General features: G+C 35.5%; 4 protein-coding genes, 2 long non-coding RNA genes and 1 pseudogene across 10 annotated transcripts; 3 read left to right on the forward strand and 4 right to left on the reverse strand.

Annotated features, from left to right (window-relative positions):
* The first annotated feature begins 7,246 nt into the window (after window positions 1-7,246).
* On the forward strand, window positions 7,247-12,832 carry LOC103945544 (calcium-transporting ATPase 4, plasma membrane-type-like). The gene is given in 8 exon segments (XM_018647056.2): window positions 7,247-7,545; window positions 8,996-9,050; window positions 9,143-9,598; window positions 9,601-11,081; window positions 11,199-11,357; window positions 11,458-11,629; window positions 11,724-12,022; window positions 12,364-12,832. Coding segments are annotated over 8 exon segments (3,123 nt in total). The 5' UTR covers window positions 7,247-7,359; the 3' UTR covers window positions 12,679-12,832.
* Window positions 12,833-13,723: 891 nt separating this feature from the next.
* LOC103945545 lies at window positions 13,724-16,428 on the reverse strand. Its single transcript, XM_009356127.3, is given in 4 exon segments — window positions 13,724-14,086; window positions 15,216-15,253; window positions 15,255-15,519; window positions 16,211-16,428. Coding segments are annotated over 4 exon segments (492 nt in total). The 5' UTR covers window positions 16,330-16,428; the 3' UTR covers window positions 13,724-14,016.
* Window positions 16,429-17,213: 785 nt separating this feature from the next.
* LOC103945550 (probable glycerol-3-phosphate dehydrogenase [NAD(+)] 1, cytosolic) lies at window positions 17,214-21,898 on the reverse strand. The gene is made up of 5 exons (XM_048570315.1): window positions 20,857-21,898; window positions 20,221-20,442; window positions 18,864-19,111; window positions 17,714-17,853; window positions 17,214-17,591 (listed from the first exon to the last, which is right to left on the reverse strand). The coding sequence occupies exons 1-5, from the start codon at window positions 21,515-21,517 to the stop codon at window positions 17,465-17,467; spliced, it is 1,398 nt and encodes a 465-aa protein (XP_048426272.1). The 5' UTR covers window positions 21,518-21,898; the 3' UTR covers window positions 17,214-17,464.
* A 1,933-nt stretch (window positions 21,899-23,831) lies between these two features.
* On the reverse strand, window positions 23,832-25,438 carry LOC103945618 (annotated as a pseudogene).
* A 2,655-nt stretch (window positions 25,439-28,093) lies between these two features.
* Window positions 28,094-34,380, forward strand: LOC103945549. 5 transcript variants are annotated; one of them, XR_007253085.1, is made up of 4 exons: window positions 28,094-28,461; window positions 29,124-30,355; window positions 31,955-32,109; window positions 33,731-33,864. It is a non-coding gene; the product is annotated as an uncharacterized LOC103945549 (long non-coding RNA). The 5 variants fall into 5 exon arrangements; XR_007253083.1 differs by lacking the exon at window positions 28,094-28,461 and adding an exon at window positions 34,244-34,380 and having other exon boundaries at window positions 28,468-30,355; window positions 33,731-33,806; XR_007253084.1 differs by lacking the exon at window positions 28,094-28,461 and having other exon boundaries at window positions 28,468-30,129; window positions 30,268-30,355.
* On the reverse strand, window positions 32,105-35,217 carry LOC103945547 (cytokinin dehydrogenase 6-like). The gene is made up of 5 exons (XM_009356128.3): window positions 34,087-35,217; window positions 33,723-33,850; window positions 33,362-33,622; window positions 32,975-33,237; window positions 32,105-32,887 (listed from the first exon to the last, which is right to left on the reverse strand). The coding sequence occupies exons 1-5, from the start codon at window positions 34,700-34,702 to the stop codon at window positions 32,566-32,568; spliced, it is 1,590 nt and encodes a 529-aa protein (XP_009354403.1). The 5' UTR covers window positions 34,703-35,217; the 3' UTR covers window positions 32,105-32,565.
* LOC103945546 lies at window positions 34,465-35,909 on the forward strand. Its single transcript, XR_666977.3, has 3 exons — window positions 34,465-34,603; window positions 35,226-35,264; window positions 35,385-35,909. It is a non-coding gene; the product is annotated as an uncharacterized LOC103945546 (long non-coding RNA).
* The last annotated feature ends 21,408 nt before the right edge of the window (window positions 35,910-57,317 follow it).

Below are 57,317 nucleotides of genomic sequence, written 5' to 3' on the forward strand. Positions count from 1 at the left end.
TAAAACATGTTCATCATCGGAAGTGTGGTATGGTTAACTAGTCTCATGAGTTCTACCTCGAATAGCATAAGATTCTTATATCGGTTTGTCACGTAAGTTGCTCTCCTCCATTGCATGTAAGTGGTGGGATACTGTCTTTTTAATTTTTCAATTCATGTTTTTTTTTTTTGGTTTGGTTTTTTGAGGGGGGGTGGCGCGCCAAAAGCTAAAGCTGAGTGGGGACCGCAATGCACCATGTAGCTGACGCTGCAAGCGGGTCCTGCTCATTTATCTAATGCCAGATTGGGGATGGGTCCCTACTACACAAACCAAGAACCCCACCCATCTGAGTGATCTATGCCATGCGACTCTCTCTCTACTTTCTTTCTCTTTGTATTGACAGGAGAGAGAGAGGGAGGACATGCACAGATTTAAAAGCAGATGTAATGCCCACACGTATGACAAAGGTGCACGGATACTCGAATCTTTTGGGCTCCGTGGCCTTTCCTGTGAATGCGCGACTAAATTGGTGGTAGCTGTGAGAGATAATATTTACTGCTTCCCTCGGAGTTTGTAGCCAACGTACTTGACCAGTGAAAACATTTTAAGTTAGATGAATGGTTAACGTTAAAGACGCTAAAATTTTTAAAATAAATTTATAAATCAAATGTCGTGTGATAGATATTGGATTATTATTACGTGATTAATGTATTTATTTTTTTGTTGATAATATATTATTTAGCTTAAAATTTTAATCTTTCTAATATTACATTGGATAAATATAGTGAGAAGAGACATGCTAATGAAATTTTTTTAAAAGTGAAATTCTTATTGAATTATTTACCATTTTATAGTTTTTTTATAATATTTTATGATGTTAATATGAAAATTAATATTAAATTGTAAAGTGACAAAATTTGTGGAAAGTTTTTGAGAGGCATTTCTCCAGTGATCAACAGCTGGGCAAAATGTTTCGGTAACTGCAAAGTTACTATTTTACCATATCCTTGCGCTTTTTCCCAATTGGTTTCTTGGGAATTTATGATTAGGGTTTTTGGAATGAAGGGATGAGTAATTAATATGTTAAAAAGTCTTTGGTCCCTTCTGACTGAGACATTTTTTGGGTTCTTTGTTTAAACTCCGGTAGACTAAATTGGGTTACGTTTGTGGAAATTGACAGTGACTGGAGTAAAAGGAGTTAAAGCAAGTATATGATAATTTGATTAAAATGAGAATGATTTATGTGACACAGATACATCACGTTTTGTATCATAAGAGTATTTTTAATAGTTTTGCTAAATTCTTGCTAGTTAGGAGAGTTAATAGTATCAAAAAGGAGAAATTACATTCTTATCATTCTTTTTGTTATTTCATTGATTAAAATCTTATTCCTTTTCAATTTTTGATTAAAGTCCTTGGGTATTAATAACATCATTAATTATTTCAATAATAAAATATTTTTTTATTTCTAACTATATTCATTTAATGTTAAAAATGTTACCATTAGTATATTTATATTTATGATTAAATTTTTTATCATATATTTTTAGTTTTAGTTTGTACCCATTTTTAATTTGTAACCCATATATTAATTTCTTTTTGTGTCCATATTTTTTAAAGTTTATTTGTATTTGTACCCATATTTTTTTTATTTGTACTTTTTAGTTTTGCTAAGTGTACCCAAGCTAATTATATGTACCTATTCATGTAAAATTTTTATTTTGTTATATGTAAAATGTGCCCTTTTTTTAATATAAAATCTACTCATTTTTTTAATCCATTTTTAAACTTATATGGGTACATTCTTTTTTCTTTGATTTTAAAATGTATCTATGTTAAGTTTAATCGAAGAAAATAACTAATGTTATTAAGCCTAATATCTTCTTTTTTCTTTCTTTTTTTCTTCTTTTGTGATTTTGAAGAATGTACCCATGTTTTGATACAATAATTTTTTTTGGTTAATTTTGATGAATGTACCCATGTTTATATATATAAACACACACAATAGTATGTTTATATTTTAATATTTTTAATCCCACAAATTATGATTTTTTATTTAAAATCTCATTTATATAAACAACTAAAATTTCTAATTTTTAATTTAAAAAAATATAGTAACGGACATAGAAATAAATTATCACATTGATTTCAGGGTCCTCAATCAAAAATTAAAAACTAACAAGATTTCAATCAAATAATATTTATAACTAAAAACCGCATATAAAGTCTCCCATCAAAAAACTATTTAGCTAGTCTCTTTAATTTTTCATCTTTAACAACATTCTCTATTTTAACAAATTTGAATATTTTATTATCAATCGTTTCAAAGGAAAAAATTTTATCCACTCATTTTCTAAAGCACTTTATCTCTCTTTCTTTCTTGGTTCACGGGTTCACTATTGAGTTTTATTATTTTTTAACGTTTATCATATGACTAGTGATTATAAATTTAAAAAGCAACTGTTCACCTTTATTTTGTATCATAATCTAGTGCTATTCTTCTTCACTTGTAAGTGAAATGTCTTAAGTTCGATTCTCGTCAAAGCCGAATTTAGACCACATTATTGCTATAATATAGTTTTGTAGTTTTTCTAGAGATGCTCTAAAATAAAGATGTGTAAATTTGTGTTCACATATTTTTATTTTACTGATATGAGATGTTATATTTGTTCACATGTCTTTATCCGTTGACACAAGGCGTTATATATCGGTATGCTTATGTCATATAAGTTGTCATTGTTAAAAAAAAAAAAAAAAGATGCATTTTGCCTTGATTCACTTGTACTAGTTTTTATTTATGAAACATTTTTAATGACTGTCACATTACAATGTGGTGTTAGTATGTAGTGCTAATAATTATCGTGTTACAACGTGTAGATGGCATTATTAATTGTGTTGTTAAACTTAATACCTAATATTTGTAGATAAATACATGTATCACGATGTAAGAGGATTAATACTATTATGTGACAGTGTCACAATTATTTAAAAAAAAAAAATAGTTTGGTACTAACACACAGAAAAGACTTTCTCCTTGTACAATTTTTTTATTAGTTGCATTTAACTATACATCTCCATAAATGTGTAATTGCGGGTAATGTCTTAATCAAAGTGTTATGATGTTTTTCAAATATGAATTTACATATTAAAGCAAGGATTTGTCTACATCATAAATAAGACAACAGCTTACTACTACTTTATGTTCTAGCAATAATTGAGAGTCATACTAAGAACATCACCAATGCAAATGCTTAAATATTAGACATATATTCTTACATGAGAAATGGTAAAGGGACTCGGATTATTTATGGACTCTCATGTTTGTGGTACAATGTTTTAAATTGTTAGGATAATAATAAACATTAAATTGTGAAGTAGCAGAGAATCCATTGAGAGTTTTACTTTTAAGAAAGATCCACTTTTGAGAGAGATTCCTTAATATTTATCTTCTTGTATTTGCCTTAGGTCCAAAATTTGAGTCTTACGTTGAAGATGCTCTAACAATCTTACAATATGAAAAATGATAGTCACGTATCTTTTTTCTCTCCTATAAACTCTTTGTTAACCATGTCTGTTATATATGTTTGATTTATTCAAAGTAATGATAGAAATTAAAGATAAATATGTTTAAAGAGCAAAAGGATACGTGTGGCATCATATCCCCACAATAAAATGTTACAAGAGAAAAGGCAAATGTTGGCCCAAATTTTGGGTGTAAAGCTGGGATATGATTGTATGAATATCAATAATGTCAAATGAGAAAATGCAGAAAGGAAATTAAGAAAAGGTGCTTTTGCTCTATCATTCTTTCATTTCATGCATGTACATATCAAACGAACATGATTAGGCCACAAGAGGATCCAAGGTTTTCTCTTTCGGCTCTCTCTTTTTCATTTTTTTATTAGAATATGTTAGGATGACCCCACTTACCACGTAGCCCTAGCTAGCTCATAATACTAAGATGCATATGTTTCTTGTTGCACATGTCAAATTAAAGAGGGAATGTCTAAAGGCTCCATGTGTGATGATTGGAAAAAAAAAAAAAAAAAAAAAAAAGGCTCCAATTGTGTGTTTTTATGTATAATAGACTGTCAAGATCGGAGGACTTACATTTTTCTGTCATTTATTTTTGATAGTGTTATTCACATTTTTTTTTTTTACACTTTTATTAATTTTTGTTTTTTATTTTTTTCATTTATTCGATGCTTGTGTAAAATGTAAAAATAGGTATGTGGATAGCATAACCCTATATTTTTAGGCTCACTTTATAACGTGTTTCAACGACCCAATTTTTATCTTTTAGATCTTCCCTCAAAGATTATTTCTGCAAAAAATTACTCAAATCCAAAATGACTTATATTGGTGTTGAATTTATCTACTTTTTAACAAAAATGATCTATAAATGATAAATTAAATATTAACGATTTGGATATTTGAATAAAGTTACAAAATGTTAACCACAAGGATGTGAAAATATATGTCCCTCAATCTTGATCCATATGTATATATGCATGTACATGCATAGATGGACAGGGGTGGTCAAATTGTGAGTGCGCAGCTTGCGTTTTCATTTGTGCATCCTTTTTCTCACGTCAAAATTATAAGAGGCAAGTGGCCTGGATTTTATACTAAACGTGGGGAACTCAAGTGTGGAGAATGATGACAAGGACAAAGGAAGCAAGGATCACCGATTTGAAGTCGAAGGTGTCATCATACCTGCATATAATTCTACCCCTTTCGATGTTATAGAGTCGCTCCTACTATTTCACCCATCTATATCCAATAATCATAAAGGTGTTGACTTAAATGTTCCAATCACTTAGCATACTTGTTTGATAACTATTTAATTTTTATTACACACAGCTATCTCATTTAAATTCTGACATAATAATATATGACATATGTGCTCGTGTTCCGAGTACATTGAATTTTTTTTTGAGATTATGAAGGGTTGTGGGATCCTAGCATACCATAATCATTTGTCTTTTGAATTGATGCTACTATATCCTGATGTAGAACGAGATTTAGGCTATTTTAGTTGTGGTAAAATTGAAATAAGGAAACGACGTTTAGTCAAGAAAAATGATTTGAGATCTGAGAACTCACTGATCTATATGTTATATATTCTTAGCGGTATTTATCGAAAGTTGATATATTAGACTTTTGTGTCAAGCCTTTTTTTTTCCAGAAACTAATGTAGGTGCTATGTTTCTTTAGTACTAGGTTTGAGACTTTTTCGCTTGAAAGTTATGTTGTGTTTTTAATAATATTTTCATTTTGGAGCTAGGGTTCATTAAGACTATATAACCAACTTTTAGGATTGTATTTTAATAATCTTTTATATCGTTCAATATTAAATTTCGAACGTATCGTTTGCTAGTTAATTTCTGATCTAAAAGAAGTCGAAGAAGACGAAGTTATAGCTGAGTTCAATGGTAAGTTTTTTCTCTCTTGCAGAAATAATATGTTCCGCTTATAATAGGTCTAAGTTTAATAATGAGCCGGATTATTTTTTGTGAGAGCAGTAATCACTATTTATATACATAAACAATCCTTACGATACTCCTATTAGAATTCTTGTAGGAAACCAATATTTTCTCCCAATTTTAATATAAATGAGTAATTTATGATAAGTTCTCAGTTTCAATTGTATATAAACTAAGACATTCAAACCCCTTCTAATAAAAATATTCTAAACCAATTTGAACTCAAACATCCGGCTAAAATATACTTACACTTATGCCCATATTCTAACATATCTATCATTTCCCAAACAAATTGCTAAGCATTTTGAGTTTGTCTATAAAAACATGAATATTATTTGGGTTTAAGCTGGTAACCAACAGAACGAGTGCCGTAGGAATCTGGAGTCCCAGAAAATTTGGAGACCGAAGTGGTTGTTTGATTGGGCTTTCCTTAAACAGGCCTAAAGTAACTGTTAAAAGAAATTAGAGAGAAACAAAGACAATCTTTTGTCAGCAGCCCTGACCCCATTCGTTTTAGGGTTGGCGACAATTTTTTCCTGACAATCATTCTTGGTCTTTTCATTTTTTTATTTTTATTACTTTTGTTTTTGGTATAGAATTGTCGTCATTAAAAGTTGTAATAACCGACACACAATCGCACAAGAATTTTTTCACTCATTTGATTTAGTAAAACAAATTGTTTAAACTTAGGACGTAGTGAATAAAAAGAAAACCCTAACCACGTCGCATAGTAGTTAAAATTTGTTTCGTTAATATTTCCCATTCTTGAAGTTTACTTACTATTTCTCTAGGCAAACATGTTTTAATCTAGGCCAATTAATTTCTTATAAAGCGCAAATACGTAAAACAATGGGTCATTTCATTTTTATTTTTTTAGGATATGGGGGTACTATTCACAACAACAGCAACAACAAAAAAACGAATACTATTCTTTAACATATTTGGATGGCCATTTTCGAGCTTTAATAAGAAAAGAAATCCATAAAAATTTGAGATCATCTCTAGATTTTTGTGTCTGAAGTCCATGGATCAGGAGATCTAGCTTGTTGAAGAGAGAAAGTTTGGGACCCTTGCTTTGTGTGAGGTGGCATAATGAAATGAGCTAACTAGGAGCCACATGATTTAAAATGAATAATTCAAATCTCTAAGCCCTTGAGCTTCGGACACAAAAATCCGTAAAGAATCACAGTTTATCCTCAAAACCAAGGAAAATATCACTTTGACATACGGAAAGTATCAATAAAATGATTGAATTGTGAAAGATTCAAGAGCATCGGAAATACTAATTTATGGTGCGTTTCTTCTTAAATTATAAATAGCGCACTCTGTTTTTTTATTTATTTAAGAGATTTAAATAAGAGACGTCCAAAATACAGATTATATGTAACAAACTGAATAAGATACAACATTTATATTCTTGTCCGGCATGCATACGACTACAAAATATAAAAACATGTACAACGTAATTATGAACATAAGTATGCCATCCATGCTAATGAGTATTAGTTTTTTTAACAAACGATATTATCTACACTAAATTGAGGGGGTTAGCTTAGGCTCATAATGTGTTAGCAATAATGTGGTTCAAATTTGCCTTTAACAAAAATCAAACCTAACTTCTTACTTACGAGTAAAAAAGAAACCACCGTAGTACTAAGTAACAATTAAGTCTTCTTCCCTTTTAATACACGCAAAAACATTCCCGCCATTCTCGGCTTGGTTTTGAACATTTCCATAACACGAAATGAAACTCCATCTCCTTTTTTCTCTCAATCATTCAATCCACACACTGCGAATTAATTCACAGATCCAAACGAACTGAGTTGCTGAATCACCCATAGCGAGTCAGTCAGACTGATCACAGTCATCGTATTCAGAAGAAGAGAGGGAAATCATGAGAGAGAAAATGGAGGAGTACTTGCGGAGGAACTTCGACGTCGAACCTAAACGCCCGTCCGAGGAAGCCCTGAAGCGGTGGAGATCCGCCGTCTCCGTCATCAAGAACCCCACCCGAAGGTTCCGCATGGTCGCTGATCTCGCCAAGCGCGCTGAGGACAAGCGGAAGCGCAAGAACCTCCAGGTTCCTTTCAACCTCTCCATCGTCATTGTTCTTATAATTTCTTCAATTAAGTGTTGCGATTCTCGCCATTGTGTTTGTCACATTTAAACGAATGAACGATAGCTCGTTACTTTAAATTTCATGTCACGTTCTGCTTTGGCTTTGAAATTTTTTGGAGAAATCAGAGGAATAGATGAGATGCATGTGTTACTTTCTATTTTTTGTGTTTGTTTTCTCGTTAGGAGCCTAAGATTTCCTTGGAAACTCAACAGGCCTTTGCCAATTCTTACATAATTATACTTGTGAGGGAGCAGTGACATAATCAACCATTATTCATGATTGATCAAGTTTCATGATTTGCAAAATATTGAGGTGGATGATTACTCCACAAACGACATGTGGCTTTAATGCTACGTCACTACGAGTGTTTTAGTAGTTAAATTTCTTGATTTGGCAAATATCGAATTTGAACTTGAAACGCAGTAGGTTGCATTAAGCAGTGGAATAAGTAGTGTCGCTACAGTTTGATGCATTTAATTTAGCAGTTATGTTTTAATTTCATAAACTTAATTATTTCTAAATGTCTTCGCTTCAGGGTGTTGAATCTCTTTATTACTGTGCATTAAACTTAATTATTGAATTGTAGCTATGGTTTTTCAAGCTTACGGGGGTTACTAATCTCAGCTTAATGAAACAATTAAACCATTAAGGAAATATATTTTTTCGTTCTCTACGAAAATATAAACATGATAGATGATCTTTGTGGGGTTTCGAGATATAGTCATTTGTATAGACTCTCAGGGCTAAGTTCTTTATGTGCTTTTGTTTTGTGCTGTTTAGCCCCGTTGTTTCGCCCAAAAAAAGTATATGGAAGTGGTACATATAGAAGAGGGTTTGATGTAGTAGAATATACCAATGACAAGTAAATAGTTCAATGGAGGTCTAAGGCCTGGGGAGAAATCGGGAGTACGAGACTCAAATTCCCACCATGTGTATTGAGGTAAAAACTTACCACTGATGCTATGAAGCTGCAAATTGTTTAGATGTCCAGAAAATGGCGTTTCCTGGTTTCGGTTTCGTTGCTTTTGTATTACCTCCATTTTAAAGCGTTGCGATTTCATAGTGTGATAAAAATGATGACAAACAAAGGAATAAAGGTTTCCTGGTAAAGTCAGGATGTTGTATTTGAAAAGGAAATTTTTTATATGCTTGTGTGAGGATGGCGTGCATTGTCAGCACATCTGACTAGTATTTCAATCGAACTAGGTTTCGATGCCAGGAAATTAAGGCTTGTTAATGTTAATTAAATATCTAATGTATGATTATCTCAGCATCATGAGTGTTTTGCATCAGGTTTGATGGTATAAGACATCTGCTAAGCATGAAAAGCCTGTTTAATTAACTCCCAAATGCTGGTTTAAATATTTTCTAATTCTAACATTTTCGCTATGCTTCTGTTGATTCTTGTCAGGAGAAGATACGTGTTGCTATATACGTACAAAAAGCAGCATTGCAATTCATTGATGGTATTATATTCTTCTTCTTATTATAGTAACATCTCCTTCATTTAAACTTGTGATTCCTTTCTAAGTCATGTTAATTTTTTTATACAATTCAGCTGGCAATCGCTAGGATTGTAATCTTCCCAAAGAAGTTAAAGATGCTGGTTTTGGCATTGATCCTGAGGAAATTGCATCCTTTGCTCGATCTCACGATACCAAAGGGTTGGAAAGACATGGAGGAGTACCAGGATTAGCAGGAGAGGTTTCTGTATCGCTGGAAGATGGTGTTGTTTCAAGCAAGATACCTATTAGGCAGGATATATATGGCTTCAACCGACATGCAGAGAAACCTTCTAAAGGTTTTGGGATGTTTCTCTGGGAAGCCTTACAAGATTTAACTCTAGTCATCCTCATGGTTGCTGCTGCGGTCTCTATAGGTGTTGGAATCACAACTGAAGGAATGCCGAAAGGTATATATGATGGCTTGGGAATAATACTTAGCATATTGCTAGTAGTGTTGGTGACTGCAATCAGTGACTACAAGCAGTCGTTGAAATTTAAAGAACTGGACAAAGTGAGAAAAACATAATTGTTCAGGTGACTAGAGACGGACGCAGACAGAAGGTCTCTATCTACGATTTGGTGGTTGGAGACATTGTTCATCTTTCCATCGGCGATCAAGTTCCAGCTGATGGTATTTTCATATCAGGCCACAGCTTACAAGTCGACGAATCAAGCTTGTCAGGTGAGAGTGAGCCAGCGGACATAAATCAAGAGAGACCCTTTCTTCTTGCAGGAACCAAAGTGCAAGATGGTTCTGGGAAAATGTTGGTGACATCAGTTGGTATGAGGACTGAATGGGGACGACTAATGGTTGCTCTGAGTGAAGGGGGAAACAATGAGACACCACTGCAGGTAAAACTTAATGGAGTTGCAACCATTATAGGAAAAATCGGTTTGACTTTCGCGGTGCTAACATTTATAGTTCTGACTTCAAGGTTTTTAATAAACAAGGCGGTTCACCGTCACATGACAGACTGGTCTTCCAAAGATGCATTAAAGCTTTTGAATTACTTCTCGACTGCCGTCATTATAATTGTTGTTGCAGTTCCGGAAGGGCTACCTCTGGCAGTGACGCTAAGTCTCGCCTTTGCAATGAAAAAACTCATGTTTGATAAAGCACTCGTGAGACATCTCTCTGCATGTGAGACAATGGGTTCTGCTACTTGTATTTGCACAGATAAAACTGGAACTTTGACAACAAATCATATGGTTGTGAACAAGATATGGATCTGTAATGAAACCGAGACTATAACGAGTAATGATAACAATGACGTGTTGAAGTCGGCTTCTGAAGGAGTACATGACCTCCTTTTACAGTCCATCTTTCTGAATACAAGCACGGAGGTAGTCAAGGGGGAAGATGGGAAGAATAGCATTATGGGGACTCCAACAGAGACGGCGGTAATTGAATTTGGAATGCTTCTGGGAGGTGATTTTAAATCTTACAGTGAGGATTATAAGATACTGATGGTTGAACCATTCAATTCAGTCAGAAAAAAGATGTCGGTACTAGTGGCTCTGCCTGATGGAGGAAAGAAACGAGCATTCTGCAAAGGAGCATCAGAAATTATCTTAAAAATGTGCGATAATATTGTTGCCACTCATGGTGAAGCTGTGCCTCTATCGGACGAGCAAAGAACAAATATCTCAGATGTCATAAATGGTTTTGCTTGTGAAGCTTTAAGAACTCTATGCTTAGCTTTCAAGAATGTATATGACTCCTCTAGTGAAGACAGTATTCCTGACGATAAATATACGTTAATCGCTGTTGTTGGAATCAAGGATCCTGTGCGTCCTGGAGTGAGGGAAGCCGTGAAGACTTGTTTAGATGCTGGGATTACGGTAAGGATGATCACTGGCGATCATATTAATACGGCTAAAGCCATAGCTAAAGAGTGTGGCATTTTGACAGAAGATGGTTTGGCTATAGAAGGGCCAGATTTCCAAAATAAGAGCTCGCAGGAGATGGCAGAAATAATTCCGAAACTGCAGGTTTTAGTTTTTCTATTGCTTTAATAACTTCTTAGTATAAATGCTCATTTGTGTTGACGGGCAGTAGTTTCTGGATCAATTTTCTGTCGGGAATTTAGTGAAAAAATCTTTGCACAGGTAATGGCTCGATCGTTGCCTTTGGACAAGCACACCTTGGTGAAACAGTTGAGGAATGAGCTTAGAGAAGTTGTGGCAGTAACTGGTGATGGGGCGAATGACGCTCCTGCACTGCACGAGGCAGACATCGGACTTGCTATGGGTATTGCAGGAACGGAGGTTTGTTACTTACAGACCTCGTCCTACACAATTTTTATTATATCACTGTTTTATTTCTTCTTAAATCCTAATAGTCGGCTAAACATCTGCCGGTCTACAGGTTGCGAAAGAAAGTGCTGATGTTATAATAATGGATGACAACTTCACAAGCATAGTGAATGTTGCAAGATGGGGTCGGGCGGTTTATGTCAACATTCAAAAGTTTGTACAGTTCCAGCTAACAGTTAACATCGTCGCTCTGATACTCAGTTTCATTTCAGCATGCGTCTCAGGTTTGTTCATCAGCGGAACTACTTCAAAACCTCTCGACATACATATTTACCAAATGCATTGCAGGCGCTAATGAATGTGCGAAATAACTTTCAGGAACCGCTCCTCTCACGGCTGTGCAGATGCTTTGGGTGAACTTGATCATGGACACTCTTGGTGCTTTGGCGCTGGCTACAGAGCCACCAAACGAGGGTCTAATGAAAAGGCCACCGGTTGGAAGGAACATCAAGTTCATCACCGGGATCATGTGGAGGAACATTATTGGCCAGAGTTTCTACCAGATTGCTGTCCTTTTGGCTCTCAAGTTTTGTGGAATCCGGCTTTTGAAGCTCACCGGTTCAGATGCAAATTCCGTTCTCAATACCGTTATCTTCAACTCTTTTGTGTTCTGCCAGGTACTACCTTCTGATACATTGTTTTCTCTTTGTTCATATCTGTCTAAACATTTATTTTGGTCAATTTTACACCCAGGAATGGCCAATTTAGCTCATATATTTACTTAAATTCCATTCAAATTTCGTCTAAAAACGTCACATGCTGCTCGTTAAATGATATTTGTTAATTTTCTTTTCTAGAAATGTGACATCTCTATAAAACGTGGGTAACAAGAACGTAGTGGGTAAATTGGTCATTTACAATAGTTTAAAGGCGGGAGAAACTGATCAAAATAAAAGTTCATGGGAAATCGACACAAGTTTTTGTTTATACAGGTGATCTAATTTTGCATGTCTTTCAGGTATTCAACGAGATAAACAGCCGTGATATGGAGAAGATCAATGTGTTCAGTGGCATGTTCAGCAGTTACACCTTCATGATGGTGATGATCTCCACCGTTGTTTTCCAGATCATCATAGTTGAATTCTTGGGCAAGTTTGCACAAACTGTGCCACTGAGTTGGGAGTTGTGGTTAACAAGCGTCCTGATCGGCGCTGTAAGTTTGCTCGTCGCTGTCGTCCTCAAGTTCATTCCTGTTTCAGTCAGGAAACAAGAAGTTTCCCGGGATCACGAGGATGTCTACGAACCTCTCCTCCGTGGCCCTGACCTTGCATGAAAGATCGAAACTGCTTGTTCGTGAAAGATTTTTGTGCAGAACTATGGAGGAATCTCTTCAGTTTTTTTGTTGTATGTTTGCGCAACATTTTTTCGACACCATTTCTCGTCATTTTTGGTTGTACATTTCAGTGTTCATTGAGGTCAGCTAGAAATCAGTCTTCTTTTCGCCATTTCGGTTGTATTTATACGAACTCAACTTCAATTTGCTTGCGTTCTGGCGTTGCAGTAGAGTTGATTGGCAGGGCTTCAGTGGTTGTAAGTCGAGTTGAATGCGTGAGCTTCGGTGGTATATGCTGTAGAGACGGCAGTGAGTGTGCGTGCTGGGTCGAGTTGGGTCGATTGCAAATTTTCCTAGGTAAACAAGATTGGGTTGCAATGAGAGTAGTGAGCGAGATGAACGTTTGAGGCTAAATATATAACGCTAGTTTTGACTATCAACAACAACAACAAAGCCTCATTACCGCGCTCGGTTTTGAGCCAAGTCCCCATTACCAGTAATTGAGAGTAATTGAGATGTTCGTCCTCTTCGACGGTGTCTCCGTATTCCCAGTAATTAAGATGTTCGTTCTCTTCGACGGTGTCTCCGTGTTCCGAAAATCCCTATTCCGGACATCATTCCCAATAGGTAGTCTCTCCATGTTCCCAGAATCAGTATATGGAGCATCCTTCTTTATTGGCATTCTCTCCTCTTTCCCAAATTCAGTATTTGGGACATTCTTCCTCTGTGTGTTCCCAGATTCAGTATTTTGGGACATCTGTTATCTCGTTTTCTAAATTCGCATTAGAGACAGATGGTGCACTCTTTCGAGGAACAATTGAAGAGAAAAAGTCCTCTACAAGATCTATCAAACTCTCTGAAGTAGAAGAAGAGAATTCAGGCGCAAAACTCGTACCTTTTCCTCTATTTGATGGTTCTATCTTGAGCTTCCGCATTTCATCCAACCACTTTGCGGCATTCTTCAACAGCTTCCGACAATGGTCAAAAGAGTTCAATGACAAGTGACTCACTTTAGATTTTGAGTCAGTGTCCAAGAAAACACACGAGCTACAACGCAAATGCATTACAGTCAACTTCACCTCATAAATGCAACAAAACCCATCAGAAGCAGAAAAAACCTACCTTTGGAAAACTTCGTCCAGACCTAGTTAACTGTTGTGACACAACTTAGGATAACTAGAACAAAAATACAATACATGGCTTCTCTAACATTCTTTACATTTTACACAACCAAAGTCCTCAGTAGTTGATGTGATTCTGAAAGACATTATCCAGACTCTCGTTACAAAAACACAGTATCTAAGACTCCGACTATGTCATCACCTGTTTAGATATCGTCTACTTTGGTGAAGGGTCAGCCTGCTTTTTGACAAATAGCTTTCCTACATCTTCTGTAACAATGTTGCTCCTGGACCCAAAAATGAAAATAATGATGTGAGATTGAAAAACTCTTAACGTAGAACAAAGTTGGCATATTTAACGTTGCTCAACAGACACAATATGCCAAGTTCAGGGATTGCCACCATCCGGAAGAAACAAGGACCATCAGTTTAGAATTCTTTCCCAATGCATCGATTTCTAAAACTTCACCAAACACAAAAAAAATTGAATTTGTTCTATTCCTAAAAAAATTTCCCATGGCTTTAGTTTTAGCAAGATTCATGCAGTGACCTAGAAATACACAAACCTGACCCTGTACGGTAGAAGACAGACTTGACAAAAGTTTTCCGATGAGTATCCTATCCCATGAAGTCCAATCATAGAATCAAATACAATGCAGTAGTAAACAACCCAAATCCATCGTTTCATGTAAAAGCAAAGGCAAAAGGATGAACCATTATAAGTATTCAGGAAACCTATGAATATAGAGTAGTGCAACAGAATTCTTATCAAGGACCAACTTAAAAAGAGTCCACTCCATTAAGTCATCACAACGGTTAAACAGGCCAATATCACACACTCCACGAGTGCAACTCTTCCCCCACTTAGGAGAGTCCATCCCATTAAAATTGATAAACATTTTGTATCTGCAACATGCTGTACAGAATATGGTTCTCTCTCATGTGTTAATTCTACAACGAATTGCGAAGAATAGGGGATGGTTTTAAGGGATAATTTCTTTTGGTTAAACCTTCACTTTAACCCCTATTCAACTCATAATTTAATTGAACAGGTAATTTTTAATCCTTTTAGATGTGAAGGCCAAAGTCAGAAAATCCATCCACTGTAATGGTATAATTTTCACTACAACTCATCGCATATACAAATCTACTAATCTTTTTTGTTATCATAATAGCATGATCTACCTGTAACGCAAGTTTAGTTAAAATTCCAAAAACAAATTGGCAAGTTAGTATTTAAACCTCAAATCACAACCATACAAACTTAGTGCAAGTCATGAGCAGACATATGCATGCAAAAGTGTATCTCTAAATCTCTATATCGCTAAACAGTTAAACAAAACCAGAACCTAAAGGAAAAATTTTAAATGCTAAATAAGCTGTGGGAAATGGAAAAACATATATATTGAAACTGACCTTCCACGAAGCTGAGGCGGAACCAGCAGACCACCAACATGTATCTGGAACATTCCTGGAATGAGGCAAGTTACCTCTAGGAACTTTATTGCGAGGAACAGAGGAAGCAAATGCATTCTCCCTCTTGCGTGATGAACTCTCCACCATTGCAGCTGCAACACGAGAAGAGTGGTCGCTGCCACTCAACATATTGGATGAGGAAACAGGAGAATTCAAGAGCATTGAAGCATCAGGAAGTTGCTGGATTGAAGGAGCTGATGAAGGGGCAGAACTTTCCGGCTGCTGGTATGATGAAACAACCAATCTATTACACAGAAAACAAACAAAACCAAATTAAAATACAACCGAAGTAAGGGTAAGCTTATACAGGACACTGTACCTACTTTTCCAGCTGTGAAAAATTTAGGACTGCTATGAAAAACCCTCTTTTAGTACAACATTATGCAACACTATCATGTGAAATAATATGAAACCCTAGAAATATTTAAAATAATAAAATAAAACAAGACAGAAAATAAAATGAAATTTTCTTTAATATATGCCTTTCTCTAAGTTTTAATTTCCGTCAGACCTCAGCTTAGCCAAGTTGACCCCTTCTGCACTCAAGTTCGAATTCCAAACCCACCCCACACACCCCCGCGTGCGCGGAGGCGAGCTTAAAGGTATTTAGTGTAGAATATCGCTTGTATCAAAAACAAGTTTATAACTTCCCTAAACATGGGAAATAACCCTCATTCTGGCTAAGCTAATTACAATATGCTTCTTCCTAAAAGTCCTTGAATTTACCTTTCTTATTTACAACCCACATATGCAAAAATTAACAGCATCCCAACACGTAGTTTTCTACAAATTAAACAAAACAAAAATAATAGAAATTACTCAGAATATCATAAATTAAAAAACCATAACAAAAATAGTGATAAATTCGAAAGAAGTAAAAGATTTCAACTTTATCGATGAAATTGAATAAACTGAGGGGGGGGGGCGTGAATTACTGGGTGTGAGGACGTGGATCGTCGCTGGGTAATTGTTGCTGGGGCTCGTTTTCCTTGTTTTCCCTAACCTCCTCCTCCGATACGTCGTCGTCTGAAGATGGGTAGTCCACCAACGACATCTTTCGGCTTTTCCACTTCACTCTTCACTTTTTGCCGCTGCCGTCTCCGCTGTTTCTTCACGTCTGCGCAACCCAAGGAATGAAAAGTAAAACGCCCCTCCTTTGTAACTTTTTTTTTTTTTTTTTTTTTTGCGTTATCCACACAACTTATTTTACTTCTTACATATCATTTGATAATATCTGTTCGTTAATCTTCTTCAATTTATTTGATCCGACGGCTGAAAATTAAAAAGTGTGTGAGAAGTAAAATAGGGTGTGTAGATATCACACCACTTTTTTTTTTTTTTAATTATTTCTTGGCATAAATTTTTATATTTTGGGACTGACTCGAACAATATTCTTTAATTTTTCTTTTATGGTATGTGCCCCTGTAGTGGTTCCGAAAATCAACTTTAGATCTTGCACAAAATTATATGGATAAAATATATATCTTACTGAGACGTAATATTGTGCCGGATTTCAAATTTCTAATTTAATTTTAAGTTTTAAATTACGAAATGGGTATACAAAGTTTTAAATCCAGATGTTCTAACCTGGGTGAGACTTAAAATTGTAACTTAGTCTCAATGTGGAACACTACTTAATACTACAATTACTGAAAAGTATGAGTTTGATATCAAATTATTATGATAAAAGTCTTCGAGGGAGACCATCATAAGCACCACCTTGCACCACTCTTTTATATTTGCCTTAGCTGGCTTGTTTGCCTCAAGATAGGCCTTCTTGTTTTCTTTGACATATCTGTCTGGATAATGCATTATCTAGTTCTCCGAAAAAAGAAAAAAAAATGGTCTTAGAGTGACTTTTGCTTTAATTCTCGTTCTCGATGATTTCGAAATATAGACGGTCGTATTCTTTTTACAAGCCATATTGAAAGAGAAAAATTCAAACAAATAAAAACTCTTAACCATGTAAGCTACTGTGACATTTTGGGTATGATTTACAAGCAATAGCCATAAAACTAATGTTATGCAATCTCACCAAAAAATTCACCATCGGAAAAACAATCCGATAACCAAGCGTTCTCCCGATACATTATCCCCCGGCAGAATGCTATACGAAACTACGACAACAGTGCTTCTTACGACATAGTTTAGAACTGATAAAATTACATGCAAAAGAGAGAGGTTCCACATCAAAGCCCCTGACCAAGAAGGGATGGCCTGTAAAATGCATGGGTTTGTGCGATTGCAATACGGTCCCGAGGATCGTTCATGGTCTCGTCCCGCAACGCTTGAAGAATAGCCTGCGACGGAAACTCCCTAAAGATTCACATAACGAGATGACATCAAATTCACTTCTAGTATGATTCACATTAATTTGAACTAGCTTGATCAAAATGATATTGGCTTAGTTTCATTTGGAAAAAACAGAGAAGTAATACCTAGTTATGAGTATTCTATATAGCATCTTCAAGATAGGGCAAAGCTCAACGGGAGCAACGGGCTTCTTCTCATCGGGATGCAGGATACTTAAGGAGGGCTGACTTAGCAGCTCAAAAAATGCTTTCACAGCAGAGACCCCCTGCAAGATACAAACGGTCTCATCATTACAGAGTTCCAATAAATGAAAGCGCCGTCTTTTGCACTCTTTCAAGGAGCCAATCTCCTTTAATTGAGACAAGATAATCCACACATATTTTTTACAGCAACAGAAAGCAGTCACATGACAGAACAAACATACAGATCCTTACTCTAAGAGGTAATTATGACACAGATAACTCGAAACAAATTTTTTTTAAGGCTTTTTAGCCAAAATGGTCTTTGAGATTTGCATTACTTCTCATTTTGGCCCTTGAGATTTGAAATCAATATAATTGGTCCCTAAGTTTGTCCACCATCAATCATTTTGGTCATTCCTTGAAAAATCTCCATTAAATAAGAATAGAATGACCAAAATACCCTTAATTTTTGTCAAATCATTTTCACCCATTATTTATTAAATTGAGGGTATATTTGTCATTTTGATCCTTATTTAACATAAGTTTGCACGGAATGACCAAAATGATTGATGGTGGACAATCTCAGGGACCACTTCTATTGATTTCAAATTTCAGGAACCAAAGTAATGTGTTATGCAAATCTCAGGGATCATTTTGACTAAAAAAAACCTATTTTTAAAGCATATTAGAAGAGGACTTGGTCTATTTGGAACCAAAATATGAGATTCAAGCATCATTGTACCATATATTCGATATGATCCTTCTTTCCACAACTGTATGTGGCATTAAAGTACAGAATCAGCAAGGTCCAGTATGTTCATGACTTGTGAATATCTAGACAAGAAAGCTACAAGCAGCCACCAGAATATTGTTTTTGAAATAACTCTTTGGAATGCGATTTTAAGTTATATGATTCGTGATTGCAAGCACTTGTCTTTTTAATCATTGCAAAGATCTGGAAGGTTTCCCATTGAACTTATTAGTCAAATCTATGTCATCAGGTCAAAGCCCAGATTTCATTAAACAATAATAATGATGCAAGGCAAAGCTCTGCTTGTTACTCCATAAATATGAAGTCGATTGAGATCTGTACCTGAATCATACCCTTGCCCTTTATGCTATCACCCATTTCAAGGTTTAACTCCCCTTTCGCCAGCTTTTGTCCATACCATGCATTGCGACCTTTCAACAGGGTAACATACGTGTCAGCCAACAAAGGCCCTGCCAGCTTCTCTGGTTCTTCTGCCAACAGATGAGTGATAAAAATCATCTCTGATGTACAATGTGCGAAGTATACTGATTTGCTTGTGGCGCTCTCATTGGTTAATGCTGCTACCATTCCTGTTAGGTCATGATTCAAAGTTGAATGTATTGATTAAAGCCTTCAAATACATACTCTTAGAAATGAGCTTAAATTGATCAATTATAATTGCCTACAACGTTTAAGGATAGCACTTGTACAACAAAGCAAATTCCAAGATAACATATATATCAGGCCAATATAAGGCAAAAATCATATATATCAACCTCCAATTGACACAAGATCTAATAAAGGTAATTGACATGGAAATCCAAATGCGGCAATGGATGTTTTGCAAGAAAATTCAGTCAGTCACCCAAAGACAGGATTGCAACACATGAATCTTTCTTTAGACAACTTCAATTGTGACGCACACACATGCCCACACACACATAGGGAACTTCTGTTGCCAGACTGTAACCAGAACAGTTAACTAAATAGAATTATGTTTGAGTGTCCATTATCCTTCGAATTGAATATGGGAGAGATCCTCTCCTAAAATAAGAATGCTCAAGTTTAAGAGAATGTAAGGTTTGTTGTAGGCTTGTAGCAAAAATGTATAAATTTAAGAGTATGGCTAAATAGCTTTCCAAATTTATTTAATGACATTATGGAAATGAGACTGATATTTGAGGTCCATTAGCAATTCCTTATCTAACATGCATACTTAGGTCTATAGACATTGAATCATCATAAACCATGTTTCCAAGTTGAAGTGAGGCCATCAATGAAATTTTGGAGTCTTAAGCATGCCTCAGTTATCTACTTCGGTCGACGAAGTAGATAATTCAAAATCCCAACAATATATATGTTTTGCATGCGTATCATTTTGTGGAATGAAGCAATTATACACACAAATGCAGCATCTTTTGGTTAATTATCAAAGCCTACTCATATTTCAGCTTTGCCAAAAACCAAAGTAAAATATGATTTGGCATAATCTTGCAATTCCTTGCTCACAAGTCGTCTCTCTCTCTCTCACTCACTCATTTATTTTATTTAGTTCATGAAACTACACCACCTCAGACTTTTTAGTCATTCTAGTATGTGTTAATTTGCAGTGCAGTCCGACCATTTAGGGTTAAATTCAAGAAAAGGTCTGACTCTCTTAACGTTTATCAAATAGGAGATGTAATGAACAGAATCTTACCAGCTCCAATGGCATAGACGTTCTTTAAGCCACCCATAACTTCATGAGTAACAAGGTCCCCATTGTCCCATACTATAAAGTGGGGTTGCCTTAAAAACTTAGCCAAGGGCTTTCTCCACTTGTCAGCTCCGCATATCCGAGCATTGGCATATTCGTTGTTGTAAATCTCAGAGGCAATATTGGGTCCTCCAAGGTAGAGAATGTTCTCATTGGGAACACCAGCTGAAAAAAAAAAGAGTACATATTAAGAGAACAGAATAGCCAGGGTAAAAAACGTACGAGGTAATTAATTGACTGAATATCTATCATAACCATACAACCATTTTATGAAGTATGAACCACTCTAATAGCATAAAATAAATAAATAAATAACTAAAGATTACTTTTATAATCAGAAAGAAAACTCCACTAAGAATCTCAAGGCCGTCAACTCAATGGAGGGATTATCAAACAATTATAAAACACACTAAGTAAATAACTCAGCATCAAAGAGCACCCGAAATGATGAAACAGATAGCAGAAAACAACCAAGAAGAAATGCTCAAGGATAAAAATAGGTATCAGAACCTTAGCTACCAGTGCATTGACCCTAAAAACATTGTTAACAATCCATGAAAAGTATGGAATCAGCCTTACTTGCTCGATTGATAATTTGAGTGGGCGTAATTATGCGTGGTTCAGGCTCCAATTCAGCCTCAACACCTTTTGAAAGAGAGATAATGACTGGCATTGTTACTCTCTCTTTCCAGTACCTACTAATTTCTTCAAAGACCACACGAGTTTCTGTTGATGGCAGCCCATTCACCACAATATCAGCATCCCAAACAGCCTCCTGCAAATTTGTGACAACCTTCATAGGGCAAAGAGGGGTATCAATCATATTCACACAAAACCCATCTTTGAGTAACTCATCTGCAAAAAGCGTCCGATCACCTAATCTTGCCTCAACATATTTTAAATACGCACACCGCCTAATCAGTCTCCTCAGCACATCCTCCCTTGAATTGATCACTTCAAATAAATGTTCTGCTGTTGCTCTATCAACCGATCTTCCTGGTCTTCTCCATATTCTTATTAGGACCTTATCTCTTAAATGACCATAACTATCTTGCAACATAGCAACAAAGACACTTCCCCAAGCACCTGCACCTACACCAACTATCCTAAGTGGATCACCTTCTGCTTTGCCCATTAAACGCCGAAGATCATCAAGCTTCTGCTCAACAGAATCACTTGATTGGTGAAGCAACCCATTTGAGTAGACCTTATCGGTCACTCCATCAGTACTCCCAACCATTTTCTTCTTCTTTTTCTTCGTCCAATTAAACTCGTCTCCAAGCAACTTAAGATATGCACAGCCAATTACAACAACAAATGCTCACAGACACTACAAACGTTTCCAATATTATACTCACTGAGAAGCGAAATCACGATCAAACTGACAACGATCAATCGCAAGAAGATCTCTTCGCTCTTTGAAGCTGCAAAACCTAACTTCCTAATTCCTAAATTCAAACAAACATACAAAGTTTGAAACAACTCACATCTGATTTTGTATCATAGATTTACACCACCCTCAACTGCACAGCTCAGATCAACAAATCACCACAACAAAATCGATTCGGAAAAAAACTTTAGATTTTCTTGGTGGGGTTTTCACCAAAATCTAAACAACCCCTTTGTCAAACTTCCAGAAACCTTTTTCCCCTAAGACACTTCAGATTCTACAAAATTTCAACAAATACCCAAGAGGGTTTTATATCATTGGGTTTTAGATCACCCCCACACAAGATTTGCAATTCAAACACGCAAAGCAAAAACATTTAAAACTCTCAGCCAGAAGGTTCGCCTATCCACCCACCAAAACCAGTCAACACAAACAAAGCAAATGTAAAACTTTAAAGGGAAGAAAAAAGAAGAAGTGACAAACTCTACTTTGCGTTTGCCGACGCGGTTATATTGACCGACCGACTTAACATTGTCTTCTTCTAATTCATACGCTGAAAGCCTGCAAATCAAAATGTGTAGCAAAAAAAGCTGTCAAATTTGACACCTTTTGCCGACGAACGCAAAAGGGTTGTCGTCAGCGGATATCAAAAGAGGAACTTTGAGGTCGAAAACTTGTTTGGTGATGTGGGTTTTGGAGTGTGAAATAGGAAAGTGGCTGGAAATGAAATTGCTTGGCCTCCTCTCTCTACTCTTCTGCTCTAATGGTTACGTTTTGTCTGGATGAAGAACAAGTGTGCAGAGCTCGTGATTGCCTTCTACGCGACAGCAGCTTAGGCGTTCACGTTGTCGAGAAACGGAGACTGTTGGCTGTTGCTGTTGGTCAGATTTTGTCACACCTCCCAAAGAGAGCAACCTACTCTGTTTATCTTTCGACTAATTGTGCTCCTTTGCTGTTAAGCATAAAAACAAATTCACTCGTTACGTGTCACATAACACTTGTTATATATCCCTTATGATTTTTTGTGACGTATAATAAATGATCGAGTGGATTGAAATAAAATAGATTGACGTAAGATAAAAGAACATAATGGAAATTTGCACATTTGTTATCTAAGCTCTGATATAGGCCTATGATACTTTTGGGAAAGATAACGACACCCTCATTTCAAATTTACAACTTTGATGTAATATATGATTGATTTCAATTATCTAAGGCTGTTTATGCTTCCAAAACAGCATTTTTTAAGTTCTGCACTAAAAATAGTACTTTTTATTTGTCGTCCAATTAATGTTATTTACCTTCGTTTTAATTACCTAAGAACTTTGAGTGTACCGTAGAGTTGAAATCAAATTATTTAAGCCAATGATTGCTTCCATATTAATCATCAATTAAAATTTTTAATAAAATACAACCTTTGACATTTCTTTTAAAAACAGGTAGATTCCAAACTTTTAGTTCTTCAAAGATTTACGCTTATAATCCTAAGCTTCGTGCTGCGTCGGTTGGTGAACACAAATGCCCCTTGCAAAGTTTGGAATATTTAAGCTTAGATATTGCACGTAAGCACACAGAGAAGCTAAGTGATCCCTTGAAATGGTATAGATTGCATTGCAGGCCTTGACGCTGTTAGCAGAGACTTGTAAATAGATATTATTATGTACTTGCACCACATAGATACTGAACTCCGTTGCAAATTGTTTGAATTAAATTTCAAAATTTTGGATTTGTGGTTTTTTTATCAGCTATACGAACTTGCAGTATGAATTCGGACGTCATTTGTATTTTGTTACTTGTTTTTTGTAAGAAATAACATGAAGTATATCAAATACAAGAGCACTACAGTTGCTAACTCATATTTCCAGCAATACGTCAATCTTTCTAGCACGCACCTAAATTCATCTAATTAACTGCAACAAAAACTTATACAGATCAATCGATACTCAACCAGAGAAGAACCAGAAAACAACTACTACCTTGGATCCTAAAATTCTGGGATGCATGCAGGTGATCACGGCGTGTAAATTATCAAAGTCCACAGTAAAATCCCAATACGAGACTAAATTAAACCTAAAATATATAGAATTAAATCAGTTATATAGAATTAAAAGCATCACTAATTAACTAACTAATTATTTTAAACTCCCAACAAGATATAATTAAGTTAAGCCATCTTGTTATTCATGACTAGATACTGGCTGATATCTTCGTACTGATCATCGTCTCTCACTACCTGATGAGAAGCCTGCACTTGATGAACTTGATGAGATGATGAAACGCTAGCCGGCAGCACTGGATACTGCAAGTAGGGCACAGCTGGCTGCTGCATGAGTCGAGCTGAATAGTACTCCTGCCTCATCATATTCATATTCATATTCTCCACCGTTGACTGAACTATCATCGGGTTATTGAAGTTACTGTGATGCCGCCCTTCAAATGGCAATTGAGAATTACTGCCGGAAGCCCCTCCGGTTAACTGGAGACTACTATAGTTGTATTTGCTCTCCATCAGCATCCACATCGCCAGCGGACCCGGATTATTGTTAGGAGCCAAAACGCTATTCACATACTCATTTGAATTATCGAATCGAAGCATTTGATCGGAAGGGTGCTGCTGCTGCTGATGATGGTCAAATGATGGGACTGGAAAGGGCTGGAGGATCTCTACCATATCCATATTACTACGATTCCAAGAGCAGCTCGTCATAGGATTTTTGTCCTCCACATTGTTATTATTTTGATCCGGTTTGTAATAATTACAAGGCTGCTTTTGGGTTGATGAACAAATATACTGGTGTTCAGCAGGCCGGTTCCTCTTATGAAGCAATGTTCTCTTGCCAGCCTCGAGCTTAGCATCCAATGCATTCAGAAGCAGCTCCAGTTCATTGTCGGAGAAATTTTCAATACGTTCATCCCATGTTGGGTACTTGGCCTCGTACATCTCCTTGCGCGCTCTGTAGGTATCGACAGTGTACCTTTGTCTTTCGATCCATCAACAGGTCGGACAAATTGAAGGTTTTCTTGGCTGGTTTGCACGTGGTGCTTGCCTTGTACTTGTTGATTATGCGATTGACCTCACTCGGGTTTCTTGGCCACGTGTGGAGTTCGGGACTACGACCAGATTGTTTCGGGCCATAGATGATCATGCACACATCTAGGTCACAAAGAGTGGAAATCTCGCCGGCCTTCTTCAGAATTCCCTTCGTTCTCTTCTGAAACGTTGTTTTTCGAGCTCTTTCGTTCGTTATGAGTTCCATATTCAGCCTCCCGCGACCCATTTTCCTCTACTGCTCCAAGAAAAAAGAAACTTACATTCTTTTGAATAGAATTTGAAATTTGTCCAAAGAGTTGTATATTTTTCATTTGTAAGCTTTTGTTTGACTAGTACTCAATATTTTTTTATTAGAAAATAGGCATAAATAAAAGCGGTTACAAAGTTTAACCAAAAATAAAATTAAGCACCCAATAGATAATAATCCTTATATGAACAACAATTTAGTGTCTATTTATGCATATTTTTCATTTTATTTAAAGGGTTTGCTTACAAATGTGAAAGTAGAAAAAAAAAAAAAAAAAAAAACAGAAGGAGAAACCCTAATTACCATTCCAGTCGCACACAGGGAACTCCAATTTTTAATCAATTTACACGCAATATCACGAACCCAAAACACAATAAAATTTCTCAATGTTTTGAGATTGACGAAAGTAAATTAGCAGAATATATATATGTCATGATATGAATGAATAATTTCCTATTAATAATTAGTAAAAATAAAATATGATAAAAAACAAACCCAGTACTACACATGGTATGGGGAACACATACAGAGAACAAATTGATAACCAAACGGGATATTAATTAACAAAAACGTAGGTATTTACAAAGAAAAAAAAATTATTTAAAGGTTCGTTTGTAAATGCTTTTAAAATGGCTGAAATTGTTTTTTATAAAAAAGTTTTTGGAGCTAATTTTTAGTAAAAATGGACGTGAATCCTTGTAATCCACTTGAAGTGCTTAGTAAGAAGCATTTATTTTGTGCTTGTAGTAAGAAGGACTGCCAAGTGCTTTTGGAACACAAAATATTTTCTCTAAAAATACTTTAAGTCATTTCAAAAACATTTCCAATCCAGCCCTAGAAACAAACTCAATGAAAATTAGCCGATTGAAACATGAAAAGAAGAGGAGGAAAGTAATTACAAGAAAAAATGTAATTGTACAAAATACATGCGTGGAATTCTCATACAACAATATTTCACATATACTTTCTGAAGTAATCAATCTACCAGTTCACAATAAAAATGGCTTCTCCTATAGCAGTAACAAATTAAAGCGTTTTATTCCCACATAGGAAAAACCAATTTAAAGGCATATTCAAATTTAGAGGTGAAAAATGAAACGTATGAAACAGCCATGAATAAACAGAAGATGATCGATACAGTAATTGAACAGTACGTACCTTTAATGGCTTCCAACAAGTTTTTGCCGTTTGGAGAAGAGAAAATGGCTTCTTAAACCTCCTTTTTGTGAGATCTAACACTATTCTTTCCTTCATCTATATATGGATTATGGAAGAGGGATGGCTTGCCTTGCCGTTTACTGCACAATTTAAAAACGCAATCATAATTAATTCCTGATATTTTGGTTAATTAAGGTAATCAGACAATAAATTATACATGCCAAATTCAGCAAATGCATATATCAATTAGAAGAGATTATTCAATGCATATGGAACGAGGCTTGGTACACCAGTATAATTGGTTGAATTTTTTATTTCAAATTTTCAACCAATTATAATGCAATCGGATGTGTTTGTGGCAACACTGGAAAAAAAAATCCTCAATTAGCTGTTGTTTGAAAAGAAAATAGAATCAATTACGCATTATTTCAATTCCATTTATCGGCTTCTTGAACTTTTGATTTATTATATTGCTGCAAGCAATTTCATTTGCACATTAATTAGTTACACAACCTTTTGACGAAATACTATATTATACTGTAACTAAATACTATTATTATTTTATTATAAGAGAAGAAATCAATTTTGAAAACTGCCTAGAGCACCATATTGCATTTGGTCTAATGATAGTTGTCTTCATTTAGTTGAAAAGAATGAGGATTCTCTTTGTGAGGATCTTAGGAATTCTTATATTGTGTTTGTTCATCGTACATCATGCAATTAGTTTTCGTCCAGGTACTATTTGTGTTTAATTTTAAATAAAAATATTTAAAATGATTTCTGACCACACAATGTATAATGAGCGGACACGATGTGAGGATTTCCAAAATCCTCACAAAAAGAATTGAAAACGATTATCATTCAGTTGAAAGAGATCTTAAAATTAAGTCTCGTGAACTGCTCTTTTGCTTGGAGGGCAGAGATTGTGATTGAAGACATTCGACAAATCAGTGTATGATTCAACACTCTCTCTTGGGTTACACGATCTCCTGAGTTGCTTTGATGTAGGCCTTTTTAATATGATTGTATTGGGGCTAGAGGTGTGGTAAGGAGAGATTTTTTTTTTTTTTTTTTTTGTAACAACTTGGTTCACGAAGTATCATTATATAAATGAGGAGAAATTTATTTTTTCGAGTGTCTAATAATCTCTCATTTATTTAAATAATATTTTATAAACCACATGACATGAATGTGGATCCATGAATTATTAAATGCTTGTTTAATGAGTTTATGTGTGTGACAAGTAACTAATCTCCCTAGCATTTTTCATTGTAAATTGTATACCCGCCATGCCATAGTTATAAAATGTTGAGTACAATGAGTTGGACCTTTAAATTTCATCCCTTTTTCCGACATTTTTTAATTCACCACTACATTTCGAGTTCAAAACTCTCATGTTTGTTTGAAGCTTCTATTTTTTATCTCTGTCATCAGATGCAACTTTTAGAGAGAGAACTTCTGGAGAACTATAAACGTTTTAATCCAGTCATCATGCATGGGCTGATGGGCAGCTTGGGGCACATATGATGAAAGGTTTAGCTGGGCATACAAAAGGCATTGTTCCTATTCAGTTTAAGTCTGATTTACGTTTCGCGTACATTCAAAAAAATTTCATGAGTTCGAAGAAAGAGAAGGGGAGGATTTATTAAATTACGTAGTTTGAGCTCGGAAAATATAACTAAGCAGTGACAAATACTGGACTATATCTCCTCGTGACCAAAAACAGCAAATGCAGGGTACATCTCCCACCTTTTTTTTTTTTTTTAAGGGAACTTTAACTGATACTGTTTACTTTAACGAAAAATCATATTTTTACACTAAAAATCAATCTTGATACTATTCACTTTACCCTTTATTTTGTTATTTTCATTAAAACTCAAAGTTTTTAAGTCATTATTTATTATTATTATTATTTATTATTATTATTTTTTAAGCCTGATGTATTACATGCCCCAAAAGAATTTGACTAATCTTTAGTGGGATTCAAAAAAGCTAAAGACATTTCAGTCGACTTGGCATAGTTAAATAACACATGTCTTCGCAAAGCCATCAACGAGAAAGCCACCTGTATTTTTACCAACTTGGTGCCTCGAAGCCAAAACAAAAAGGCAAACCTAACTTAAAATTCCACCCAATTACGACCGGGTCACTTGCCTTGGTTTACGTCCCCTACCCTTTAGGATGCCAAGCCATCTTTAGGATCTGAATCATTCGGAATACCTATAGTACCCCCAGTTATTTTAGAAAATGACAGCGTTTATCCTTGCTCTCGTTCCGTCGGTCGTCTCTCCCATCTCCTCCCGTTGCTCTCTCACTCCAGTTGTCCTTGGGAACAAGGTAACTTCCTCTCTCTCTCTCTCTCTCTCTCACTCTCTCTCTCTTCTCTCTCTGTGTGTATATATATATATATACACATATTTCAGTTTAGTTTTTGTGATTTTATTGTTTGGTTAATTTAATTTGGGTGCAGTGGATTTGGACTAGGGTTGTATCCAATTATTGGTTAGGACATTGGTTTTCTTTGTTGCCAATTGAATATACGTATGATTACGTTTGTTGAATTGCACTGCTTTAAATGCTTTTTCCTAACTCCAGGCCTTGAAATTGATCTAATTTGCAAAAAATAATTCACTCCTTGGCATATTAATTTCTTATTAATTTTATTCCTTGTGTGTGATGATGAGCTATTATTGTTCAATCGGTTGCATCGTGATCATTCAAATTTTAGATTGTATGTCGATATATAGTATATAGCCAGCGCTGGTGTTTTTGAGGTTGTTCTTGGAGAGCTTTGAGTTCGAACCAATACAGCTCAACTCAACATTTGTGTCAACCATTGGAGTTGCCATGTCTCGTTCTTGACATCACGATATATTGGTTAACAATGTCACTAGTTGATTTGTTTTTCTTGACATGTTTCTCTCTCTAGGCATCGTAAATATATATATATATATATATATATATGGTCATGAACTCGTTGAATTTTCTCTGCGTACAAGTATTGTGTTTTCAGTCCTTTTCTTTGTTGGTGCGGATAGCTGAACATGTGCAAGGGGGGATCGTGAACCACAGATCATCGCAGCGTCCCAATTTGTTACATTCAAGGAGGTCAGTGATCATAACAATCCTAGATATAAAAAGCGACACTTGGTTATTAAAGAACTAACCTACGGAAATAATAGAAGAAGAAATCTTGCAGTACAGTGGTGTAAATAATCCATTCCAAAAGTATTAAAGTTCTGTCACTAAAAGTGGTAAGAAAGACTTTGGAGGTCCCAAATGCTTGTAAGCCTCTCATTCGGAAGCAGCAAAGAAAGACTTTAGAGGTCCCAAATGCTTGTGGTGATTTTGTAAACTCAAACATGAGTAGTTAAAGTGTACACACAAGTCATATTTGTGAACTGATCTTGTTATGCTATTTGAGTCCTTGTGAATTGGTTTGATACTCGGACCTAATGTGTTGTATAATTTCATGTTACTGATGTTTATGTTGGAGCAATTATTTGGCTGATGGTATTGTAGGCATCTGTGAAACATATTTAACATTACAGTAATTTGTTCACAATAACTTGTTCTTTTTCGGTCAAAGCTTAGCTCTTTTCGGCAAACAGACAAATAACTAGCATTTCCCAACATGTCCTTTTTGGTTACTGAATACAGTTACGACACTTTTACAAAAAAATTTACCAAACATCTTGTTTTTCTCAAAGCGTTATTATAATACTTTACCAAACACGTAGTTGTGTATTCCACAACACAGCAGAAACAATTTTTTTTTAAAAGCTCAACAATACTGAACTGTCCCTCAGTACTGTTAAGTATGTTGACTTATGCCAAGGAAACTCCAATCCAACCATCATGGAAATCAGGACAGAACCTTGTGTAGTACAACTACTATTTGGTGCACTGGGCAACCTACCCACTCACATTCCATTGACTTATTATGTGCCCTTCATGGGGCAATTATTGCTCCTTGACCACAACTTTTGGCTCTGAAATGAATATGTAAGTGTTTCTTTTATATGTTAGATTCTTTTCATATCTAATTGTTTCTACACTTGCTGGTATATCTGGTCAACTGGCACTGATGAAATCCTTGAAATTTGTGCCTTTGACATAACTTGGACCTTTTTGTTGTGTCAGATTTTCCAACAGCTTTTTCTGTAGTCACTGGAGAAGCAACATTAGAGTTATCAATGATTTTAAGTGAGACATCCGTATTATATTTAAGGTAAGTTAGGTACTTAGCCATATTGTTCTTGATATTCTGTGGTTTGTACTAACTGAACAGTGGATTTTGTAAATATTTGAGTACCTTTAGAGGAAAGAGTACCTGTGTTAACTAAACTGAATTCTTCTCTTTAGCTAACAAACTAACGTTGTCGAAAGTACTTAAATTCATCTTCCAAATATCAACCCCTATCACCTCATGAAATTTTGTCTGGACCCCGTCTTGTGAATATTCTCAAGCTAGGGTCCTTAGCGTCCAACGACATTAATAAAGCTGAAGCTTTGCTTTATGTTGTGGTGATTCTAGTCTTCTGAGAGTCACTGGTGTTTTGAGTGGTTTGTGAAACAGAGGAAACCATTCTGAGCCAATGCATTTGTAATTATGAAGGTGGCCTTGGTGTCAAAGAACTTTACAATCACTATGTTGTACAGTCAACAGTGATTAAACAAGTGCATGAATTGTTTGGATAACTGAATACCTATTCTAACTTTCTGAGACCAAGATGGAAGAATCTCTTAGACAGCAAAAGTTTTCTCCTTTTTGAGTTCACTTTCTTTATAGATCATTCTTTCTGCCGATGTTGAATGAGCATGAAGGTGGATGACATTGTAGAATTTCATTAACTTTGATATTGGATGGTTGAAATAACAGGTATGAAAAATCATGGATAATATATGATTAGTTAGCCAAACTGAATGCAGTGGTGTTCTAGGATTCATACAGACGACCCCACTTAGTGGGATAAGGCTTTGTTGTTGTTGTTGTTGTATTATATGATTAGCCAGACCATTAAACTGGAAACCTCCCTTTGTAGAGAAAAATGTCCCTTGTAAAGTTATTTTAGTTTGAGATCTATGCCAGCCTGCTACACTGTGTGCAGCTTCTAAGTTAAGAGAAGAACAAGAAAACCAAAAACAGTAAAAGTAAACAAAGGATAAGATTAAGCATCTTTGTTTCAAATTAGTCGGGTGAATGCCACTAAATTTATTTGTTCAATGTGTCCAATACTTCAATACAGTCATTAGGATATTCTGTTATATTTCAGGTTTATCGCGGTTCATTACTAATCTAAGAGTAACCTTTATCAGTTTCTTTTTTGCTACACACACACACGCACGCACACTGCACACACACACACACACACACACACGCACACACACACACACACACACTGCACGCGCGCGCGCGCACACACAAACTGCACACACACACTGCACGCGTGCACACACACACACTGTATGTCATGTTTCCTGCCTGTGAATTTTAGTGAAGTGAATGACTATGCAAATAATATCAATATTGTCCAAGTCCTTGTTTTCAGAGATCATGTTTTTGCTTATGCCCTTCACAATGAAACATATCTTCTATTCAATTTTGCAATATATTTATATATATTTTACACACACAGAGAGACATGAATATGATGTTGAATTTCTAAGTTCCTACGATTGCTGATGTAAAAGTTGGAATCTGTTCTGGAAAGGAATTATTCTGTAACTATGTTTAATAGTTATCAAATGGAACATAGCCAAAGGAATTGCTTTAATGTCATTTTATGTTGTACATGATCATTTTATAAGCTAAATGAATACTTTGTAGGTCTAAGCCCCTTCCCACAAGTTGCAGTTGCCAGCTCTTTCCCAATTTGGTACAAATTAGTGCTGTGCTAGATTAGTGGATGTATGGTAGCAAGATATGGTAATAATATATATTGCAAGGTGACAGAGGAAAGAAGGTGAAGATTGTAACTACAGGTTAATTTTTCTTTTGGGTTCCCTATCTCCTTATATATCTCTATGTTTTTTTTTCTTTATCCTGATCTTTGCTGGTGTTGTACAAGTTACCCCTGCTTTGTTCTGAGGATTTTATTTCTTTTCGTTGGAGGAAATATAAATTATTGATAAGACATCAGAGATATGATATTAGATTTTGTTTATGCAACTGGATTCATGATCTAAATTATTCAGCCATATTTAGAATTATTATTTACATCCTCTACGGAGCTGGCGTTTCTCCAGTCCCTTTACAACTATGACTTATAGTTGGTATAAAAGTATTTTAACCGTTGTCTTAAAACACTTGCAGTCTCCCTGCAACACATATAAGGCTCGTGAATATAAAAGTAGCTCAGAACCTTTTTGGTTAAGGAACTTTCCCGCATGCCTTTAGGGCCTCTTCTCTTATATATTAACAGTAACACGTAGCAGCTGTCATGAGAAGGGTATTGCCTTTTGAAATATTCTTTGTCCAGGAGCAAGTATTGCCAAAGGGTCGTAAGCAGATTTTCTCTGCACAAAGTCTTCCCAGCGTGGGCCGAAGTGGGCCTTCCATTCTTCCTGTGTAGCGTAATGGGGTAGATATTGCTTGACCCCAAGCTGGGCTGTTTCGCAGAATTCTAAAATTCTTTGGTTTTGAGTTAAGATGTGTTCTAATCCATCAGTTACAGTTGACGAGGGAACTGCCGAGGTGAGGAATGCCACTAAGTAGAAAATATCTTCCTCCGGTATAACTACGGAAGTTCTGTTGTCCCACCTGAAAATAGATTTAAGAAATTAATCGTTTAGACAAGCTGTAGGGAATTTTGGTGATAACGACATATTTGATGTAACTGCTGCATACTTTGATCTGTTAGCTGGGTATATGAGGACAGGGCCGTTGCTTGTTTCTGTAAGGATATTGCCAAAAACTTCTTTAGCAAAAGTGTGAATTTTTCCTTTTGGTATAAGAAGATTGAGCCATGGGTGTGGAACGTCCCACAAATCCTTTGAGCGTAATTTGATCTCGGACACATGTACCCTGTCCAAGAAATCTATGTATGCAACTTCTGACAAGAATAGCGTTGAACGGATATAGCTTAATTGAGACAATGAGTTCTCAATCTCCTGCATGCCAGAAAGAGATGTATGATTGCGATGTTAGTTATACAGTCAAATTACAACTGAATTCGACCAAATCATTCAGAATTTCAAAATTAACAGGCTGCTGGTGGGCCATTGCATGACTCACCGCATCTATTATTTTGGTCTTGTCCAGGTTGAAATATTTGGCCAATTCTAGGCAGAAGAGAGTTTTTCCATCTGACTTAAACTGGCTGGCCTGAACTGGGTCCTTTGAATTGAAGGATGACCGCCAGTTGTTTAGCAGACCGGTCCTGTTTATTATCACGAATCCTTCAATGTAGTCAAATGTATTTTCTGCAGACATTAGATGCTCCTGATCTTGAGTAAATGCCGTGAAATCTGAATACAGGACTCTAATCCATTTTACCTGTACACAAAATGTAGATTTTGGTTAACAACTGGCACTTTGTACTCCAACTGGAAGCTTAACTTGTGACACATTAACCTCAATGATATATAGTTTTTACCCTTGCAGGTGCTGCTTCCAGCGATATTCTTGCCCGGGTTATGATGCCAAACTGACCGAGCCCCCCAAGAACACTATGAAATAGGTCTTCGTTCTGCTCCTCTGAACAATTTACAACCTCCCCTTTTCCTGCACTCATTTTTAGTTCATCTGTTAGTAAGAATTGATGTTATGTGCTTAGTAAACAAATTTCGTAGATATTCTTTTAAAGTTGTAGCCAGGGTATCTTTCATGAGACCAGGGTCAAAGTAATGACATGCTTCATGAGCAAGTCAGACCTTTGACGTTGGTCTTGTCTTCCATGTTGATATGTCACCATCACCATGGAAGCTTCCCTCCCCCGCGCGGGTTTAGTTTAAACAAACCTGTAACAACTTCCAGCTGGTGGACATTGCTGATCTGCGGGCCATGCCGGAATGCCTGCCCGCTTATCCCAGCATTAGACAGAGTACCACCGATAGTTAGATGCAAGTAGTCTGTCCATGATTTTGGCGCTAACCCATATTTCAAGCTTTCACGCAGGATATTTATCCACAATTCACCTCCAGAGGCATCCACGTATGGAGAACTTCCGGTGTGAATCTGGATTTGTGGAACCTTAAGTGATTCCATATTGATAACAACTCCTTGGTGGGCTTGTGACTGGCCCTGGAGTGAGTGACCATGGCCTCTAGCTGCAACTGTGAGCTCCGAACGAGGACCCAAGTCCCAAACATGCTTAACAATAGTGGCTATGTCTGAAACCGTCTTTGGATGCAGCACTGCCACAGGAAGGAACTGATATCTGTTGCCAAAATCTCTGGCTGCATGGTGAACTTCATGGAAGTTGAAATGCCCGTCTAGAGGAAGTGTTTTCAACGAAGGGGTGTTTGGAGAACAAAGGTTAGTTCTAATGGTTACACAGCTCATGAACAAGACCATGATGCATTCGATGATAAACACGTTCATTTGTTTGAGGAAGTAAACTGGTGGGTACCTCATTTTTTTTTTCCAGTTAGAAACGATGGAGGAAGGTGAAGGTGAAAGGAGTTTAATATTTGAGTTGTTTCTTAGTGAGAAAAGAGTAAAAGGCAAAGGAGAGGTGTACAAATGCCAAGGAAACAAATGGTTGAGGAGGGAATTTAAAGGGAAAAAAGGGTTTGGGTGGCAGTGGCCGAGTCAACCTGGCGTCTTCATCAGTTGTTAGAATCCGTATGAAGACTGCCTACTTTGAGTGGAAGAGTTTTAGGATTTTTTTTTAGTTCTTTTTGGGGTCTTTCTATATAAGAGAGAAGAGTTTTAGATTTTTCTTTTTTAGTTCTTCTTTTTGGGGTCCTTTGTTTATAGGAGAGAAGTCGTCATCACACACAACACATATGCCAAGTTGAAGGGAGAAAAAGTCACAGAGAAAGCAAGATTTTGCAAATCTTTGCACTTTTTTTTAACAGTAGCAACCACAATCCCACCTTTTTCCGTTCTCTAAACTTTTTTGATTTAATGTTAATGATTTTCTTGCATTTTACAGTAAAAATTATTGCTTCTACCTGGATGCATCGGATGACAGGTATGTATTCCGGTACCCCCCATATTCGTGTTTGTCGGTCACATGAATGATCGGATCAGATTCAGGGTTTGCGTCGTTGAATCCATATTGTTATCGTAATGTTAACGTCGCCATATCTAGTTGCATATCAGATGACGGAGACCGAAGCCTGCCTTCTGGCCGTGGTGGTGTTCATTTGAGATTGGGAGGGAGGAAAGTGATGGGTCCATGTGGCACGTGAAGTTGAAATGGTTTGTGCGTTTTGTGGGGTTGAAATGCTTTGATTTGTGTCTGTATTGGGACCCTTCTGGCTCACTTTGAACGGGCGAAGGAACACTACTCTTCTGCCCATCAACTGCTACTGCTAATATCAAGCCTCCCAGCAAATGGACAACTTTGAATGATTCTCTTGTTTGTATGTTTTATTCAGAAAATAATTTCCACAAATCTCTTTTCTCGTTCTGTACATTCTTGTTTATTTCTTCCTTCTCGTTAATTTATTCGGTCCACATGCCAAAAATAGACAGGGATGTGCATGGGATAAAAGCGGCATGTGGAAATTATTTTCCTTTTTCAGCTTTTTCTCTGCAACTTGTGTTTTTGAGCACCAATTGGAAATTTGCATCTCTATGGGGAGCAAGCAATATTCCATCTCCCCTTTCCCTATTTTACGGGCATATTAGTCCCACTTGTACAGATTGATAGATTACATTGTATCCCTTCATGAAAGTTTATGCCTTAATTAATTTTATTTTTTGGGGGAATTGTCTCTAATTCTCTGTACTAAACAAAATCAGTAGTCTTTTAGGCTTTAAGCTGTCTCCATATATAAGAGAAGATCTTGTACATTATGGGTGGCATCATGATTTTGTTCCGTAAGAGGACAATAACAGTGATTTTAATAACCTAATAATGAATTGGGAAAGTGGAATCTAACATCAACCAGTGAAATAGATGAATGTCAGATATTGTGTGCACTGAACATGATGATCCATGCTAAATCACAAGGTTTCACTTCTTTGGCTTGGAAGATTCTAACATTGCAAACAACCAAATCTTCTTGGGGGGCTATCATTTGTTTTGCAAGTGCTGGATTGCCCTAGTGGTTAGGACATTTCTCTCAAACCCGCACTTCGGGTTCCGATCATTCCCCTTTCCCTTAGTGTACTGTAAAATATCACTTGTAGTAAAAAAAAAAAAAAAATATTAAAAAACAAATCTTCTATAGGGTACATTGTTTTTGGAGAACTTTTTTAGGTCTAAGACACGATGTCAAACTCTTACGAGAGTGGATGCAAGATTCTGATATCGCAAACAATCAAATCTTTTTTAGGGTTTTGTATGTTATTTTCGAAAAAAATTATTTTCTGTGTCTGGCACACTGTCATAACTCTCACAAGAGCAGATGAAAAATTCTAACATCACAAGGAACCAAGTCTTTTTTAGGGCTACAACGCATGGACACGGACATTGTGACATCCCACATCGCTCAGGGGACTGATCCTTAAATGTATATTCTCATCCCTACCTAGCACGAGGCCTTTTAGGAGCTCACTGGCTTCGGGTTCCATGGGAACTCCGAAGTTAAGCGAGTAGCGCGCGAGAGCACTCCCATGATGGGTGACCCATCGGGAAGTTCTCGTGTGAGTTCCCAAAAACAAAACCGTGAGGGCGTGGTCGGGGCCCAAAGCGGACAATATCGTGCTACGGTGGTGGATCGGGCCCGGGTTGTGGTGGGGGCCCGGGCGGGGATGTGACAATTTGGTATCAGAGCCTATCCCTGGCCGGAAATGTGCCAATAAGGACGTCGGGCCCCTAAGGGGGGTGGATTGTGACATCCCACATCGCCCAGGGGACTGATCCTTAAATGTATATTCCCATCCCTACCTAGCACGAGGCCTTTTGGGAGCTCACTGGCTTCGGATTCCATAGGAACTCCGAAGTTAAGCGAGAAGGAGGCTAGAGCAATCCCATGATGGGTGACCTATTGGGAAGTTGCTCGTGAGTTCCCAAAAACAAAACCGTGAGGGAATGGTAAGCCCAAAGCGGACAATATCGTGCTACGGTGGTGGACCCGGCCCGGGAAGTAATCCGCCCCGGGCCGGAATGTGACAGACATGAGAAGACGACACGATAATAATTTAAATTAACAAGAACAATTATTGTATGACCACAAGGAAATACAACAAGGCACAGAGATACAAAGATTAACTGTGGTTGGAGATCGAACTATGGCTACACTTAAACAACTAATAAATAACATGTTGAACTACGAAAATATTCCTATGTATTCAATATTCTTACACACACACACAAAAAAAAAAAAAAAAATCTGATTTTTTAGTTTTTTTTTTTTTTTTCCTTTCTCATTTCTCATTTTTAAACACATTTTTAGTGATGTGGGTTGATGTTCCTCATGGTGTTAGTGAAAAGAACCATGGTACAATACAGTGTTAAGTTTGAGGACTAAAAAAATTACTATGAATTCAAGGTCTAAATTAAACTAGATGTAAGTTCAGGAACCATTGCTATGATTAAGCCTAGAATTTTTCATCTGCTCTTGTGAGAGTTTTGACAGTTTGCTAGACACAGAATAATTTTTTCAAAAACAAAATACAAAACTCTAAAGAAGATTTGATTGTTTGCAATATTAAAATCTTGCATCCACGGTTGTAAGAGTTTGACATAGTGTGACTCAAAGCCTATAAAAATGTTCTCCAAAAGCAAAATACCAGACCCTAAAGAAGAATTTTTTTAATAGTTTTATTTTGCTGAAAGTAATATTCTACAATAATCTACATTAAGTGAGATCAATCTAAGTGACCATGTCATCCAAAATGTGGTTTTATCGACGTTTGTGCGTTTAGGTCATGATTATGTCGTTTTGATTAGTACATTACAAAACCCTTTAAAGAATCTCTGTTGGTATCTTCTTCTAGCTACTAAAAGGCTTTCTCTCTATCGATCTTTTATCATTAAATATTTGGGGTTTTTAAAGTTAAGGTTTGCTTTTGACAAGTTCATTGGCAGCTGCCATTTTGTTATTAGTTTATGTATGCCATTAGAATTATTTTTTTCCTTAAAAGTTTTAGTATTAATATTTTCTTGTGGGAGTCTGACACAAAAAGTATTTTTTAAAATAAAAATTACCAAACCCTAAAGCTACCATACATGGACTTTGAAGTTGCATTGCATAATATGTACAAGTTGCTAAGTCTAACCATTTTCATTTTGTATTTTTATAGTTCAAATTTTAATTTGTTTTAAGTTTTAGATATTAATTTATAAAATTCATTGTTTTTTAGCTTCATTTTTTCTTCTTTGAAGTTTTAAGTTGAAGATGACTAATAGAAAAAAGATAAAAGAAGAAAAAAAAGACGGTTTTTGTGAAAATGACTAATAGGGTAACAAAGAAACCAATATAAGAGTTCATGGACAAAAATTCAATTAAGGATAAAATTTAAGGACCACTGCTACAATTAAGTCAAAATTCTCGCAAAAGAACCAAGTCTTCTTTAGGGTTCGGACAATTTTCCTTTTGGAACATACTCTTTTGTGTCGGACTCCCACAAGAGAATATAAAAACTAATGGCATACATAATTTAACTAACAAGAAAGTGGCAGCTGCCAATTAACTTGTCAAAAGCAAATCTCAACTTTAACAAACCCTAAATATTTAAGGATAAAAGATCGATAGAGAAACCATTTTAGTAGCTAGAAGAAGATACCAGGTGAGAATCTGTTAGAGGGTATTGTAATGTACTGATGAAAACGACATAATTATGGCCTAAACGCCAACAAACATCGATAAAAAAAACCACATTTCGGACGACATAGTCACATAGGTTGGCCTCACTCTCATGCAAGTGTCCAAATCAGCAAACACAAATCTTTGTTAGGATTAAAAAATTAAGATTGCTGTAATAATTTGATAAAGATAATGCAAGTCTAGTGCTTGTGGCATGCTTACCAAGTGTTAACTCTTTGTGATGTAGTCCTCTCATTTGTGGATTTGTGCTGAAAAACCTAATCCTTTATAATTGCATGCTTTCTGGAAGGATTTGTAATGTGGGGATAGCCCTAATGCGCATATCATGAGGACCCCATTGTGGGGTTTTCTTGTCCGTCCGATGCTTTTTTAACAAAATATTGCAACGTGTTTCAACTTAATTTAGCAGTGGAAACTAATGTTCAGTACAATCACTACACGTGTCGTAATAGAGGTCCAAGGGCGGCTATAAAGAGGGTCCCCTACTTAATTACTTTCCATGGTCAATTTGTCATGTCCATGTTCATGAAAAATTGTTTAGAGAAATCACATTCTTAAGGCACAGAGGTGAACCAATTCATTTTATAAAATGAGAATACATGTTTTTATCATTACGATCTAGTAATATTTATTTACATTAAGAAGTCTCATATTCGATTTATACAAATGACAAATTTGATACTTAATTACATTAGTAGACTCGTTCTATAGCTTACTCATATATTATTTCCCTCAAAGTGAAATACCGTTGTATGCAAAAATAGAGATATATACTTTCTGCATAATTAATAAAACACTATTAACCATGACATAGGAAATGAAAACTATATCTCTGTATTATGAAATAATTTTGATGTCTGTTTGGTAATCTTTTTATTTTACGTTAAATATTGAAGAAAAATAGTTGGGATAAACGAGGGAAAAGAGTGGAAAGAGCGGATGATAGAGAAATGGACAATGAATAAAATTAAAGCTTAGTAATGAAAACAACTTAAAATTGTGTTTAGGTTTTAGTTTTCACTTTATGTAGCATTTCATATACATATTTCTCTACCATTTTTCCGAACACTTCTCAATCATGCATTTCTCCAATATATTTCCTCTGTCTTTAATAACGCATTTACCTATTTAGGGGTTGTAAACTGTCACACCACTTTGCATATGCAATGACGTTGTGATTCTTACCCAAATTATTTAACTAGCTACTAATTCACATTTCATGTACAACCTAATGCGATGATACTAATCTATTACTATATATACTTTAAGTTACGATATTAGCATCCTAAAAAAGTCATTTTTATAATGAAAGAGCTACAATCCAACAAAGCATTCAAAATTGGGGTTTTTTGAAATGGGTCCCAAGTAACTAAAAATTGGACCTATTTCAAAAGTCAAAAATCACTAAAAATTGGACCTATTTCAAAAGGTAGTCTATAAAATTGGACCTATTTCAAATTTTCCCTTCAAAATTACACAATACCTAGGCCTAAAGACCCCCATAATATCTTCTTGCATCAGACGTCCTACACCAGCAGAAGGAGTTTCAAAAGCATAGCAGCCAAAATTCAATTGGACCAATCTCAGCAAGTTTATCAACGATAAAATTATATTCTCCATTAAAATGATGAATCTAAAATAATTATTTTGCACTATTAGCAAGTGTATTTTTCCTTTTACATTTCTACATATTTAGAGTTCAGAACAACTTTTTAGAGTGACTAATAACTCCAGACATAAAACAAATTACACTGCACGTCAGTGGTATCTTAAATCTTAGTGCAATAAGTTTAGTGTATCTTTAACATTAAGATGATTACACAACCAAGTTCAATCCAGATCATTCGATTGGCTCGTTGGAAATGAAAATCCCCGAATCATAAAGTAGCAAGTGGGTGATGTGTCCACTAGGCTCGAGGAAATAGGTGGGATTGCCACGTTAATTAGGTATTTTAAGCCGTCCATATCAGTCATCATCATGCATGCCATTGAAGTTAAAGAAACAAAAATGTGATTAGAGAGCCGGAAACGACACATAAAATTGTTGTGGGATGATATCAAACCCTCTAAGATTATAAACAAGTATTCTTATCATGTTCCCTAACCCACTTTTATTCCACTTTAATCAATGTCTTCTTGTCTCTTCTAAAATCTCTGCGGTACAAAAATATGGAAAAGTAAAATCTCCCAGCTTGCTTATTTGTCGTGAATATCAAACTCTTCTTTGAGGTAAAAGAATTGTATGTATCTCTCAATCTTCCATGCACACGTAAACGATTAGGGTAAATAGAAAGTGAAAAATAGAAGTGAATGTACAATTATAATTTGTTTTATGCATCTCTCAGCCTCCCATATGTGCACACGTATACTAAAAGATTAGGGTAAATAAAATGTGAAAGGTAGAAGTTAATGCATAATTATATACATAACTTGTTTGATGATAAGAAAATAATATAACTTGTTTTTATCACAAAGAAATGCTAAAGGAACTCTCTTATAAAGTGGGACTATTTATGGATATTTTGTCATCTTATATTTTTTACATAATATTTTATAGTGTTGACACGGCAATTAATGTTAACTATGAGATGACATAGAATTTATGAAGAATCTCACTTTTGAAAAAGCCTTCTTAGCATTTCTCTTTATCAAATAGATCTTGTAGTTTTAAAAAAATGACAGCCATCACTGTGGATTATTTGAAACATTGAAATTGTTATATGTCATTGTATTGCAAAGAAAAGCCACTGCTCGCTTGACAGTAAAACGAGGAAGATGTCCGGCTTAAAAGGTAATGAGTTTTCCTTTATTTCATCCGTGTCATATTATTTATAGTACAAATCTATTAACTTATTAATTAGAAATTGCAGTGAATAATATATACGCTGTCGACCATATGAATTACATCTCTAGTTGTTATACTTTTGTCAACTGCAGTTAGCCAAGTTCTTCATTGTGTTACTTCATCAAAAGGGGTTTTTAATCCATGTTTTTCTTTTTCCTCTTCTCGACCTCTCACACGATTATAAGGAAAGCTGTAGCAAGGAGTTGAAGCACACATTTAATTTCAATAATTAGTCTTACTAAGAACATTTAAAAGCGAAAGAAAAGCTGCAGCTGTAATCTTTCAAGAAAGGAGATCTTTTTAATTTTCTTAGGTAATAAATGTCGACATAGTGTTAGCAATGTCTCAATGTGTTGTTAATTTGGACAAAATATGCCGACTAGAATTTTGACAAAAGATGCCACTTGGGATTTAAAGCATATATGGGTTGTTTTCAATTCCACCATTAAAACCCATGTCATCTGTTTTTAATATTTGGTGGTAATTTTTTGTGTTTAATTCTTCATGTAATCTCTGTGATCCCTAAAAGATGAACACGAACATAGAAACTTGAATAACGCATCACAAGCAAAGATTAAATAATTATTGATGTCGTCAAAATCACTAAAACAATAAAAAATACTGAAAATTTAACTTTCCCCCTCTAGACTCATTTTTTCTAGCCTCTAGCCCATCATATAATATTTATCCGAATAAAATCCAATGATTAGGATCCAACTAAGCAACTTACCAAATTAAGTTTGTGTGCCCATTTTTATATTTTTTGGATCCCTAATAAACCCCATCTAAACCAGTATGGAAAGTTCTTGTAATTTTGTTTTAATTGATCACGTGCATTGAATTTGGCAAGGTCTTGTAGCCATGAAATATGGTTCTAGATGAAGGAATTAATTTGGAAATTTTTTGAATTTCGACAATAAATTTCAATTTGAATATACTTAATTTAGTGTTTATTTTCAACAATATCTAGGCTTATTATATTAACACCCCACAAATTGTTGAATAAACCCCACATACTTAATACACCCCACATTTGCTTTTTCAATTAAAAATTATCTTAATACACCCCACATACTTCTCCATAATACCCTCACACCCCACATTCTTAATATACACCTTACATTTTCTACATGCACCTGCATATTTTCTATACACCCTACATTTCTCAAATCTTATAAAGCTTTTAATTTGGACAAAAAATGCTGACTGGAATTTTGACAAAAAATGCCACTTGGGATTTAAAGCATATGTGGGTTTTTTTCAATTCCACCATTAAAACCCATGTCATCTGTTTTTAATATTTGGTGGTAATTTTTGTGTTTAATTCTTCATGTAAACACTGTGATCCCTAAAAGATGAACATGAACATAGAAACTTGAGTAACACATCAAAAGCAAGATTAAATAATTATCGATGTCGTCAAAATCACTAAAACAATAAAAAATATGAAGTCTTACCTCATGTGAAGCTTCCGAAACATTGATTTCGTGTTTCATTCGTCAAAAATAATTTTTTTCAATCAACATGGTTGTAATTTCATTGGTTACGGTTTTGTTGAACAATGGGTTGGAGGAGTTTTGATAGTTGAAGAAGATAAATAATACGTTAAAAGTGATTTGGGGGGTATATAGAAATTTTTTTTTTTTTTAAACCTAATAAGGTCAAAATTGCCATTGCATAGTAGGGTACATAAGTCATTTAATATTAAATTTTAATATGGGATGCAATCAACATTTTGTGGGGTACTGATATAAAAAAACCCTATATTTGTTGTTTAATTTTATGAAAATAATTTACCTACTATGAAAATTAATTTTATGAAAACAATATCTACTGTTTAATTTTATACCTACAATATAATTACATGAAAATAGTTTACCTACTATGAAAATTAATTTTTTGAAAACAATATCTATTGTTTAATTTTATGAAAATAATTTACCTATTGTATAATTACATGAAAAAATTCACCTACTATGAAAATTAATTTTTTGAAAACAATATCTATCATTTAATTTTATAAAAATAATTTACCTACTATATAATTACATGAAAATTAATGTGCCTACTTTTTAAATTTGTAACAAAATTAATTTACCTACTTCTTTTTTTGGTATTAGTAATTTAGTATACATAAATTTAGAATATATGTCCGTATATATTTGATCTAATTAGGTTTTGGATTGGAGGAGTTCACACAAAATTAAAAAAAATATTAAACAAATTAAATGTTTGAAAGAAACGTGTAAGAGATTTGGTGGCATGATTTTGTAAATAAACACAAATTTATGGACATCTTTTATACAACATTACATCATATTTAAAATTTGGATTTTATTTAGAAGTTATAATATATGTGGATATTTGTCTAGAATTTAAGAGTTGCAATGACTTAATTATATATGTGAACTTGTCTTGGGTATCAAGTAGTGCATGGATGTCTTGTCTGAGTATGGTACTACAATTGCTTAATGATTTGGCTAAGTGATTCATCTCATTCTATTCTCTATTTTTTTTTTTTCACTATCCATATTATTTTCATCATTCTTTCAGTTTTAGGCAGTTATTGAATTATTTTTTCCATAAATCTATTTTCTTCTCTATGAGTTCTAGCCTTAATAAGAATGCCAGTTCTTACTGTTCATATGTTATGATATATATCACACTAATTTGTTATGTATGGATGATGAGATTTCGTTGATACAAAGCCAGTTCCACTAGACTTATTGGAGGGTCCCATTGGCATGCATCCGATAGGAATTAAACCTACGAAATTGCCAATTATGAGTTGGGCGCTTTAACCATCCAGCCATGGATGATTAGCAAGGATCCTCGTACATGGTGAATAACCAAATTCCAATTTAAATGAAATCTTTAGGATAAATCAATGCAGTTTAGGAGGACTCAATGAAAGGACATCAATTCAAATCCTGGATTTTCTTTAAGAAAAAAAAAAAAAAAAAAAAAAAAAAAGGGATTTTCGAATTAAGAGAAATCTTGAATTCTCACTATTTCTTAGATTCATGGACCACAATATCAATACACACCTTTTTCTTGAATCAACAAAAAAAAATATTAATAAAAACATTAACAGTAACCCTGTATTGTGTCAAGGACTAGGAGATGAACAATCTCCCCTAAAATCCTTTGTTCCTCTCATTTATATAATCTCTTTTTAATTTTGTTTAGGGAAGTGTTATTGGCACTTCAAAAATCTCTTTCTACACTCCTCACATAGTGTATTTTTCTTTCTTAATATAGAAAGTTTGGAGTGTAAAATGAGATTTTTAAAGTGCTAATAACAATTCTTTATTTTTAAATATAAACGATATTACCACTTTAATTTCGGAAAGAAGATTTGAACCTATCCTTCTCCCATTGATCCCCACTTAACATATATTTTCTTCTAATTTTTTGCCTTTTTCCTTGTAGCATTGACCCTTCTCAACCTTCAGTTTGTGGATTGAACACCAACCGACATGGTTTTGGGTTTTTGGTTGAAGTAGATTAGGGTAGGTTTATTCAGCTTTAAAAAAAAAACATGTGAACTCACGATTGATAAGGAACTTACAGTACCCTTTGTACTATAATGTACTACCATCAAAGCTTGCGTCGATAACTTGTACTATGAATGAGTTATTTCTTTGTTGTTGTTGAACACTGAGTTCGATTCTTTTAATTTTATAGTTTTTAAGTCGATCTTTTCATAGTATTAGGGAAAAAAAAAAAAGTTTATTTTCTATAGTCTATATTTTATATCAAAAAAGAAAGAAAAAAAAATCATCCTTCTTAACAAATTTCTGGCTCGGCCATTGAAATAATGTAAAGAAATTCTATGAACTAAAACAAACAAGATTTGCAAATAAAAAAAAAGGTTAATTACATTTTACCACCTTAGGTTTGAGGTCTATTACAACCTTATAGAATATCTTCAAAACATTTCACTTTCATACTTCAAGTACTATTTTATTTCAATATAATACATCCGTTACATTTTCCATCCATTGATCAGTTAAGAGCTAACGTGGCTGCCTACATTTGTGCCACGTGGCAAAAAATATATTTTTTTATACATTAAAAATATTATAATAATTTACCCTATTTATATACAAAAATAAAAAATAAAAAACAAAAAAAAACTGAAAACCCAGAAACCCATTCCACCATACCACCTCCCTTTCATCCACTCTCTTCACCTACCCCTCATCTTCAACCTCTTCTTTCCTCCCTCCCTCCCTCCCTCCCACCAACACACTTTGCAAATCCTTACAATTCCCACACACCTTGAATCAAAACCCAGCAACTCCAAATCCCTTGCTACAAAGCTCTCTCTCCCTCCCACCATTTGTGCTGACGGGTGTGCGCTATTCTGGACCACCATAAGTCAGTAAGGATGGTGATGCTTATAGGGGTGCTAGTGTTGTAGTTGAAGCTTCCAATTTGATTGTTCTGACCTTTTTTTAAAAAAAAATTGGTCAGACCCAACATTCAAAATTATACAATGCTAGTAGTGTCGATTCTCAAAATAAAACGCTGACATCGTCTTTGCTGATCTCTCTGACACAGCAGTAGTCCTAGTTTGCCTTTTTCCAGCGAAACTCATAGACCTGATGACATGCAGTCATCCCTAGTGACGAAGATGTCATCCCTGACGACTAGATCTGAGTGATTTCGGTGGACTAGCTCTGGAAGATGGAGATGCACAGTGAAATAGAGAGGTTGCTGGATAAGACGATGTGGAGAAGATGTAGGGTAAGGGAGGGTTGTGGGAGAGGTGGGGGTGGGGTGGGTTTTTTAGATGGGAAGGGAAGTGAATAGAGTAGAGGAGGAGAAGCTGGGTTAGGGGAGTGGGTTTCAATGGTTTTTTTAATAGGGTAAATTATTATAATATTTTTAATGTATAAAAAATTATTTTTTGCCATGTGGCATAAATTTAGCAGCCACATGGCACAAATGTGGCAGCCACGTCAGCTCTTAATGGATCAATGGATGAAAAATATAACAGATGTATTATATTGAAATAAAATAGTACTTGAGGTATGAAAATAAAATGTTTTGAAGATATTGTATGAGGTTGCAATAGACTTCAAACCTGAGGTGATAAAGTGTAATTTATCCATAAAAAAATGATGTGTATATAAATCATTCCCTTATTTTGAACATATACGTAAAGCACTAGCCGTACAGATACGTAGCTCACTCTTCTCCTATATATTGGAAAACAATAGGACCACAATTGAAAGACTTGCAAAGATAATGAAATATCAGTACTGCTGCGAAATAGCAAACCCTAAATAAAAGTTTATGTTTGAGCTAATATTTGAACTTTGGACTTGAAGGAATGGAAGCCTAAAAGAGCTATAGTGAAGGAACTTGCCCAAGGCCTAGCACCAAGCCCAGCCATCCATCTCAAGACAATATGGTGGCTCCTCATTAATGAAAAGGCTATATAAGAAAAGTGACAACCGATGGAAATCAACCTATTATCAGCCAAAAAGCACTTTATGGTGGCAATACAAGTAAAATGTTGATGACTCACTACCCCTAAGTTACTTTCGGGCAAATACAAAGGCACAATGGTTGGGCTAATTCGTCTATAAAAGAAGGAAGATGCCCCAGAGACAAGGACACTCAACCAATCAAACAAGCATACAAACTCTGTTCTCAAGCCAGTTCGTACCTTCCAACTCCTTTTTAGCAATAGTTCTATTAGAAAGACATCTTCTGTCCAGTGTAAAAGCTTTGCTACCCTCTTTAGATGCTGTAATATCAATTCCCTCATGTAAACTTGCTTACCATCCATCCATTTTTTTAGTTTACAACCCTCTATAACCACAAAAAGAAGAAGTTGCAAGACGTTCAACCTTGCCCGAGAAGGTGAACTCTTGCCCGACTCTCTTTGTCTTGTCTTTCAAATAGTAGATATGGTATTATGATGTATTCTCCAATATGTATTCAAGTCATTTCTAGTCATTTGATGATTCAAAGTTCTATTGGTTCTCAGATCTGGTTCACTTAGCGGTCTTACTGTTATAAAAGGGCTAAACAGGAATTAAACCAATGACTTAGTCAGATTTGGACTTCCACCCGTTAAGCATACAAGATAATGAACTAAAAGTCCTTGGTCTCAAGGCATAGAAAAGAACTTAATGTAGACTTAACCCATCCATGACAAATCCTTTGATAACAAGAAGTCAGAATAACTTGGGGTGCAAGTAATCAACTTAAACACACTTGTTCTACATCTGCCATATTGAGATGGCAGTGGCACGCCTAAGCACTTAGTTAGTTTTGATTGCAAGCCTCAAGGCCTACACCTAAGGCCCCACAAAGGCACCTTTCAGAACTAACTCTATCCTCCTCTTGCAGCCTCTTAACAAGCAGGAGCCCGACAATTAACCGAAGTGTCAACTCCTCAGAGAGCTGTGTGCTCGAGCCAGGGACTCTGTCCATGCGAAATTCCTGCCCGAACAATTTTTGTTTTTTTTGTTTTTTTCTTCAAACGAATGTGACCCCTAGCCAAGCAGCATCCTAGTGTGATCCTTACTCATCCCATGTGCTCAATGCTACTTTTCATCCGATGCTACGGTTACCATTGATTGAGTCAAAGTATATTGTGAAGGAATTGATTGATATTCTCTAGATCTTCTCCTTTTCAATTCTATCACAGAATGAAGCTTCATGTTCAGTTCATCAGTCTCCTTTTCATGAAAACATTACCACATCAAAGTCACAAGAAATTGCGTATGAATATATCTGGATAGAGAATATTTGCACATCCATGTGAATAATTAGATTTTGTTTTTTAGCACTTAATTTATAGAGATTCGACGTGAAAAACGGAGTATCGATTATTGACTGCATAACGCACTCTCTCTCCTCCTTTATCCGGGCTTGGGACAAGTAGCACTTAATTAATAACTTCAATTTTTCAACTATGAATTTGCGGGCATATTTCCTAGGTTTAGGTAATTAAATTTATGTTGTTAGTTTGCTATAGTAAAGGTTTTCCAAACTAATCGCCCCAATTTTTAATCGAACTCTTTTCTTAACTTCTCACGTGAAATGAGACCCATAGAATAATAATGCAGAACCAGATTCAGCAGAAGTTTCTAACGACACATTGAAACAACATTTTGGATAGAGATTCACATAAACAAATTAAAGAGAGAGAGAGAGAGAGAGAGAGAGAGAGAGAGAGAAGGTGGGAGATGGAGTAATGGACGTATAACTACTCGAGTTTGGATGCTCTCTACGTTTGTTTTCTGTGTTGACATATGCATACTTACATCAAATTAATTAAGTTAAATACTTCCATTTTCAGTTTAATATTTTTTTAATATGTACCCTAAATTCTAAAATAATGGTGTATGTAATAAACAGAGGAACCAAGCATACGTGTGTCTAGTTCTCGCTGTCCAAGTAGATTTTAGTTATATTTTTATGGCCAAATTTTTTTCGTGATCCTTGTGGTGATACTCTACTTTTCAATAGACCTTTGTGGTAAAAAAACTATTAATTGTAATCCTATGGTGAAATTCGTTATCAATCATAGTCTAAATTGGATTTTTCCTCATTCTTCTATCATTTGTAGGGGCAAAATTGTTATTTTCGTTTTTATTGATTCCATCAACCAATCATAAAGCATCATATGGACATAAATTTTTTATTTTTTTATTTTTTATAAACTTTTAGAGCTACAATAAAAGAATAAATAAACAATAAAATTACAAGGTTCATATTATCAAACTTTCTCATTTCAAGAGAGTCAAGAGTTTAAATTCAAGATTTAAAAAATCACAAAGTACCTAGCCGCGTTTAGGTTAGAATATAAGTTATTATGCAAACATTGAATTTAGTTTCATTTTAAGAATAATGGTGGACATGATGGCTAGGGTTATGTGAGAAAGAGGGGGGAAGGTGGTGGGTGGGTTGTGGCTGACAAGGCTAGGGATTGGGGAGGGATTTCTTCTTCTTTCTTTTCTTCTATTTTTGTTGATTATAAAAAAGTAGAATTACCAAAAAGAAAAGAAAAAAGAATGGAATGACCTTTTTACCCCTGCATGTGGATGAGATTTTGACAGAAATTTCAATTTAGACTAAGATTGATAACGAACTTCACCACGTGGTTAAGATTAACACTTTTTTCACCACAAAGGTCGATTTAAAAGTAGTGTCTCGCCACAAGGATCAAGAAAAAAATTTAGCCTATTTTTATCAATGTTGTCCAAGTCGATTGGATTCTACAACCCAAAACCCTAAATAATGGCTTGATATGGTCTCGTTATATGGTGATGATTTGATTTCTGTCCAGGTCAATTAAATAGGTATGTTACTGTTGTGACGTAACTTTAGTGGGCATTTTTTTTCATGTAGTGGCATTGCAGGGGTTTAATTGTTTCTACAAATTTACTTCTAGATTAATAAATTGGTAAATATGTGTATCCATATAAGCACCTTTTGTTGCTCTTTTGTTCATCAATAGAATCACGCTATCGTTTTGTTTCGAAAAAAAAAAGAAAAAAAGAAGAAGATTGGATTCTTGAAAGCAATACAACAGAGAATGAAATTCATGTGTCTTTATACTTGCAGCTAGTTGTCAAACCCTACAAGAAATTCCAATAATTTTCTAAAGAAAAAGATAACAAAGGAGGATATGAATCCCCCTAGTACACATAGGGTTATCCTTTTCTTTCTGATCATGCCATGTGCTCATCAAGTCAATGAATATATAGGTTAGGAGATCGATCTCTTCCTTTCCATCTCCGTCACATAATGCAGCCTCATGTTCCGTCCCTTTTCATGAAAACTGATGTGTGTCATGCAGTAATCGGATGCTAAGAATTCAATCTTCAGCGTGAAATCTTTAGATCCGGTCAGCTCCTTTTGAAAGAAGTTGATGTTCGGCCATAAAATTAAGTGATAATGCGAAGAATAATTCAACTCCTTCCTTATAAGCACATGTAAAATCACTTAATTCTACCGATGTATGATTCATATTCTCAATACCTCTCACTATTTCAATAACTTTGGCTTAGTCCGAATCATTTGATTAGGGGTGGGGAATGGACTAAGTATGACGATAGGCTAGCCATATTAATATGGTTCGAATTTACATTTGGCGAGAATCAAACCTAAGACATTTGATAGCTTGCAATTAAAGAATAATACCACTAGATCGTAGTACTAAGTGACAACTTTGAACGTTCTTTTAAATGACTATATATATATATATATAAAAGATGAAAGCCTATAAATTTCAATGGTGGAGCCGCATAAGCAACTAGTTTTTTCAAAAACTTTAATAGCCAAAGAAGCAACTAGTTTTTTTCAAAAACTTTAATAGCCAAAGAAGCAACCATGTTAATTTTGGGACCAAAAATACTTTCAGTCTCTTTCTCCCACGAGCCATTTTGCGTTCTTTGATTAAGTAATAACATTTGTCGGCCACATAAAACATAGCTCTCGGAAAATTCCACGTGCTTCATCTAATTAAGACTGGTTAGGTCCAACTCCAATGGCCAATGTTGGAAGTACAGGACAAACCAATTTTGACACATATTTTAACACATGTTTTGGTAAGGCTCAATTCATAATGTATTTCAACGATTCGAACTGTCCATATTTTAGTACACAATTCCTAGATCATCTTTGCAACAAATTAGACAAATCCAAAAGTTGTAGACATCGAAATTTCAGTAAAATAAATGTTAACCAATGTATTAAAATTACAACATTTATTTACTTCACCAACCTCACACACTTACTTCACCTACAACATCCACTTACTTCACCTACAACCTCCACTCACTTCACCTACAACCTCCACTCACTTCACCAAAAAAATCCACTCACTTCACCAAAAAAATGGATGGTGGTGATTCACTCTCAAAGCCTATAAATAGGCTTCTCCATCAAGAGGAATAGACACACACCAAAACCTTGAAGCCTTAAAGTTCTAAAGCTCTCAAGAAAATCTCGAAGGATCAAGAAAGCACTCTTCGTTCTTCGTCAAATCCTCCTTCAAGATCAAGCCCCAACGGCCCTTGAAGAACTTCCACCAACTCAAGATCAAGCCCCGACGGCCCTTGAAGAAAGTGTTCATCGTTCATCTTAAGATCAAGCTCCAACGGCCCTTTGGATCAACAACACAAACAAATCCACACATCCAATCGTTCTTCAAGATTAAACCCAAAAGCCCTTGAAGATCCGCTCATCCATCAACCTTCAAGATCAAGCCCAAAAGCCCTTGAAGAAATCCACACAACCATTATTCAAGATCAAGCCCCGACGGCCCTTGAAGAAAGTGTTCATCATTCATCATCCGTTCATCCTAAGATCAAGCCCCAACGGCCCTTTGGATCAACAACCTCAACAAACACGCACACCAAAACCTTGAAGCCTTAAAGTTCTAAAGCTCTCAAGAAAATCCCAAAGGATCAAGAAAGCACTCTTCGTTCTTCGTCAAATCCTCCTTCAAGATCAAGCCCCAACGGCCCTTGAAGAACTTCCACCAACTCAAGATCAAGCCCCGACGGCCCTTGAAGAAAGTGTTCATTGTTCATCATCCGTTCATCCTAAGATCAAGCCCCAACGGCCCTTTGGACCAACAACATCAACAAATCCACACATCCAACCGTTCTTCAAGATCAAGCCCAAAAGCTCTTGAAGATCCGCTCATCCATCAACCTTCAAGATCAAGCCCCGACGGCCACTTGAAGAAAGTGGCCCCTTGAAGAAAGTGTTCATCATTCATCATCCGTTCATCCTAAGATCAAGCCCCAACGGCCCTTTGGATCAACAACCTCAACAAACCCATACACCCATTCTTCAAGATCAAGCCCAACGCCCCTTGAAGATCCATTCATCAACCATTCATCCTAAGATCAAGCCCCAACGGCTCTTTGGATCAACAACCTCAACAAACCCATACACCCATTCTTCAAGATCAAGCCCAACGCCCCTTGAAGATCCATTCATCAACTATTCATCCTTAGATCAAGCTCCGACGGCCCTTTGGATCAACAACTCATCCACAAACCTACACCCTACGAAGATAGAATCAGAGGATCAAATTACAAAGAGATTGTAACCCCAAAATCATTAAACACAAAAATATTATTTTGTACACATATTCTTGTTTCTTGTTTTCAGGAATTTTTCGTGTTCACAAAAGTATTAAGACATTCATTTGTAGTTAAGAAATAGACAAATACAGTTCTACAACAAACACTAAATAATCCAACGGTCCTATGATTTTGGATTTGAGTGATTTTTGGTAGACATGATCTTTGAGGTAAGACATAAAAAATAAACAGTTGGATCGTTGAAATATATATGAACCCTATAAAATATGCGTTAAAATATATGTCAAAAGCTTGGATGTCCGAATTCTAATTGTATATTCGTGGATGGTGGTAGACAATTCAATTATAATTCCTTTGAAGCATGAAATTGTAGTGCATATATGCAATCTGAAAAGGTTGAATCGAAAGTCTTGATCTTCCAGAAGATGAATGTATTATGCGTACACTCTTAATTAACCTCTGTGTGAAATTGACTTGCAACGGTCCAATGTACGAGACCATCACTTTCTCTTGTAAACATGATAGCCTTTGATACTAATTAGTTACAGGCCAAAATGTAAGTAAATTCAACACTATATTATTGCTTTGTGCATAAACTAGTGTTCAACACTTTATGAATTACAAACCAACTTCCTTTCCTTGTCTAACATGATTAGGTTGAGTGATTCACCAAATATGACAATGTCAAATTCAAATTCATCTTATATTTGATTGCTCTATATTTTATTTAGTTTTATTTTTAGCTACGACAATTGTACTCCCACTAAATCTTAGTTTACACTTTATACTTTTTATTGTCTCACTTTACCACCTGCACTTTTTCACCGTGTCTCACTTTACTCTATTCCGTTAAAAAAGCTAAGTATGATGTTAGTTATGCTGAATGGCATGGATAATTTAGTCTTTTCACTTATTTTGGTTGTGTGACAAGCGACATGACATATTAGTGGGACCCACGAGTAAAAGGGTGGGTTAATCTCAAACAAGGGTTTATTTTTCCCTTCTCTTAATTTTTCCCTCTGTTGTTGCCTTTTTTTTTCCCTTCTCTTAATCTAAACAAAATAAACTTTGCTTGAGTTTAACCCACTCCTTTACCCATGGGTTCTACTAACATGCCATGTCACAGACCACACTACACCAGCATAATAAGGACATCCTTAAAGGGAATAGAGTAACGTGAGTTACAGAGGAAAAGTGCAGGTGGTAAATTGAGACAATATAGAATGTAGGGAATAAAGTGAGATTTAGTGAAGAGTACAGACAGTGGCGGATCCAAGAAAAAGTATTCAGAGGGTCACATGTAAAATTCACAAACATTTCTTAGACATAATAACCTTAAAAATTAAGCCATAGTTGCACCATTCATAATTTATAGAACAAATGACAATAAAAGTTGAATTGTCCACAACGCGTTTTCATATTTTGAAAACATTGCATTATAGCTTCAGTATCAATAGAAGAAAATACATTGTTCTCAATATAAAATATCATGATACCACTCAACTATTAATCTCCTATTTGGTTATGCACTAGACTCTTCACAATATTCATAGCAGAAAAGGCTCTTCTCGCTAAAGCAGTAGCAACCCTTGGAACCAAAGTCAGTACAGTTTGCAAACTCACATGATTATATACTCTATTGCCTTCCTATCCCCCCTCACCCCCCTACCCACCAGAATATAATGCCCAAGTTGATAATCTATTCTATTCTATTAAGAGAACCCTCATTGTCAACTTTTTGCCATTTTTTTTCAATTTTGCCCTTACTTTTGAATACACAATACTTACATAAGGAGGGCAAAATAGTAATTTTGTATCTTTTGAGAAAATGACAATCATATTAAGAAAAATATGCCCTTATTAAGAGATCTCATCATCATTGTCTCATACTTTAAAAAAAAAAATTAAAAACTAATCACACTCCTTAATCAAAAACAAAAAAGAAAATGAAATTGTTTCCGTACAAAGTGTGTGCTCATCTTTTTACATAAAGAGGGTAAAATGGTAATTATGTAATATTAAGAAAAATATGGGCTTATTAAGGGATCTCATCATCATTGTCTCATACTTTAAAAAAAAAAAAATTAAAAACTAATCACACTCCTTAATCAAAAACAAAAAAGAAAATTAAATTGTTCACACACAAAGTATGTGTTCATTTTCTATTAAAAATAATAATAAGAATGACATACATTTTTATCAAGTAAGCAAAGGACATGTATGAAGGGCAAATCCAATCTCCAAAAAAACAGTGCCCAAGCCATCCGGTCGGTTGACTCCTTGCCCCTTAAATGGATCCGCCAGTAAGTGTAGGTGCCGACGTGCTGTAGTTACAAGTAAGCCTTCTATGTTTACCAAAAAAAAAAAAAAAAAAAGGTAAGCCTTCTATTTATTTCATATAGACTTTTTAACTAACCCACCAGGCGAAATATTTATGATTCCACAGACTTCAATACTTTTGTCTGAATGACATGGACAAAGTAACAACTGTTTCAAACTGTTTAATTGACTTGATTAAAAAAAGTAGAGATGGATATTTCCTTTAAAAAAATAGATGATCGGTTATTATTTTTTAAAACGATATTTTAGTCATTGAAAAAAAAGAGCATTACATATATATTGAAGAATTCTGCTCCAAAGGGTCTTTGTAAATTAGATCTAAAAATATTATAATAAAGCATCATCAATTGCAAAGTAATGAGTAGACATCAAGTGCTCGTCTGAGCTCATCGGAAAATGCAAGATTACACAGATTAATAAAACCTTTAAACCACGTGTTACACGGAGATTATGTGAGAACAAAAATCTCAAATCATATATTGAGATAGGGAGTACAAGCACCACCCCATCACCATTACGATCCCAGAACACCAAGTAGATCTAGCAAATCATATAGTTCCACCCTTCACACAAAGATCCAAAAGAGATGTAGATTGAAATTTGATATGAAGCAACCCTCCTATTGAGAGAAATCAAACTATAAACTTTCATAAACAGAGAAATCAAAACTTAACTCCAAGACAATTCTTGGAAACTAAACAAAATCAAAATAAAAGGAAAAAAAACCATGTCGTCGCTCCATATTCTCTGGACTTCCAACATCCATATAACCATGCCAGCTAAGCCCATAATGTTGCACTAGCTAAACCTAATTCCGATGCAATACATCTTCCATGACTTCTAGCTTCAACCCCATATCGAAGAAGATAACTGGACCAAAACCTTGCGTTTACTTTGTATGTGGGCTAAAAAATGACGACTACCATGACGACTATATAAACAAAAAGAGAGAGAAAAGAGACTAAGAGTGATTGTCAAGAAATTTGCTGCCGACCCCAGGGCTAATGACAAGGGCCAACGACAGAGAACATTTTTATTTATTTTTGCTCTAGATGTGTAGGGTGTTTTGGCTTGCGTTGGAGAATTAGCAGATGGATATATAACTTTAGAAAATTATACTCAAAATGTAAAGAATCGCCTGTCAAAGTTGATGGTAATTAGGTGAGGATTTTACGTATTAAGGACAGCATCACTCTTTAGGTTTCCACACCCTTGACCCCTGGGAAAAAAATGTTTAGGTTTGGGCTTATTGTTATGGTACTCTTTCCTTTGGGTTTAGGGTGGTCAAACCACACCCAACAGGTATCCCATTTTAAGATTTGCGTGGGCTCTGCTAGCCTTTCTTTCGGGCAATTAACCAAACTGATCCATTTTTTACATTTGTTGCTGAATTAAGGAAATTAAGTATCCACGACCCTTGCCGGGGAAAGGGTGGAAGAGCAAGGCGGAAAGGAAAAGTAGGCAGTGGAAAATTGAAGCAAAAAGAAAGGAAAAAGAACAAGGAAAACAAGCAGAGGATTGCCACCGACCCTTTGCCGGAGCTTGGGCCTGCGGCTGGGAAAAAAAAAAAGCAATGATGAAAAAACTCACACAGAGAGGTGAGAAAGACTCTCAAGAGAGAGAGAAAAGACTCTGAGAGAGAGAGAGAGCAAAAGAAAAAAAAAAAAAAGTTTAGGTTTGGGCTTATTGTTATGGTACTCTTTCCTTTGGGTCTGGGGTGGTCAAATCACGCCCAACATGTACCCCCTTTTTAGATTTGCGTGGGCTCTCCTAGGCCTTTTTTCGGGCAATTAACTAAACTAATCCATTTTTTACATTTGCCGCTGAATAAAGGAAATTAAGTATTCATGACAAATCGATCATTTATGGACAATGCAATGACGATATAACAATAAGATGATAAAATAGAAACATTTCAGCAATCAAAAGTGGATTATTTCAACCAAAAGCCCCCCTTCTTTCCCTAAGAAATCTTTGGACGACAAGTATTCTATTGTGTCACTGATTCCATAAGCGTCTACTACTAAGGGCCT

Source organism: the organism of the source record quoted next, unplaced genomic scaffold (assembly GCF_019419815.1).
Source record: "Pyrus x bretschneideri cultivar Hongxiangsu unplaced genomic scaffold, Pyrus_bretschneideri_v1 Contig52, whole genome shotgun sequence".
Taxonomy (NCBI): Eukaryota; Viridiplantae; Streptophyta; class Magnoliopsida; order Rosales; family Rosaceae; genus Pyrus; species Pyrus x bretschneideri.

What these genes read in the sequence shown, in the direction of transcription:
- LOC103945547 (XM_009356128.3), bottom strand. Translation starts at nt 34,702, where the DNA reads ATGAGGTACCCACCAGTTTACTTCCTCAAACAAATGAACGTGTTTATC. An exon ending in CCAGCTGGAAGTTGTTACAG is followed by an intron (nt 33,851 to 34,086) that starts GTTTGTTTAAAC and finishes AAATGAGTGCAG; the next exon opens with GAAAAGGGGAGGTTGTAAAT. An exon ending in TGGAAGCAGCACCTGCAAGG is followed by an intron (nt 33,623 to 33,722) that starts GTAAAAACTATA and finishes TTTTGTGTACAG; the next exon opens with GTAAAATGGATTAGAGTCCT.
- LOC103945550 (XM_048570315.1), bottom strand. Translation starts at nt 21,517, where the DNA reads ATGGTTGGGAGTACTGATGGAGTGACCGATAAGGTCTACTCAAATGGG. An exon ending in CGTCTATGCCATTGGAGCTG is followed by an intron (nt 19,112 to 20,220) that starts GTAAGATTCTGT and finishes ATGACCTAACAG; the next exon opens with GAATGGTAGCAGCATTAACC. An exon ending in TATAGAATACTCATAACTAG is followed by an intron (nt 17,592 to 17,713) that starts GTATTACTTCTC and finishes GTGAATCTTTAG; the next exon opens with GGAGTTTCCGTCGCAGGCTA.